General features: G+C 45.5%; 3 protein-coding genes across 6 annotated transcripts in view; all 3 read left to right on the top strand.

Annotated features, from left to right (window-relative positions):
• Positions 1 to 1323, top strand: part of MS4A2 (membrane spanning 4-domains A2) — an 11094-nt gene extending 9771 nt beyond the window's left edge. The window contains exon 6 of the mRNA XM_027564007.1: positions 1 to 1323. This exon is cut by the window's left edge and continues 2211 nt beyond it. The gene's annotated coding sequence lies outside the window, so the exon portion shown is untranslated.
• A 9547-nt stretch (positions 1324 to 10870) lies between these two features.
• LOC113905217 (membrane-spanning 4-domains subfamily A member 7-like) lies at positions 10871 to 36623 on the top strand. Of its 4 annotated transcripts, none has more exons than XM_027562204.1 (7): positions 10871 to 11083; positions 11821 to 11985; positions 23532 to 23694; positions 29497 to 29631; positions 31332 to 31388; positions 32812 to 33018; positions 36136 to 36623. In XM_027562204.1, the coding sequence occupies exons 3-7, from the start codon at positions 23545 to 23547 to the stop codon at positions 36253 to 36255; spliced, it is 669 nt and encodes a 222-aa protein (XP_027418005.1). In that variant the 5' UTR covers positions 10871 to 11083; positions 11821 to 11985; positions 23532 to 23544; the 3' UTR covers positions 36256 to 36623. The 4 variants fall into 4 exon arrangements, with proteins under 4 accessions (XP_027418005.1, XP_027418003.1, XP_027418007.1 ...); XM_027562202.1 differs by lacking the exons at positions 10871 to 11083; positions 11821 to 11985 and adding exons at positions 19615 to 19754; positions 25378 to 25450; XM_027562206.1 differs by lacking the exons at positions 10871 to 11083; positions 11821 to 11985 and adding an exon at positions 19616 to 19754 and having other exon boundaries at positions 29475 to 29631.
• A 3505-nt stretch (positions 36624 to 40128) lies between these two features.
• Positions 40129 to 67567, top strand: MS4A14 (membrane spanning 4-domains A14). The gene is made up of 6 exons (XM_027562201.1): positions 40129 to 40345; positions 43276 to 43404; positions 46035 to 46085; positions 49313 to 49462; positions 53714 to 53812; positions 65139 to 67567. Exons 1-6 carry the CDS (start codon positions 40208 to 40210, stop codon positions 67155 to 67157), a joined length of 2586 nt encoding a protein of 861 aa, XP_027418002.1. The 5' UTR covers positions 40129 to 40207; the 3' UTR covers positions 67158 to 67567.
• Positions 67568 to 71016: the final 3449 nt, after the last annotated feature.

The following is a 71016-nucleotide window of genomic DNA, read 5'->3' as shown; positions in this document are numbered from 1 at the left end:
GTAAAGCCCAGTTAGCCTTTACATGCCTGTAACCAGTGGCGACATGCACATCATGGGGTGGCGAGGAAATACCCAGGGCAGAAAACAAGAGAATTAGGCAGGAAAATGCACCGTGAAGCTGCAGCCAACAGGTAGCCCAGAGTAGACAGAGGTTAGACAAAGAATAAGTAATCCCAGAGACAGTATCTGCTGACCTGAGGAAGAGACAAATCAATAGGGATAGACCCACATAAGATGTAGAGATGGGACAGAGAAAACAGCAAAAGTGAATGAATGCGAAGGTGCAGAGAAACTCAAAACAGGGCTATCTATGGTGATGCATGAGATAGCAGAACACTTGCAGAAATATTTAGAGAGACGATGGGGGCATGTGTGATGCAAGAAGGAGAGACGAGATTGTGAACAGAAGATGGTAAAGAAAACTAAGCTCTCCAAATGAGTTTGTTTCTTTTGACATTTTTATAGAGAAGGTAAAAATAGTTCACACTTTTAGCCTAAATCTTGATAGAAGAGTCCTGGGGAGAGACTGAAGGAATCAGCTGGGGTTATTATTCACAAATTAATTAACGAAATAATTAAGTACATTTTATTTATTTGGACTGCCAAAATTAAAAATTGATAAGTAGGTGTTAATTTCTCCAGGCTATGAAAGACACCACATAACCATGCAACCAATGATGACGTCAGTTTTTATGCTTATCTGACCTTAGGAGCCTAGATTTCCTATTTTCATTTTTTCTGAAATTAAAATTTTGTTTCCCCAAACTTGACAACAGCTTAAAAATATACTCTTTTACTGCATAGCTTGCCAAACCGATTCACCATTCTTAATCATTCATAGATATAATCACACACTTTCAAGGAAAATATGTTCACTTCCAAACCTGGCCCACCAGGACCTCCAGCAGTGACTCTGGTCTACCTTTTTATTGTATAATATTTGACTCTGCTCTTCCCTCCACTCAGTTAATATTTTAACTGCATACTGACTGTGTATCTCTATATACATCACACATTTTTTTTGTCTTAAGATCATTCTGATAGTTGTTCTTTATCTTCCTGCCTTTTATCATGTGCCTGCTGTAGGCATCCACTGAGAATGCAACTGGAATGCTCTTCACATATTTAGTGTCTCAATTTATCTTTTTTAAAACATCAACTTAAAGGTTATTTTCTCTATTGGGATTGCCTAATGTTCATGTATTCATCCAGCCTGCTTCATAATCACTTGCCCCCATGATGCAATGTATTATCAGTGTATTTTTTATCTCCTTGATATATCCTTAATCACTAGTATTTGTTCAATAAATCAGAATCATTTATTTCTTATCTGTGTGTGTGTATCTGTGTATATATATGTGTGTGTGTGTGTGTGTGTGTGTGTGTACATTGGGGAGGAGATTGATCAGGGATAATTGGGAATCAAAATATCAATTCAGTGATGCTAAGGACCAAGAACAGTTCCCGGGTCTGCATTTTAAATAATGCTTTATCAAATGGGATAATCTGTAAACAACCCCACAGACAGAAAATGGACTAAAACAACAATCACTGGCCTTCTTGCCAATAAATGGTGGGATCAAGTTGAAAGGAACCTGAGCTGTGAGTTGCATTTTACAAGTTAGTCCTGACTCCTATTTGTTTTGCTATGGGTCAGTATTTTCCCTTTGAGAACCTCAGTTTTTCCACCTGGCAATGAGCACTTTGGACCAAAAAGCCCCAGCTGAACTTCCTGCTTCCATATTCCCTGCTTTTAGACAGTTTGGATGGCTGGTGATCATAATTACTAAGCTTGTGACTGGGACAGCAGCCGCAGTCAGAGCTATTTAATGCTGTTTGATGTATGGTGCAGCAAGACATCTGGGACAGCAACATTCATTCTAAACTCCTGGGACAAAAGCTAATCAAAGTTCCCTCTTTAAAAATTATCTTAGAAAAACTCCCCAGGACTTCCCAGGTGGTCCAGAGGTTAAAATACCCGGCTCCCAATGCAGGGATCGGGTTCAGTCCCTGCTAAGAGAGCTAGATCCCACAGGCTGGAACCAAAGATCCTGCATGTGTGCTGAGACCCAGCGCAGCCAAATAATAGATAAATATTCAAAGTTTTTTTCACAGATAATTCTCATTCTATGAGGTACAGCTCTACTTATGAAACACTGATAAAACAGAGTACCGTTGCATACTTTCAGCTTGGTTTAGACCACTGAAGTAAATTTATACATACGAGAGTGTGAGAGGCTGTTGGTATTCACCACCCGTGCGACATGAATGCATCCCTCCACTGGAAAAACCTCTGCTCACTCCACAAACCGTCAAGAGGGCTCAGCTTACATCTCCCAAACAACTTCTGTCTGGGAATCCCTGTGTAGTGTTATGCTGAACAACACGGAGGAGCAGAGACTGTTTAGAATGTGAACGCTGCATGAAATATGCTGGCTTAGGCTGTGCTAAGTCACCTCTCTGTGACCCTTACGGACTGTAGCCCACCAGGCTCCTCTAGCCATGGGATTCTCCAGGCAAGAATACTGGAGTGGGTTGCCATGCCCTCCTCCAGGGGATCTTCCCGACCCAGGGACTGAACCCACATCTTTTACATCTCTTGCATTGGCAGGCGGGTTCTTGGCTGTTAGTGCCAACTGGGAAGCCCTGCATGAATATACCCAGAAGCAAATTGTAGAAGCTACACTAGATGAATACTCAGTGGCTCAGTCTTGTCCGACTCTTTGCAATCCTTTTGGACTCTAGCCTGCCAGGCTAGTCTATGGGATTTCCCAGGCAAGAATACTAGAGTGGGTTTCCATTTCCTTCTCCAGGGTATCTTTCTGACCAAGGGATTGAACCCAGGTCTCCTGCAGTGCAGGCAGATTCCTTACCACGGACCCACCAAGGAAGCCCATAGAATATTTCTAGGCAAACTGAAAAGCAAGAAATATATGTTATGATATTGTTTTAGTCCTAAAAAGGCAATGTAGTGGATGGAAAAAGGCTATAGGGAAATACTATCAGATTTGCTGCTGCTGCTGCTAAGTCGCTTCAGTTGTGTCTGATTTTGTGCAACCCCATAGACGGCAGCCCACCAGGCCCCGCCGTCCCTGGGATTCTCCAGGTAAGAACACTGGAGTGGGTTGCCATTTCCTTCTCCAATGCATGCAAGTGAAAAGTGAAAGTGAAGTCACTCAGTCGTGTCCGACTCTTAGCAATCCCATGGACTGCAGCCTACCAGGCTTCTCTGTCCATGGGATTTTCCAGGCAAGAGTACTGGAGTGGGTTGCCATTGCCTTCTCCAACTATCAGATTTGAGAAACCACCAAAAACGTCTCTTCTCTTCAGCAGTGAGAAATGTTTTAAAATGTATTATCAAAAAAGTAAAAATAAAATGTATTATCAGCCTGTTAGGAATGAACAGGAAAACACAGTGCAAAATCCCCCATCTGTAACAAGCACAAGGAACAGAGAGATAAACATGGGCATTTCTTGACTCTAACACTCAGCTGTGCCAAAAGGTGCCCAGACAGACAAGCTCACTTCCTGTTCTCATTTACTGGGGGCCCCAGATAACACTGCTTTCTGTAGGACTGCCCTGTGCTTCTGCAAGGTCTTGGTCACGGGCATAGATTTAATCTAGCAATTAGTGTATGTCAGAAAGTTGTTTTTTAGAGGGTATAGTAGTTTTCAATTTTTTTTTTTCAAAAGACAAGCTCCAGTCACATCCTTTGCCATTTGTAAATGCATTGGTATTTTATCTAACAGGATTCTAAGAGTATGGCAATAGACCAGACTAAGGGCTGATTTCCTGTTGGGCTCAAGACATTTTGCTAGGACACAGAACAGAAGATACGAATAAGCTATGAATCCTGCCTTTCAGGAGGTCATATTCAAATATATATAGAGAAAGTTTCACTTGGCAAACTGAAGACGCTATTAGAACACAGGGGAAGAGTACCTCTAGCATGGGAAGCATCATGGGAAATCAACAATTAAATTAAAAGGTTGAACTGGAATTCTGAATTCTATAGGAGAGTAAGAAAGAGTAAAGCTAAAATTAATTGAAGTTCTGTTATGTCTTGACTTCTGCTAGAAGCATAACTTGCGTTACTTCATTGTAAGCCAAACTTCTGAGATAAGCAATTAGCTGGCTTTTAAAGCTGCAAGGTTCTTTACACAACCAGGATAAAAACACGTGGCCCAGGTTTGCTTAGGCAGTAGATCACAGAAGTAGGTTTTAGATCCGGGCCAGTCTGTCTTTAGTATCCATCTCTCTTAGTTGGGGGAGGTGTGTAATAAATGAGCCCTGTCCTCCCAGTGACTGGGCATTTGCTCCTGTTGGCGTGACATCAGCATAACCGCGGCATAAGACAGTCCTCCCTGAGTCCCCCGTTTAGCAAGAAATGCTGAATCCATCCCTGAACAAAAGCACATCTGTGCGAGTTGTGGGATTCAGCGCCACACACGAAGCGACCCAGGAGGGGTCTCAGCCCCCACCCGCCACGCACCAGATACTGGGAAGACAGAGCCTTGGTGCGGCGTGGAGCCGGCAGGCGCCTGCTGCCTTCCGCAGCCCCTCTCAGCCCCAGCGGGGGAACACCAAGAGGGTGCTGCCTGGAGAAGACACCCATGGGTGGAAGGGACTTGGCAGAAATCCAGCCTTCCCAAGCAGAGAGTCCGGCTTGCCATCAGAGAATAAAAAAATGAATTGGCTGCATTCGCGGCCCCTCCCCGAAAGTGGCAAAGCTTGGGGACGACGTCGTCAGTGATGACGTCTCCGCTCGGGAAACAGGGGGCGCAGTGAGCGAGCTCCCAGCTACCGCAGCTCCACGCCGCTGGAGGAAACCTGTTTCTCCCCTGCGGCTCCCTGAGTGTGAAGGCAGGGCCTCCCTGGTTGGGAGAAGGAGGCGATCAGGAAAGAGATAAGAATGTCACAGGGCGTTAAAGGGACGTGGTTCAGGCAGGTTGCTTCTAGGACTCCAGCAGGAAGCCCCCGGGGAGACCCTCCCCTGAGGTTCCCCACCTGGCCTCTGGGTACCCCCACGGCCCTCGGTGCTACCTTCCCCAATTCTGGGGCTCCTTCTTTGAGCACACTCCTGTGTGTGTGAAGACAGCCCCAGCAACCTCCTCAGAAAAAGGCCAGGGTCTGTGGGCAAGGGGCAAGCCACAAGCCTGAACGCAGTGCCACCATCTGAGAAAACCCACGAGAGGTGTTCTAGCCAGTTAGGAACCACAGTAGAAGCACAAGCTTACGAATTCAGCCGCAAAGTGAGAAGTGTGGAGTAGCTGTGTCCGTACAAGATTGGAGAGAAAACCAGACATAAGCAGAACCAACAAAAAATAGCTCCCTCTGGAGGACAAGTAGAGATCTGAGGAGGTTCCTCTGGTGGCTCAGATGGTACAGAATCTGTCAACAAGCCAGGAGACCTGGGTTTGGTCCCCGGGTCAGGAAGATCCCCCTGGAGAAGGGAATGGCTACCCACTCCAGTATTCTTGCCTGGAGAATCCCATGGGCAGAGGAGCCTGGCGGCTACAGTCCATGGGTCACAAAGAGCCTGGCACAGCTGAGTGACTGACACTTTTACACTGCAGATTCAAATGTAAAAACAGCAACGCAAGCAGCAAGAATTGAGGAAACACGTTACCATCAGAAGATAACAAGAATTCTCTAGTAGCTGGATTCAAAGGCATGAGATTTTGTGATTTAGCTGATAAAGAATTCAAGATAGCTGTTTTGAGGAAATTCAGGGAGCTATGCAAAAATATTTTAAAAATTTAATGAAACCAGGAAACAATTTGTGAACAAAGAGATATTGAATGAAGAGATAGAAATCATAACAAAGATCCTAACAAAAGCTCTGGAGCTGAAGATTGCTTTTTCTTCCAGTTTCATTGAGTTGTAATTGACATACACCATTGTATAAGTTTAAGGTGTACAGCATAATTATTTGGCTTGAATTCATCATGAAATGATTATCATAAAAAGTTTGGTGAATATCCATCATCTCACGTAGATACAAAATTAAAGAGATAGAAAAAAAATTTTTCCTTGTGATGAGAAGTCTAGATTTGCTCTCTTAACAACTTTTGTATATGACACAGCAGTATTAATTATATTTATCATGATGTGTATTACATCTTTGGTACTTATTTATCTGATAACTGGAAGTTTATACCTTTTGACTACCTTAAAATCTTTTTTCTTTTTTTTTTTAATTTATTTTGGCTGTGCTGGGTCTTGGCTGCAGCTCCTGAGCTTCCCACAGTTGTGGCATGCAGGCTCAGTTGCGCCGTAGCATGCATGGTCTTAGTTCCCCAACTGGGAATCGAACCCATGTCCCCTGCGTTAGAGGGTGAATTCTTAACCACTGGACCAGCTGGGAAATCCCTTCTTCTTTCTACTGATTAATTAATGTACTCTTTCATCAGGAAGAAGGAAATTTAGACAGGACCAGGGTGCTAGGGTGGAAGCAGATATCGGTCACCAGAGATGACGCTGCAAAACTAAAACGAGGGGTTCAGTGTGTGTGGAAGTAAAACTATAAGCTATCGGTTCAGTACTGTCTTTCTCCCATGTTTTTGTGAAAGCATTCAGCTATGTTTGTGGATCTACAGTGCTATGACTAACGTCTGGCCCAACTTTGCGTCTTAGAGAGTGGAGTCAGCCACTAAACATAAACACTTTATTTGTGGTTGCTGTTAAATATTGGTCCTATATATTCCCAGTGGTGGTGGGATCATCCCATTTCCTGTGTAAGAGAAGGTGACCTCATAGATTACGACAGAAGGAAGATCTTCCGTCCAAAACAACATTATCTTTCTCGCCTGGCTTCTCTTTCCATCATAGTGTGGTGAGACACAGAATCTCTTGTAATCAGTATGTACTCTTGTTTACGCGCTTCTTTCACACAGCGAGCTTGTTCTGATGGTTGTCATGTTTTGTGTGAACAGAGTACTTTTTCGTTCTGCGGATGCACCACGTTTGCTTATCCATTTGGCTACTGAAGGGCATTTGGCCTGTCTCCAAGTTTGGGCTATGACATATTATGAACATTCACTTCAAATCTTTTTGGAAACACAAACTTTAATTTCTCTTAGGTAGACTTCCTTCTGGGCTTCCCCAGCAGCTCAGGGGTAAAGAATCACCTGCAAAGGAGGTGAGCGGGTTCAATCAGGAACAGCCTCTGGAGAAGGAAATGGCAACCCACTCCAACACTCTTGCCTGGGAAATCCCACTGACAGAGAGGACTGGCGGGCTGCAGTCCATGGGGGTCACAAAAGAGCTGGACATGACTTAGCAACTAAACAACAACAAATTTCCTTCCACTTAAAGTGAAAAGGCTGAGTTATAGGGAAGATGTTTGACATTTAAGAAACTGCCTAATGGTTTCCATAGTAACTGTCATTTTACAGTTCCTAATGGTTTCCATAGTAACTGTCATTTTACATCTCCACCAGTGGTGTAGGAAAGATCCCATTTCCCAACATCAGTGTCAGCACTTGGAATGGCCAGTCTTTTACATTTTACCATGCTGACAGATGTGAAGTATTACCTCATTGTGATTTTAACTTGTATTTATAACGAATGCTTTTGAACTTCTTTGCACGTCACCATTTGGTGATGTCTCCGTTCCAATCTTTTGACTTCTTTTAAAATGAATTGTTTTCTGATTACGGAGCTTTGAGAGGTCTTTATGTATTCTGCATACAAGTCCTTTATTGTAAATCAGATTTGAAACTCCAATCTTTGAATCTTTTTATTCTAGAGCAACATCTTACAAAGAACAGACACTTTAAAATTAAATTGCATTTTTAAAAGTGAATCATGCTTGAACTTCTCCAAATTCATCAGGAAGCGCAAGAAAGAGCTTCTTCTTTAGGGAGTAAGAAAACCTCTGCCAGTTTATAGCTACAGGGGAATCTGGGAACTCAAATTTCTCAGACATATTCATGAACATATCCCCATTTCAAGTCCCAGTATTCCATTGTTTTCTTTTTTTTTTTTTATTATTCTGATCCTTGACAGTAAAGTAAGAGACTTATTAGAGATGTGTATCTGATATCCTCTATACTTGTATTATCTTTAAAATTTAAAATTTGAGCTTGATACTAAATTCTTCTCTAGTCTCCTGGAATGTGAGACCATTTTCCTCCCATGAGCTCAAATCATCTTTATCTTATTGATGACTGTCTGCCTTTTCCAACCCCTCCTCCACCACACCCCAGACAGATAACCCCCTCTTAGAATAACTGATGTACATTTGGTAAGCAACACTGGGAATTAAGGAGAGAAAGGGAAGGAGATGACAAGATTCATGAACATATAAATTTCAGGGTTAGAATCACACTCCACAGATGACTTGGGATTTTTCGCCTATTATACTCTGGAGAGTCTCTTGGACTGCAAGGAGATCAAGTCATAAAGGAACTCAGTCCTGAATATTCATTGGAAGGACTGATGCTGCAGATGAAGCTCCAACATTTTGGCTACCTGATACAAAGGGCCAACTCATTAGAAAAGACCCTGATGCTTTGAAATATTGAAGGCAAAAGGAGAAGATGGCAGCAGAGGATGAGATTGTTGGATGGCATCGACTCAATGGACATGAGTTTGAGCAAACTGGGGGACAGTAGAGGACAAGGAAGCCTGGCCTGCTACAGTCCGTGGGGTTGCAAAGAGCTGAACACAACTTAGCGACTGAACCACATTCTCCATACAAAAATTTTGTATAAGATTGATGCTATTTTCTTTAAAATTTTTATATAAATATATCAGTATAAGTCACAATTACTTGTCTCCATGTGACCGAGGCCTTGATATGAACAGCCCTAAATGTAGTACTTCAGAAAACTGCTTGGGAGCCCAATCAAGATCCAAAAGCAAGTTCCTGCTGTTAATTTGTCCTTAGCTTCGGAATGGAGATGGATGGCTATCTTAAGAAAGTACTGGTTGGTTCGTGACAGTTTCTTCACTGTTGCCCTCTGGTAGGCTGGTTCGGATGACTCACAGGAAATAATGACCACACAGACCTGAAGATAATTGTCATGTTACTCTTCTGATATGACCAGACTTTTCAGTGGGAATGGTTTAGAGAATGATGGCCAAGAGGAGCCATGTGGTGCCATTCTGGAATGACGCAAAGAGAACTCATGCTGTTTCCAGCTTCTGGGAAGAGCTCTGCGTCGGGCTCAGTGACTGATATGCAGGAAGAGCATCTAGCATGGGCTGAGGTGGGAATGAACTGGGATGAGTAAGGATTCTTGTGATTGGGCTTCCAAAGGACAGATTCTAGTCTCTGTGGAAGGTGAATATTCAGGCTATAGAGCGGTGCCCTTCTCAAAATCTATCTCGAAAGGAAAACACTGACTTCCAGCATACGTGGAATAGCGAAGTCCCATGGCGCTGGTGGGAACACAGGGAAGGGGAAAGAGTAAAGGCTGCTAACTCAATAGTCTATTTTCAAGGGTAATGTAACCCAATTAAAGTGGCTGAGAAGGCCATTTTGGCGTGCGTGGCACTTACTGGACTTCCCAGGTGGCTCAGTGGTAAAGCATCCACCTGTCAAAGCAGGGGATGGGGGTTCCATCCCTGGGTCAGAAAGAGCCCTTGGAGGAGGAAATGGCAACACACTCCAGTATTCTTGCCTGGGAAACTCCATGGACAGAGGAGCCTGGCGGGCTGCAGTCCGTGGGGTCTCCAAAGTGCCCGACATGACTGAGTACACACGCATGACTGAAAGCATAACTCAGGCAACTGAACTCACCACCTCACCAAGCTGCTTCACGGCACCCGTTCTTTCCAAGGTCATTTTTCAAGTCTAAAATAAAGGAGTAGGAGCGTGAGTCTGTGCTTTGCAAAATACTTACATTTTACAGCACTGAAGATTGGGAAGGAACAAATGGGTGATTCTGCCTGGATTTTCTCCAGAGATATATCATGCAAGTAAGCCAAATGGACAAGGTGAGGCTTCCTGAAGGGGAGCCCCAGACACTGCGGGTGAATGAACCTGACCTCAAGCATGATATTTTGGGAGATAGCCATTTCCAGAGAGAAGAAGGGATATCCCTTCTGGTGCCTGAGGTGTGAGTAACCTGACCTCCATAAACCTCACAGGACCTAGAAATAAATGAAAAATAAAATGAAAAATCAGAAATGCCATAATCTAAAGGAAAATGAATTTCTTTAGAGAGAGAAGAAGAAGAAAATTATCATGAAACCTCTTTGCTGCTGCTGCTGCTGAGTCGCTTCAGTCGTATCCGACTCTGTGCAACCCCATAGACGGCAGCCCACCAGGCTCCCCCGTCCCTGGGATTCTCCAGGCAAGAATACTGGAGTGGGTTGCCATTTCCTTCTCCAATGCAGAAGAGTGAAAAGTGAAAGTGAAGTTTCTCAGTCATGTCCCACTCTTCGTGACCCCATGGACTGCAGCCTACCAGGCTCCTCTGTCCATGGGGTTTTCCAGGCAAGAGTACTGGAGTGGGGTGCCATTGCCTTCTCCATAAAACCTTTTTAAACAGCCCTAAACTACAGGAACAGTGGTAGATTGCCAGGGTGCTTTCCTGGGAGCCCTTTAAAATAATCAGGAGATGGGAAACAGCTACGTGTAAAGATCACAGATTTGTCTTCCTTCAAACCCTCATGCCTCATACCCTGAGTGTCTTCTTTTTCTCTCCCCAGGTGGCTCGGATCGCCATCGGTCTCATGAAAACATGCCTGTTTGCGGCAGGTCTGTGTTTTATCATCCTCTGACACTTACATTCACTGGTGCTATCCCTTAGTCATGCTCCCAGGATATCCTGTGTGGGGACTCTTATTTTAAGTATGTTGGAATAGCTCCACTTTCTCAATGGTGGAATTTTTCAAGTCTTGCCTCCGGCTCTCTTTTTCAAACACCAGTCATTTCAATATGGTCAGGGCCTTTATAGCAATTTACTCCTTAGAGCAAAATATTTGGCCTAAATACTCTGGGCTGTCATGGTGTCTGGTCTAGGTGGAAGGACAGTTGCCGGCTCCTCGGGTTAAGTGAATTCTTCCATCTTCATTTCTTCACATGGAGCTCTGTCTGCTGCTGCTGTAAGAAAAATGACACCGAACCTGGTAAGTATTTCCCTGCGCCTGAAAGCAGAATTAGAAGTGCTCCATCTCAAGGCAAAAGAAGTCATTAAATTTTTTTTTTTAACTGGAGCATAGTTGATTTGCACTGCTGTGTTAGTTTCAGGCATACGGCACAGTGACTCAGCTACAGATATATTCACTCTCTTTTCAGGCTCTTTTCCCAGGTAGGTTATTGCAGAGTGTAGAGCAGTGTCCCCTGTGCTGCACGGTATGACCTCGCTGGTTATCTCTTCTGATGTAGTAGTGTGTTTACATTCATCCCAAGCCCCTAACTTACCCTCCCCACCGTATTTCCCCTTTGGCAACCGTAATTTTGCTTTTAAAACATCTGAGTCTGTTTATTTTGTGAATAAATTAGAAATTTTTAATTTAAAAATATTTAATTTTTAAAATTTAAATCTAATTAAAAAAATTAGATCCCACATGAGTGACATCATATGACGCTTGTCTTTGTCTGACTTACTTCACTAAGTGTGAGTCCTTTTTGATTCTCTGAATCATCTGGGCTCGAGGAGGTCACTGCAAATCCCTCCATCAGGAAGCTGAGGTTGGACCTCCTTTTCCTCTCCCTATGGCCTGAGACTCCAGCCCTGGTATTTTCTGTGAATATAAAATCCATTATTTTGCCAACACTCCTCTGTTCTCAGACCTTGGAAAGTTACTTGAGAATGAATCTTCAACCCCTTCAAAGTAAGTAAATGTGTTTTTGCTCTCAAAAGGGAGGAAAGACATGAGACAGAGAAATGTAATGAGCACTTGTCTTCCGGATCAAAAGCAGCGTGGGCGTGAGCATCATCAGAGTCATTCTAGCAGGCACAGGGACGCTCATCCCGACTACAGAGCTGACTACTGTGTCCACCCCGGGAACGAAGTGTCCCATTCTGGTAAGTGTTTCTGAACAGCTTTTCTTTTCCTGCTTACTTTTTCCCTAAATTTATATTTATATTATATACATGTATATTAGCCTGAGATGGTTGTCCCTCAATTGATCCTGCCCAGTGATCACAAAGACATCTGGGACTTCAATCTGCTGGGGAGAATGTTCATCCCCTTTCTGATGGACCTACTAGAATGGTTACCTTGTGTTCTAACAGTCTTCTCTGAACATGTTGATGTTAGGAAATGAGTCACTAGGATATTTCTTCAAAGACTACAGTTTCATGTTAAGATAGTCAGGCACTATTGTGGTGGTTAAATTAGCTCCTTGATCTTGGTGGGTGGGGGTTGAGGAGCAGGGAGTGGGAACACCAAGCCAGGATGGTTAGAGCTTCTTGTATATATGCATATAAGGAAAGGACGGTGATATAACTTTCATACACCTGCTTCTTTGCTCTTTGCTCAGTCACTCAGTTGTGTCCCACTCTTTGCAATCCCATGGACTGTAGCCTTCCAGGCCACTCTGTCCATGAAAAAAGGGAGGGAAAGAAAAATATTATGAGAGGTGGATACCTGCATCGGCCTTAGATACTGACTTCAATGTGACCCATTCTCCATTACAGAAATAGATAAGTTCTTTCTCATGCCAAACTAAAAAAGAAGAATTAAAAGAAAATCCTAGGATGGTTCAGAGGAATTCTACTCTGGAACAGACAAGAATACTGGAGTGGGTCGTCACCTCCTCCTCCAGGGTCTTTGCTCTTTCCTGCTACTGCTAAGTCGCTTCAGTCGTGTCCGACTCTGTGCGACCCCATAGACGGCAGCCCATCAGGCTCCCCCGCCCCTGGGATTCTCCAGGCAAGAATACTGGAGTGGGTTGCCATTTCCTTCTCCAGTGTGTGAAAGTGAAAAGTGAAAGGGAAGTCGCTTGTCGTGTCCGACTCTTAGCGACCCCATGGACTGCAGCCCACCAGGCTCCTCCGTCCATGGGATTTTCCAGGCAAGAGTACTGGAGTGGGGTGCCATTGCCTTCTCCATCTTTGCTGTTTAGATGATGACAAAGTATAAATTCACACAGGAAGGTTATTATTAATATAAGGAAACTAATTTGAAATAGACAATAAACTAACAAGAAATTGAAATAGACAACTAACATAGCTAGAAAACAGAGAATTTATAAGCCAAAAAAACTATGGAAATATATCTGATTTAATCTCAATTACTCTAAAGATATTAAGTTCCAGAGTAGAATTCCTCTGAACCATCCTAGGATTTTTTTTTAATTCTTTTTTAGTTTGGCACGAGAAAGAACTTATCTATTTCTGTAATGGAGAATGGGTCAGATTGAAGTCAGTATCTAAGGCTGATGCAGGTGTCCACCTATCATAATATTTTTCTTTCCCTCCCTTTTTTCTTTTATTTCTTCGTGGAATCTGCTCCTCTTTAGAAGGTATTTTGTGATCATGGTTCTCTCCCTGCTGAAAGCCTACATTGCCTTCTCTCTCTCTGTGTTTGGGTACAGAGTGACCTGTTTTGTCATCAGGTAAGTTTTCGGGACCTGATTGGGGTTCAAATGAGTTGAGTCTGTGTTTTTGTTTCTCTCACTGTCTCTATCCTCCTCTTCAGACTGATGAGCAGGTTCAGTTCAGTTCAGTTGCTTAGTCGTGTCCAACTCTTTGCAATCCCATGAGTCGCAGCATGCCAGGCCTCCCTGTCCATCACCAACTCCCGGAGTCCACCCAAACTCATGTGCATCGAGTCGGTGATACCATCCAACCATCTCATCCTCTGTCATCCCCTTCTCCTGACTTCAATCTTTCCCAGCATCGGGCTCTTTTCAAATGAGTCAGCTCTTCGCATCAGGTAGCCAAAGTACTGGAGTTTCAGCCTCAGCATCAGTCTTTCCAATGAACAGCCAGGACTGATCTCCGTTAGGATGGACTGGTTGGATCTCCTTGCAGTCCAAGGGACTCTCAAAGACTTCTCCAACACCACAATTCAAAAGCATCAACTCTTCGACGCTCAGCTTTCTTCACAGTCCAACTCTCACATTCATACATGACCACTGGAAAAACCATAGCCTTGACTAGACGGACCTTTGTTGGCAAAGTACTGTCTCTGCTTTTGAATGTGCTATCTAGTTTGGTCATAACTTTTCTTCTAAGGAGTAAGTGTCTTTTAATTTCATGGCTGCAGTCACCATCTGCAGTGATTTTGGAGCCCCCCAAAATAAAGTCTGACACTGTTTCCACTGTCTCCCCATCTCTTAGATAACAATAAATGTTCCATCTGCTTTCTGACAGCTGCATGTACACATTTGTGTGCATGCACACACACACACACACAACCATCACAAATACACTGATCTAAGAGCCCCACCTGTTGAATTTTGCAACCTACAGGGACCAGGGTACTTTTTACTACTGCCCAGCAGATGGCAGCAAAGGAAGGGCCATTTCCTCTGATCCAGCCCCAGACTGTTCTTGCCTGGAGAATCCCAGGGACGGGGGAGCCTGATGGGCTGCCATCTCCGGGGTCACACAGAGCCGGACACGACTGAAGTGACGCAGCAGCAGCAGCCCCAGACTGCACTGTGAAGCTGCGGACAGATCGTCCATCCAGGGGTAACGGGGCTTAAGCCGGAAGGACGCTCTGCCCAGTTCATCTGAGGCCCAGAGACAGTAGATAACACAGCGTTATACCAAAGACAGGCAGTGGGAAGGATGTGCCCCCGGAATAGGCCATTTTCAGATTAGACTTTTCTGGAGCAGTATTTTATTATCAGTATTTAGAATTGCTGCTGATGATAAAGGTTAGATGACAGTTCAGTCATTGTTTGAAAGCTTCTCCAGACCATGTTCTTCCTTATGGCCTGCACCTGGACAGGCCGCTTCCATCACCCCGTTCCTACCACTGACAATCACTCCCAGTTTACAACATGAAACGCATTCACCCAAGAAAAAACTACAAAAGAATAGCCAGGTGGTTTTCTCAACTCGCCCGGAAAATAAATCTGAAGACTGAGAAGGAGCCAAGAGAGTGTCATGAGAAACAGTCTTTTATTTGAAGGGGCTTCCCAGGTGGAGTTAGTGGTAAAGAACCCGCCTGCCAAATGAGGAAAGACAGGAGACCAGGGTTTGATCCCTGGGTCAGGAAGATCCCCGGAGGAGGTCATGGCAACCCACTCCAGTATTCTTGCCTGCAGAATCCCATGGACAGAGGAGCCTGGCGAGCTACAGTCCATGGGGCTGCAGAGTCAGACACCACTGAAGCGACTTAGCGCACACACACACATCATTTGAAAACTTTGCTGCAGAATTCCATTGGAAGAAACTTACTGGAGTTCTGTGGGGCTTTACCCCTCCTCAAGGCTAAGCTCAGTGAGACAGGCTGCGGCGGGACCACGATCGTCACCCGAGACATGAGTCTAGCACACAGAGGAACCAAACAGGCACGGCCGGGGCTTCCAGCTTTGATGGCCAACGTCTGCTCCTCTCGCTGCAGGACCCACTGCACAGCCTCAGAGGTTTGAAACAGCACAAGAAACTGGCTGTGGCTTGACAGGCTCCTATGCTTCCAGGTCTCACAAGGCCGCAGACAAGGTGTCGGCTCGGTTTCGATCTCAACTGAGGCTTGGCTGGAGAAGGATTCACGCTCAAGCTTCCTCTGTTGTTGACAGAATCCAATTCCTTGCAGCCGTAGGACCAAGGGCCCCTTGTTCCGCTGGGTGTTAGCTGGTGGTCTATGCAGGCTGTTGGCTAGGCCGCCCTCAACACCTAAAGGCTCCCCCAGTTCCCTGCTACCTGGAGGTCCCCAGGACCAAGGGCCCCTTGTTCTGCTGGGTGTTAGCTGGCGGTCTATGCAGGCTGTTGGCTAGGCCACCCTCAACACCTAAAGGCTTCCCCAGTTCCCTGCTACCTGGAGGTCCCCAGCTTGGCTGCCTGCTTCCTCAGAGCTGGCCGTGGAGAGAAAGCGACCCCGGGGGGCTGCCCTTGGGGTTCAGGGGTTAAGAAACTGCCTACTAAGGCAGGTGACTGGGTCGGACCCCTGGTCTGGGAAAGTTCCAGACGCCACAGGGCAGCTAAGCCCATGTGCCACAACCACTGAGCCCGCAAGCCGCGACGACTGCAGCAGGAGACGTTGGCACAGCGAGAAGCCGGAGAATGGCAGCGCGTGAGGAGCCCCACCTGCTGCAACGAGCGGAGGCTGGGGCACAGCCACGGAGACGCGGCACACTCAAAGATAAATTAAAAAATAAAAATAACTTTTAAACCATTAATTAAATAATTATTTAATAATAATAAGTAAATAATTAAAAAATAAAAATAGAGAAACCAGGAAGGCAGGTGCTACGGCGCTCTGTAATATCATAAGGCACTCCCACGAACACACATCTTGACCCCTTGGCCATTCTGTACTTACTCAGAGCAAGTCACAGGTCTTGCTGTCCATAGTTGAGGGGAAGCTTTCACCAAAGGGCCCGAGTGCCAGGAGGCAGGAGCCATCAGAGCCACCCCAGAGGCTGTCTGCCTCCACTGACCGAGCAGGAGAGGAAGGTCATCCTGGGATAGCCTCCCACTACAGGTAAGCCATGGGAGAAAGACAACACCTGGGTGGTCCTAGACTTTGCCCCAAAAGGACATCAGGAGGAGAAGACCTTGAAGAGAAGGAGGCTGGAAAATGCTGATGGACACTCAGGGTGGGACATGGGAGGAGTTGTGAGCACTGAGTAAGTGGATTAGAAAAAAAGGATCCACAGCGAAGGAATCTCAGCAGTGGAGCCACAAAGCCATCAGCTCTACCAGCTGGACAGCAAGCTGGGGAAGCAGCAGTCCAGGAGACACTTCCTGCCCCTCAGCGGTCCTCGTTCCACCCTGCACTCTGCAAGGACTGGAAAGTCCTCTCAGCCAGCTCGAGACGATGGTTAAAAACAAAACCACGCTCTCCTCCCCCCCATGATGGGACTGCTGTCTCAAGCAGCTCCAACTTCCCTATAAATAACCAAGTTTCTATTCTTGCATAAGATACTACATTTTAGGGCTAAAGTGACAAGAGCTGTCCATTGCTGACAGTAACTTATCTCAGATTTTAAACAGAAAGCTGAGGAGAACCACCACACTGAGGGTGTTTACGAAGGACAGTTGTGGGGAAAGAATGAGGTTGTTTTCTTTGGATTCTGTGAGCCCAGCTTTAACTTATTATTTAACTATTTAACTATAAGCCCAGCCCAACTTATTCAGTTAGAAGTTGCAAAGATTCTGAAAACCCAAATAGGAGAAAAAGAAGTATATTATTTTTCTGTTCTTCATATGGCCTATGTTCATGCTTTAGGAATTCAGCTATTAAATTCCTTAACACTGTGTGATACTCCTTAAAAATAAAATGGGATTTTTCAAGGGTTCTGTCTTAGAAAAAGTGTTCTACCCCTAGATTCCATACTTAAAGAGCCATAACTTTAAACCAGTTGTAATACTATTTACTTACTGTAAGTAACCCATTTTCTCTATTTAAATACATACATTTAAAAATAAACCAAATACCACCATGGCACATTTTTATGCAGTATTTTTTTTTAACAATAAAAGGTAACCACAAATAAATGTAATTTAAATGAAAAAAAATCATTGTATTTTAAGTAAATAAATATCTGTAACAATACACCTAGTTGACAAATGACAAGAATAGATGTGATTATAATTGGTTAGAAGTGAAAGGATTTTGTCTGAGTATTTCTTACTTAAAATGAAGGTGACATTTCATAACAATGTCTTTAAAAACTTGCCCACTTTTCCTTGGTGGCTCAGACGGTAAAAAAAAAAAATTGGCCTGCAGTGCAGGAGACCCTTAACCAACACTGAAAATCTCAAATCACACGTGGAATCAGAAGCCTCAAAACATTTTAATCCTGTTATCTAGAAAGATTTGACATGTGTGTCAAAGAGTCAAATAAATATCACTACAGGGCACCCAAAATAAAGAAATAAATAAAGCTGAGTTTGTGTGTTTATACATGTGCCCAGATAGGAAACAAACCAGAGAGGAAGTTCATTACTCAGGGAAGGGGAAGTCAGGAGCTTGTCAACTGGGGGTAAGAAGGACGTTTCATACTGTTTATGCAGAGCAGAGACTGAAAACTAAAACTATGGGTGGGAAATATGAGTTGCTTAGAACAAGTCCTGCTGTGCATAGGTGATAATCATTTGTCAGCTTCAGGAGGTTGAATCAGTTGTAATGAGACATACTCAGCTTTATTTCCTAGAGATATTTACCTTTTATACTCAAAATTAATTGCTAGCCAAAATGATGGGAAACACTGACAAACAAATGTTGGGTTTTAAAATACCAGTAAAATCTGACATAATACAAGTGTTGTACATTTAAAAATGAAAGATACAATTCTTCCACGTGTATTTTAATAATAATCTGCAAAGTCATGGTAAAATGGCCCCATATCTATTCACTGCCACTAGCTTGTTTGAGAAAATACTTAGGGAGTAGGCTTATTAAGTCTTCAGTGTTCCATTTCATAATTTTGCAAACATTTTCGACTAAACCTTCAAAGGCAGGTGATTTTGTCAGCTTCGGTCTGCTGGTGCACCCTGCCATTCTCAGATGCCGCAGACAGTGCGGTGTTACAAGATGTGCCGTTCCCCACGGCCCTGGATGCTGGCAGGCGCAAGCTCAGGGTGCCAGGAAATGAAGAGACATCCAAAGGAAGCAACAAGTGGGCAGTGAGATGCCATAGGTTGCTTTCACTTTGCCAACAGCTGGGGCAATGGGGAAATATATCAGTTCTCCCAAGTTCAAAATTAATATCAGTATTATCACAAGTTATGGAATGCCTACATTCTGTAAACTCTTTCTGGCCTCTCCCTCTAATTTTCCCAACAGCCACAGAGTGGAATTAATATTGTCTACCCACATTATTATTGTCTACTTTCCCAGGTGCTCAGTGGTAAAGAATCTGCCTGCAATGCAGGAGACACAGGTTCAATTCCTGGGTTGGGAAGATCCCCTGAAGAAGGAAATGGCAACCCACTCCAGTATTACTGCCTGGGAAATTCCATGGACAGAGGAGCCTGGTGGGCTACAGTTCATGGGGTTGCAAAAGAATTGGACATGATTTAATGGCTAAACAATAAGCCTCATTTCATTTCAGTTCAGTCATTCAGTCGTGTCTGACTCTTTGCGACCCCATGGACTGCAGCACGCCAGGCCTCCCTGTCCATCACCAACTCCCGGAGTTTACTCAAACTCATGTCCATTGAGTCAGTGATGCCATCCAACCATCTCATCCTCTGTCGTCCCCTTCTCCTCCTGCCTTCAATCTTTCCCGGCATCAAGGTCTTTTCAAATGAGTCAGCTCTTCACAGCAGGTGGCCAAAGTTTAGCAGATAAGAAAACTCAGGCTTAAAGGAATTAGCTGAATGTACCCAAGGAAAAAGGAAATGAATTCTAACTGGGGTTGTGCATCTCACAAATCTTCACAAGCTCTTTCTCTTATCTGTTACTTCTCCTTTGTGTTATTTCCCAGACCTTGAAATTCAGAAAGAGGAAGAAGTATTTTTCATACATCAATTGTCTGTAAATATAGCAAATCATTTCTTGTGTAATCAGAAGTACTGCTATTCTGAAGAAGGGATGGGAAGTGTCAGAAGTGGGAGGGCAGAGGAGCAAGGTCGCTGTGGCAGGAACAGCAGTGGGAGGTTCTGGCTGAGCTCCCCGGAGCAGAGCTGCCCCACCAGCCACAGCACACAGGACTGGGCTGCAGGAACAGGTAGGCACCTTGGTTTGGGCTTCCCAGGTGGCTTGGATGGTAAAGAATCTACCTGCAATGCAGGAGACCCGCGTTCCTGGTCGGGAAGCGCCTCTGGAGAAGGGAAGGCAACCCACTCTGTATTCTTGGCTGGAGAGTTCAATGGAGAGATGAGCCTGGAAGGCTGCAGTCCATGGGGTCGCGATGAATCGGACACAACTGAGCAACTAACGCTTTCACTTTTTATTTTGACTTGGATCATGAATTTGCAGGGCAAGGACCGTCCTTTAAATGGGCAGCCAGGAACAGGACTCTCATTCTGTCTCTGACCCCCTGCTTGGCTTGCTAAGCCTTCCCAGGTTTCTGTTTATTTACTTTCCAAATCAGAGAATGGAGTGAAATGATTCTTAGGTTTCCTTCAAGATGTTGAGGGGATGATTTTCTATAATTCTCTGCATTTCCTGGTGTGTCAGTCTTATACAGAACACGCTCTCTGTGTTCTGTCTAACACTGTGCAGTTAGATTGAACCCTGAGCACCGAGCCCCACTGCTCTATTCTAATTCTGTAAGACAGAAAATTGCTCTTTGCAGAGCAGGTGGCCTCCAAGTGGTGACTTGTCTTCAAAGTTGGGGTTTTAGAAGTGTTTGCAAAGTTGGGAGCTACCACAACTTTATCTCCCCTTGATGAATGTGGAAGGAAAAAGGAGCTCTCTCAGACAGTGGAGCTTGAAGACAATGGCATCAGTCTGGAGCCTTCTTGCAAAGTCATAAAGAAACTTGGTGATATAGAATTCTTCCTAAAACCCAGCCATATGTGTCAAAATTCAACTAGTGTAGCCTTAAACTCATTAAAAGCACTTCTAAATGTTACTCTCAGAAGGTAATTGAATAGACATGGCAGCACAGAGGGGCAAAGATATTCCTTGTGGCGTTGCTCATAATGGTAACTGTTCAGAATGGGCTTCCCAGGCGGCTCAGCTGGAAAAGAATCGGCCTGCAACGTGGGAGACCTGGGTTCAATCCCTGCACTGGGAAGATCCCCTGGAGAAGGGCATGGCAACCCACTCCAGTATTCTGGCCTGGAGAATTACATGGACAGAGGAGCCTGGCAGGCTGCACGGGGTCACAAAGAGTCGGACTTGACTGAGCGACTAAGCACAGCACAGTATCGAAGTTTCAGCTTCAGCATCAGTCCTTCCAATGAATATTCAGGATTAATCGCCTTTAGGATGGACTGTTTATATCTCCTTGCAGCCCAAGGGAGTCTCAAGAGTCTTCTCCAACACCACAGTTCAAAAGCATCAATTCTTCAGTGCTCAGCCTTCTTTATAGTCCAACTGTCACACCCATACATGACAACTGGAAAAACCATAGCCTTGACTAGACGGACCTTTGTTGGCAAAGTAATGTCTCTGCTTTTGAATATGCTATCTAGGTTGGTCATAACTTTCCTTCCAAGGAGTAAGCGTCTTTTAATTTCATGGCTGCAGTCACTATCTGCAGTGATTTTGGAGCCCCCAAAAATAAAGTCTGACACTGTTTCCACTGTTTCCCCATCTGTTTGCCATGAAGTGATGGGACTGAGCCAGAACTGTGTCTGAGTGTCTCCTGCGGAGGTCGGGGTCAGCAGTGGCCTGCCACAGGGGCAGGGGCTCTGGGTGCAGTAGACCTGGGTGTGGCATAAACCCTCTTGGAGGAGGTCACCACTAACCCCACCATAGAGCCGCCAGAACTTAGACAGGACTTGGAAACAGACTTTTGGAGGGCACAAACAGAAGCTTGTGCACCAGGACCCAGGAGAAAGGAGCAGCGGCCCCACAGGAGACTGGCCCAGGCTTGGCCGTGAGTGTCCAGGAGTCTCCAGCAGCTGTACACTGGAACTCACACAGCATGAGAATCAACAGTAACGTCTGTAAAACTAAAGTTGTAAGTGGTGAAAGATAATAAACACACATGGTACATGAGAATACAGCGAGGCAGAGGCACCAACTAGGACTCCAGCCTGTCTCGGGCTTAGAGCCAAGCATAGACTAGAGCCCTTGGCTACAAGAACTGACAAATACAGCAAGGATCCAGAACCACAAAGATTTTTTTTTAATCTTTAAGTTGAAGGTCAATTTTTATTTCTTTCTTTCGAATTTAATTTTTAAATTTTTTATTGTGGTAAGAGCATAGAACATGAGCTCTTTGTAAGAGAATTTTAAACGTACAGTATTGTTATCTATAGGCAAGATGTTGTGCAGCACATCTCCAGAGCTTACCTTGCATAACTGAAACTTTATACATATGTTACATCAACTCCTCACTTCCTGGAAACCACCGTTCCATTCTAGTCCTGGCTTTTGTGAGTCTGCTATTTTAGACACCGCATGTAAGCTGCATCGTGCAGCCTTTGTCCTCTGTGACTGGCTACTACACTCAGCCTTCCCTAGGAACAGTCTTAAAAGAGAAGGAAATGCCGCACAATGTGACAATATGATGAACCTTGAGAGGCTGGTTCCTAAGAGTGGCCCCAGCAGACAATCATGGGACTTCACTCAAAGTGTGACCTGAAAAAAGAGATGTTGTTCTGAGAACAGATCTGGGGGCACCCCAGAGGCAGCAGCGCTGCTGAGCTGGTGGGCGGCAGACAGCTCTCTCCTTGAGTCCACGCTGAAGCTGCCAGCGTTGGGAAGAAAGGAAGGGAAAGAAAAGGATGCATGTGGTCCTGAGAGGAAAATCACAGGTCGGATGGCCTTGGTGCTGACACTGCCCAGCTATGCGAATACAAGCTTGCACTAGTTACGTTGGCTACAGGATGGCAGGCCAAGTACTCTGCATGACACTTTCATTTAATGAAAACCACTTGAACTTATTATCCCTAAGTTTCTAAATGTATAAAGTGGATTTAATAACGTCTAAGTTGTTATAAGGATTACAGCTACTACAGCCCAGTGCCTAGAATTCAGCGGGAGTTAAATAAAAGTGTTCATATTAACAATTGTTAAACTAACAGAGACAAGGGGCTTGTTCTGGTGCTGCCCCCGTGGTCATGTCTGGCTCTTTTCGACCTCGTGGACTATAGCTCGCCAGGCTCCTCTGTTCGTGGGATTTCTTTCTGGCAAGAACAGCTGGACTGGCTGCCCTTTTCTCCTCCAGGGGATCATCCCCACCCAGTGACTGAATAGGCAGATCTTACCACCAGCACCAGCTGGGAAGGCTCCGTTCTAGGTGAGATAAGTCATTTGCTGAAAGGGACGTGGAATAGGATCGATCAGCATCTCAAAGGAAAGAAAAAAAGACTATGACGGAAGACTGGGAAGAATAGATGTAGCATAAAATTACAATACGGGGCGGGGGGGGCTTCCTGGGTGGTTCCGACTGCGCTTCCACTGCAGAGGGCCTGGATCCGCCCCCTGGTTGCTGCGAGGGCTGGCCATACCATACCGGAGATGTGGTTGGGAATGTTCCCTGGTGAAGCCGAAGTACAGAGGGGTAAGGGAGAGGGTGAGAGCAGGGCGGCTGGAAGGAGAGTGAAGTGGGTGCGAAGCGAGCTCCTTGTGGACTGTTTGCCTCCGCACCGTGCGACTCCTCAAAATGCTTCCAGCTTTCTCCCCGCGACACACGTCCTGTCCACAGCGAAAGCACTGCAGCAGGCTTGCTACTGGCCAGCACTTCCACTGCTCCCCGCACTCAGTTGGTTCCTAAAGGACAGGTCACCTCTTGGACAATGGGAAAACATGTTAAGCTCCTGCAAAGTCTGGTTTCCTGTCTTTAAGTCAAACCTTGGGTCCCAACTGGGTTCACTTCTTTTTCCAGCGTCACCAGCACCATGCCATCACCGCTCAAGCTCATGACCAACCGAGCCCTCGATGCCTTCACTCCAAAGGGCGTCATTATTTCCAAAAGAGAGAAGCCTGGACACGTCTACCAGAAAGATGACCTGCCAAAAGGTCTGCCAAAAGAAGCCACAGTTCTCGGAGTAAGTCCATCTCCTTACAAGGGGAGCCCTGGGGAAAATATTATGAATGTATCCAGACCACAATCTACAATGGACCTGGGAGAATCTCTGTTTTTACCCCCCTGACTCCAGGCTTATTGGGACATGAAATGGAGCTTTATAGGAAGACCCTCCTGTAAACTAACTGAAACCATTAGATCTTTTCCACCAGAAATCTACACAATAAATCCTCTTATAATTTATCTTTACTATAGTAGACTTAGGATTTAACCATTTGATTTTACTCAGTATGTTTCAACTTGATTTTATTTTGAGCGTATTTCTCAAACATTTTGAAATGAGACAATCTGGAGTCGTCTCGCTGCCATTTCCTCCCGTTCACGGGAGGAACTGTGAGACGCCCAGGCGTCCTAGGTCACCACCCTTCGTATTCAGCACTGAATTCCCACGTGCTCCTTAATGTCGCCTTTAGAGACCTAACTCCCATGCATCCCCAGATTTGGAAATCTGCCAAAAGTCAGAATTCAGGGCTAGTTAACAGCACGATGGCGCTTCGCAGGTGGCGCTCATGGTAAAAAATACACCTGCCACTGCAGGAGATGCAAGACACGCAGGGTCAGCCCCTGGGGCAGGAAGATTCTCTGGAGAAGGAAATGGCCGCCCACTCCAGTATTCTTGCCTAGAAAATCCCATGGACAGAGGAGCCTGGTGGGCTACATCCATGGGGTTGCAAAAGAGTCAGACAGACCAAGTGACTGAGCACTCACAGCTCACACACAGCACAGCAGCATCATATTCTTTATCCCTCATTTTCTTTTCTCAAAGCCTCTTCTGAGGGCTTGTGCAAACAGAAATCTTGTTCCCAAGGGTACAGTTTTCACTGACACACTCACTGCTAGGCATGGAAATGAAGGCAGTATCTTCCTAGCTTCTCTTGGAGACTTCCAGATCAATCTTTTCCTCTCATTTCTAGAAACTTCTAGAATCTCCTGTCATCCTGGTAGGTTATTCACTCCAACTTTTAACAAAGGACAATGCAACTGTCCTTTTCATTTATTACTTGAAAAATCCTAATTTCAGTCTCTCACCTGAAAAAGATATTTTTGAAATCTTAGTTGTGTTTTGAACAATGGAAGAGAACAATTATTTCAAGCAATTGTAGACAGTCATAAACTTCAAAAGGTATTTGTTAAAGGTAATTCTAATATTAGGAATAATTAAGAATTGATAGAATAAAATTTTAGGAAGATTGAGTTTGGTTTAAAAAACCTAAGAATAATCAGTGTTTTAGAAAATAACAGTAAATGGTATACTGAAAAGTTTGAAACATGATCATCTTTAGGATAACCATCCGATGAATACGTTGCTTGGAAATAAAACCAACTACTGCTTATTATTCTACTATCATTTACCAGTAGTCACTCTCTTAATTTACTTCTTTTAAATAGCTGGTTCTGAGCTGACTTGCCTTTCTCCTCGTTTGGCCCATGCAGCCTATAATCTAGCCTACAGTTAGCCTAGAATCACAAACACATTTCACCATTTGCTTCAGCAATCAATAAGAGATATCAATAAGAGATAAGTTTTCATTCATACATTCACCTGTCATTTATCGAGCACGTGCCGTGTGCCAGCTACTGTTTTACACACTGGAGTTAATCAGTGAACTATACGCTTCAGAGCTGTTTGTTTTTTTTTTTTAAGCCCCATTCCCATATTCCTTGAAGGAATTGGAGAGACACATTCCAGTGAGTTCCCCCTTCGTTCACTCTCCCAGGTAATTCACTCTTTCCCTTTCAGTTTTGACTGTTGAGTCACTGTCCCTCCATACAGTAGAGTTTCCACCATAAGCCATTGCTATTTCAAAATTGGTGTTTGTGATCTTTCCCAGCGCCGTGCCCTCTTAGCTCCTTGACCTCTTCTCCCCAAGGATCTTGTCCAGCCTTCCTTAGACAAACATTCCCTGGGTCATACCCTGTACCTTATCAGTACTAAGAGCAGGAACCCAGTTGAGAAGGTAACAGGCAGGAAACCTCCGGGCCCCCACATGGAGGAAATAGGCAGCAAGCATCAGATGATTTTTCATCTCTCTCTTAAGCAGCAGGAGAAAACAAACTACAAATGTAAGATTTTTCCCTTCTCTATACAAATTTAAAAGGTTTCTTTTAAAATTCTGTGTTGCCATGACGACACCTGGTTCCACCTGAACTTCAGTTTTCTCAAACCTTGAGCTAGCCAATGCGGCTTTCCTTATGGAAATGCTTTTCTTAAGCTTTGTTAATGAACTAAGTATTTTCCTTAGATTCTGTCTTTCTTCAAGTCCATTCTTCCTAAGACTCAGAACGGATCAGGGCTCAACAAACCAGTATGTTTTACTCACGGAAATGTTCTCTTAAGCTATGTTAATGAGACTATATATTTGCTTGGAAACCTGCCTTTCTTCAAGATTCATGTCAATTGTCTTATGGCCTGGGATGACTCCCCTGGTGCCAGTGTTGTCTCAGAATGCATGTTGTGGGTGAGCAGCCCAGTGCCACTCTCTGAGTTTTGAGACATTTCCTTTCTCTAATTAGCAACCTACTAATAGGTGTATAACTTCTTGCTAAAAACTAGCATGGGGCACTCTTTCTGTCCCCTTCTGATGTCTATGTTGGAAGCTTTCTCTACCACATTTATGCTTTAATAAATCTTTATCACACAAAAGCTCTGAGCGATCAAGCCTCATCTCTGGGCCCGGATTGAATTTCTCTCCTCTGGAGGCCAAGAATCCCGGCATCTTCCATGGCTCAGCAACAACCTTTTGCAATCATTATCTATTTTTCAAGAATCTCATACTACAGCCACAAATTCTAATCTCTCAAGGTCGTTCCCTCTGACTTCCATTGACTCTTTGTTTAACCTTGCTGAAACTTACTAATAATAACCCTTCCTCACAGAGCCTTCCTCTCCCAGCCACGACCCCCAGGGGCCACTCTCTTGTGATGCCTTCAACAACCTCATCCTCGCATCCTTAGAGCACACTCTCCAGGAAAAAACCTATGACATTGATTTAACTCTAACGCTGCCCATTTGCCTAATCTGTACTTGAATTCACGCAACTAACCATGCCTGAAAACATGCCCACACTCACATGCACACATACACATCACTTCTTATTTACGACCATAAGCCCAAACGGACTGTCAAAGCTGCCTGAAATGTGCATGGTATTTGTTTCATCTGTTCACTTTCCTATGACCCCAGAAAACCACTTCATACATTCTTTCCCTCCCCCGCCCCCAAAACCTCTAGAGTCTTCCTTTTCCATTGATCACCTTGCTTCCTAAAAGGCTAAGAAAGTTGAGCCCATCTGGTAAGAAAGTCTGAAAGCTGCTACACATCTATAATTACCCACATCTATGCTCATGTATTCTTTATCTCCTCCCCATTGCTGAAAATAAAATAAATGCCCACCTTCTAATTAAGATATTCTTCCCTGGGGGCAGTAGATCCCAACCCTTTTCACTTGCTCCAGTAATTCTCTGAAAATTTTCTTAATCAGTTCCATGAGGGCAGAATCTTTTTGCAATTTCTCCCCATCTTGAAAACAAATAAACAAAAAGCAAAAGCAAATACTTTTGACTTCACACACCCTCCAGCTGATGCCCCCTTCTCCCCTTGCATTCCCAGGAGCATTTCCTAATGGGGGAAGTCAGTGTCTCTAATTATTCTTGGATGATACTCTCTCTTGAGCCATATCTGGTGGTATCTGTCCCCTTTGCTCCACGCTGCTAACCCAGTTTCCAGGCCTTTGGTGTTGATTTTCTCAAGCTAATAGAAAGGTTTGATGCAGCTGATCACTCTCTCCTACTTGAAATACTATATTCTTGGATGGGCTTCCCTGATAGCTCAGTTGGTAAAGAATTTGCCAGCAATGCAGGAAACCCCAGTTTGTTTCCTGGGTTGGGAAGATCAGCTGGAGAAGGGATAGGATACCCACTCCAGTCCTGTTGGGTTTCCCATGTGGCTCAGCTGGTAAAGAATCCACCTGCAATGTGGGAGACCTAGGTTCGATCCCTGGGTCCGGAAGATCCCTTGGAGAAGGGAAAGGCTACCCACTCCAGTATTCCGGCCTGGAGAATTCCATGGACTGTATAGTCCATGGGGTCACAAAGGGTCAGACATGACTGAGCGACTTTCACTTTCTTTCTATTCTTGGACATCAGTCCTTCTGGTTTTCCTCCTTCCTTCTGGGTCTTGCTTTTTATGTTTCTATTTTTCTGATCCTAAATTTGGGATTCTCCACAGCTCAGTCCTTGACTCCATTCTCTTTCCATATCTGTTACAATGAAGAACTCATCTGGTAATAGGGATTTAAATATTATCTTCACTTACAACTTGGAACAAAAAGGCTGTATCTGTTGCCAGGATCTCCCAACTTAAGACTCACATATGCAAAAGCCTATGTCCATCTCCACTTGGGCGTCTACTCGACACCTCTCCCTAGTCTGCCCCGGGCTGAAATCCCGATCTTCCACCCCAAGCCCAGTCCCCATACAGTAATGCCAAGTTTAAATCAGTGTTGACTCCATCACTTCAGATACTCAAGCCGAGCCCCTTGGAGGCACACTTCATCCCTTTTTCATAATCCACATTCACACCATTAGCAAGTCGGATAGGTTTACTCTCCACAGCGCATCTAGAACCGCCTCTGTTATCCACATCTTCCTCCAGGCTGGCACCATCTCACGTGTGAATTACGGAAATGCCCTCTCTATTCATGCCCCTGCTCTGTCTCCTTACGATCTACTCTCAACTCAGCAGACACGATGATCTTTTAAAAACGTGAATTAGATCATGTACTATCCTTGCTCAAAGGCGTCCAGTGGGCTTGCCTTTTTACTGAGAATGACGGGCAAAGTCGGTAAAAAGAGCCTGCAATGCCGTACATAGTTTGCATCACACCCTTAGTACTTCTGAGGGCTCAGTTCCTAATACTTTGCTCTTAACTCATTTTGATCTCCAAGGAATTCATCAGGAAAGGACATAACACACGTCTGGTGACAGTGCTTTTTCACTCGCTTTATTCCCCTGATGTCTGGGATAGTCAATAAATATTAAAACGGTGAGTTTTAAAACAGTGTTTAATAAGTATTAAACAGTGAGTAAAGTGAGTAAAGCTCCATATCAGATGAATAGGGCTGGAAACCTGGTTCTTCCATTTGGCCACTGGCATGGGTTTTTACAAGTTATTTTGACTCTGGTGCCTCATTTTTCTTATCCATGCGTGAGACGAGATGAATAGCTAAAACGCAGAAAGTGTTCAACAAACATAGACGACTGTCACCACCATTGGTGTCATTAAAAAGTATGAATAATTATTAAAATCTGATGATGAATAAGATGAACTATGGCACTAAAGACTTTCTGCTCTACTTCAATTGAAATTGAGCCTTTTATTAACATTCCCATGATAAATTTGCTTTCTATAGCCATCTAACTGGACCACTGTCTAGAAAATTTTTCCCTATCTATTTGCCCTAGACCAAACCAAACCAAACAAAGACCTGTAAACTACCTTTTGCAAAATAAAGTTAAAAATGCATCTATCACTTCCTGATTTGCTAGGTTAATAATTCTATCAGAAATAAAGAGGTTAGTTGTATATGACTCTCTAATAGAATGCCTATTGGCACCTTGTAACACTCCCCCGCTCCTTCTAGTGACAGATGATGGCGTGTACTCTGCACTCTTCAGAATTCACCGTGTGCGTGCAATGACAGCTCTCATCTGTTTACAGCGTTCTCTGGAATATTTTACAGTTTTCCCTCTTATTTCTTTCAGATCATCCAGATCCTGTGTTTCCTGGTGATTTCAAGTTTGGGGGTCATCTTGGTTTCTGTTCCCAATTCTTCCCAGCTCAGCCCAGCAATTTCCAGCATTCTGATGACTGGGTACCCATTTTTCGGAGCTCTGTGTGTGAGTAGAGTGGGGTCTCCAAGAGGGGATATGCTTTATAAGTGCCAGCTGGGTGCTGAGTCATGGAATGGCTCAATCCCAGGAAGCAGGAGAAGACTGAGTTCCGCCACCTTCCCTGTGTTAGTATTGCACATCGCGTGTCTCTAGTTCAGGAAAAGCGGCAGAAGGACAGTCCATCCTGCGTGAGCCTCCCAGGGAGTGGCTGGCTGGGGCAGGAGGCAGTATGGTCCCACAGTGGGCATGCCAGTGCAGCATTTCTTACCTGGCTTCATGACATACTTCCAGAAAGCAGAAGGTTTTTCCTATCCTTCTTTGGCCCTTTGGTGAGGCCATTGGAATCCCTCCAGTTTAAGAGTAATCCACCTGTCAGCAGAAAGTGAAAAGCTGGTTTTTTCTTAAATAAAATGAGCGCTGCTGGTAGATGCCACAGATCTGCAGAGGATTAACTCACAGTGGCAAGACTCATGGACCAGGGACACTCTTGCTGCATAAAGTTTTTTTGAGGCCTTCCACATAGTGGCTCATGGCAAAGGGCCCAGCAGATCCTTTGCCTTGGAGATTAGCCAGGACCTCCCCACATCTCCCACAAAAGGCCACTTCTCCATGCAGCATTCCGGCAGAGGAGAAAAAGGCATGTTCTGGGCAGACAGACTTTTGCCACGGTGCCTCCTCTGTATGGACACCGTCCTCGTGTGGGCAAACCGTGCATTGAGGCAGGGGGAGCCCTGCTTCCGCCCCCAGAGCGCTGCTTGTCCTGATTCCTCTATCTCACCCACAGTCTGGGCTCCTGCATTTTCTAACGAAAGCTAGAAGTGACTCACGCTTGACCAGCTTTGTCTGCAACCACCCGATCCCAAGTTTAAACCACAAGCTTAACCCATGTTTCAGATTCTCAGAACATTATCCCTCCACCAACTGGACTCTTAATACCACTGGGATCAAATGCAGACTTGAAGGGCTTTAAAAGACTCTTCACATATAAGACTTTCACATCTGACCCTTCCCATTTTCCTCAACTCCCAGCCTAGCTCAGGTTACTGACACCAACGGCTCGATGCGCATGTGTTTCTGCACTTTGCGCCATTGGAGCCTGTCTGCTACATGCTTTAGGTGGCTGTTCCTGCCCTTCTGAGCCCTCAAGTCACGGTCTTTCTCGGTCTCCTCTCTTTCCACCTCGTCATCTAGCAACACTCGCCTCCCTCCATGTGTAGCTCCTTCCCAAACCTCCTCAGCTCCTAGTGATTTAACTAACATAAATTCAGCTCCTCTGTGCATCCTGCGGATTCTTCAAAGTCAATGGAGGCATCCTGGGGGTGAATATCAGGGGTCTCTATCCATATGGATCCCAATGAATTGACATGATGTATTGATTGAGCTGGGGCTTCCCGGGTGGCTCAGTGGTAAAGAATCTTCCTGCCAGTGCAGGAGATACAAGGGACGTGGGCTTGATTCCTAGTCAGGAAGATCCCCCAGAGTAGGAAATGGCAACTCTCTCCAGTATTCTTGCTTGGGAAGTTCCATGGGCAGATGAGCCTGGCGGGTTACAGTCCATGGGGTCGCAAGGAGTTGGACACGACTGAGGAACTCAGCATGTGCGCGTGTGCACACACACACACACGCACATTGATTGCCTGAGAGTAACATGGTGGTCACATTTCTGTAAGTCAACTGAACTGATCATTTCTCTCTTTTCTGAGCAGTTTGCCATTACCGGAACCGTCTCAATTATCTCTGGAAAAAAATCAAATAAGCCTTTTGTAAGTATGAGAACCATTGATTCTTAGCTGACTGGAATAAAAGGAACTTCAGAGTTAACTCTTTGGGGGGGAATTTGGGCTCTTCCCTCCTAGACTAGTGCTCTTTGCCCTACAAAGAGGCCTCTAGCATCATATTCTAAGCGTGGAGGAGGTTTACCTCATTTGCTTAAATGGTAGAAATTTTTGAATATACCACGGGCTCCTTACGACTTGCTATCTTGGCCCTGAAGGGGACAGACGCCCATCTTGCTAGAGCCTAGAGGTCCTTTCTAGGATAGGGAGATCCTTTTCTAGAGGCAGAGGTGTGTGGGCGTAGGTCCTGTTGCCATCTCCTCCACCTGCTTAGAAACAGCCGTCAGACTGCAGCCATTTTGCTGACAAGGTCAGGAGGGGGCGAGGGGAGCAGGCGCTGAGGTCTTTGATCCTCTCCATAGCAAGCTCCCCTTCGCACAGCCACACACCCACAAACATGACCTCAGGAGAAGCCACATCCCGACTCAGGAAGATCCACAGTCTGGTTAGCTATGGATGAGGGCACATCAGATGGTGTATGAGAGACGGTGTAGAGGCCAGTATAAGCTCCTGATGCTTGAAGCTGAACGTCTTAACCCCACAACCAGCGGACAGAAAAATGAAGAGTTCACAGCCTCGGATGGGGTCAGAGCTCTGTCGCTGACACTTCTGCGTGCTTCAAAAAGTTCCTTCCTTCTCCAGCCCCTGGTTTTCTCATCTACAAAATGCAGAAGAGAAACATGTGGCTCTCAGAGCTGGTTTTCCCAAGTGCCCTGAATTCACTGAAAAGGCAAGCCACAACCAGGATGACCTAACGCGATGTGACTTGCATGTGGGACCCAAGATGACACGGGGGCTCACATGTGGGACCCAAGACAGTACGTGGGCTCCACTGCCTACACTTGGCAACTCTGGGCAAAGACTCTGCCTGTTCAGGCTGCTGTTCCTTCAGGGATTCAGCACACAAAACCCTGAAGCTATGGGGCCAAGAGATAAGAGGACAGGGCAATCATCCTCCCCAACAGCCGGTATCCCACTGTGATGTTAAAACAGAAAAGCAAAAGAATGATGCTAAAGCTGCTGAGGAAGTCAAGGAGACCCTGGCAGGTGCCCGGGAAGCTCCTTCTCCATCTTGGTGGCCCTGCAGAGTCAAGGAGCCAGACCTCTTCCCCTAAGAAAGAACCGTTCATACATTTTCTCATTCAACAACCTTTTACTGATTATATCAGGTGACAAACCAGGTAGTGAGAAGGGCCTACAGAGTAAATAAAACACAGTCTGTGTCCCCAAGGAGCACACGGGTTGGAGGAGAACAGACGCAGGGAAGCCCCATTGCAGAGAGTGGATGGAGGGTGAACGGCCTCACGTGCTGCGTCCGTGATGAGGTCCCAGTGCAGAATTTTTCTTCCAGGCCATAAACAGCCTCATCTTCAGTGCAGTGAGCTCTGTGGCTGCTGGAGTGGGCCTCATCCTCCTCGCTGGCAGCCTGGTAGCCCTGAGGACGGCCTCCCAGCAGTGTGACTCTGGAAGGGATTACCTATCCTCGATGCCTTATTCGACGTACTATTACTCGATATATGACGTCAAGGACTGTCTCCTGACCAGTGTCGATCTAACAGTAAGTAGACTGCACTTCCTGTCATGTGATACCTCAGTGTCCCTGCTTCGCAGACTTTTCTGCCTTTTCAGCAGTCTCCAGCCCTGTTGGTTTGAACGTCTGGAAGCAAATAGGAAAGACAAAAAATTATGGTTGAAAGAGGTTGGTCAGCAGGCTGCATAATACGGGCGAAGCACTGTGCGAGGTCAAAACAGGGAATCAAGAAGGGCTGTGCGTGATGGCCTGTTTGGTCATCCTTCTTAAATGATAAATACCCCATTCTCAGTAGCTTTAGCCCTCAAAGTGCCCCCTTCGTTGAACAGGCATTCCCACCGCCCACAGCACAGACAGAAACATTTCCTTTCGATTTGATTTGGGATTAATGCATCATATGGTAAGCTGGTATGGAACTTGAGCCTTAAGCCCAAGCACAGAACTACTAGACTGGCCCGGCAGGGCTGCAGACAATGAGAGATGGTCTACCCAGGGATGACTCTTAGCAGGAATGCCAGCATCCCTTGGCACCATCTTCTTGCCACACTTCCCCCAAACCTGATGGTCATCACCTGTTGATTATGACCATCTTGGCTTAGTCAGTCCTCTATATGCAGGCTCAGAGTTTGGAAACCATAAACTCTGGCCCTTTTAGGAGAAGGGTTACTCCCCTTGTGACTCCTCTTCGTCTGAGCTGGGGAGACAAAGGCAATCTGTGTCATCCCCTTGGATCTGTCTCTTGAATCACAGAGACTGTGTGTGCGTTTCTGAACTCACAGCCTTCTGTGAGGTTGCCTGTGGGACCCAGAGGTTGCCAAAAGCATCTGCTTTGATCCAGGAGCTTGAGGAAGTGGAAGGGTACAGAGACTCATCTGGCTGGAACTCAGCTTGAGGAAGCCCAGCAGACAGAACAACGCTGGTGCACGGGAGAGGTCAGGCAAAGCAAGGAGAATGGGAGAGGCGCTCTCCCGCCGTGGGTAATCAGACCTTAATTCAGCAAAAACGCATCTCAAACTGCCTCCCCCGCTCAGGTAACTAGAGCCAAAGAGAACTTCCTGCAACATCAGAGGAGCTGCGACTCGGCAGACCGGGCAGAATTCAAAGCCCACTCTCTTTATTAACGTAAAGATTACCTGGGGAAAGTAACAAAGTTAAAGTTAAAAATACATATCAAGAGATGGAAGACAGAAAGAAGGGAGGGTGGCAGGAAGGTCATCTTACATCCTAGAAAACTAAGAAGGATATTAAAGCCAGAGCAGAGGTCAGAAGACCGTGGCGGCCTGGAAGGAACATAGATGTTGGAGGTGGGCTCATGGAAGTTTAATTCCCATGATAGAATCTGAGGCTCTTCAGGCACACTGGATGTAGGAAGCTCGCACCGAGTGCCCTGCAAAATGTTAGGAGCTGAGACTAAATATTTAGCCTATTTAAGAAATAAGACAAGGAGAACACTCTGTCCTGCATCTCAAGAAGCTTCCAGAAACTCTTCCATAAAGGTTTATAGGATGAAATCATCTCCTCAAGCCTTGTGCAGATAGGGTACCCAAATCCGAAATTACATATAAAATAGAGGAACCTTGACTAAAATGACTAACTTAAAATTGTCCCCGGATCTGTGAAACTCCCAAGGTACTATCAGAATCAAACCCAACTCCCATCAAGAGTTACTGTTGTTCCGTCACTAATGCGTGTCCCACCCTTTGCAGCCTCATAGACCGCAGCACTCCAGGCTCCTCTGTTGTCCCCTGTGTCCTGGAGTTCGCTCAGGTTCTTGTCCACTGAGTCAGTGATGCTCTCTAACCGCCTCGTCCTCTGTGTCCCCTTCTCCTTGTGCTGTCTATCTTTCCCAGCTTCAGGGTCTTTTCCAGTGAGTCAGGTCTTTGTGTCAGGTGGCCAAACTATTGGAGCTTTAGCTTCAGCATCAGTCCTTCCAATGAATGTTCAAGCTTCATTTCCTTTAGGATGGACTCTTTGCAATCTAAAGGACTCTCAAGAGTCTTCTCCATCAACAGAGATGTCTGTAAGTGCAAATTATGCGTCTCCTACCTACCATGAACTCTCCAACCATCATCGCCCACACGCTGAAGTTATCTAAGAATGAAAATATTTTGAAAAACATTAAGGGGAAAAATGAGGGATAGCAGAAAATAGGACAAACATGAAATGTAGTTACCTGAGAGTTAGAGATTACATCATAATTTGAAAAAATGCTATAATGAAACTGCATTTTAAACGATTAAAGATATTTAAAAAGGAATTAAAACCAAATGAAAGAATATGGCAATGAACAAAAAAACAAGTGGATCTGAAAAAGAGCCAAATAGTATGATTATAAATGAAAATTAAAATATTTGAAATTAAGAACTTAGCATCAGTTAAATAGGAGATACAACATATAGGTCTGATTAAACCACATAGAACACAATACATTAAGATAAAAATTTAGAAAATATCAATGAGAAGTTAAAAGACACGGAGGACACAGTGAAGGGAGAAGGTTCAACACATCTCATATGAGCTCCAGTGGGACAGCGTGGTAGACAGGGAGGATGCAATAGAAATAAGCAAGAACTTGGCAGAATTTAAGAAAGATATGGGAGTTCAGACTGAAGGACTGCACTGAGATTGTTGCAGGATGAATAAAAAGCCCACACCTAGAAACAGCGTGGCAACCAAAGACACTCAAGAAAAAAGAGAAAATAATAGGAGCGCCTATAGGTAAGTGAGCGACCTCCCTGGTGGCTCAGCTGGTAAAGAATCTGCCTGCAACGCGGGAGACCTGGGTTCGATCCCTAGGTTGGGAAGATCCCCTGGAGAAGGGAACGGCTCCCCACTCCAGTGTTCTGGCCTGGAGAATCCCATGGACTGTATGGGGTCGCCAGGAGTCGAACACGACTGAGCAGCTTTCACACACACACAGGTGAATGAAGGCTGACTCTCATCTCTGAGTGTGGAATACCGAGGTCTTGAGTGGAAACCCTTGCTATTCATTTCCCTGCTTTGGTTCAGAGATCCGAAAGGAAAAGCAGGAAAGAGGATGACGTGGTCCTCACCGCCCCTTCCTCTCTCCACTGTTAGAGTCTTCACTCGCAGTCTTGTCTCCTGAACGAGTCGGGCACCAACCATCCCTGTGTTGACTTACAGGGTGTCCTGCTGGTGATGCTCAACTTCACGGTGCTGGAGCTCTTAGCAGCTGCATACGCTTCTGTCTTTTGGTGGAGACGGTCGACTGTGACAGCCCTGCGTTCATCCAGTCACGAATAAGAAGAACTGGGGGACCGGAGCCGACATACGCACATCACGACGGATGAGATAACTAATAAGAACCTGCCGCATAGCACAGGGCCTTTTCTCAGCGCTCTGGGCTGGCAAAGAGGGAGCGCGTGTGCATGGACGGCAGACTCACGAGACTAACACGATTCGGCAAAGCAGCTAAACCCCAGGAAAAACAAAAAGACGAGAGGATGTGTGGTCTTGCGCTGGTGTGAGCTGGCGAGTCGTGTGGTTTATAGGCCCTGCTTCTGTAGCGCTTTCATACTCACATTGCTTAAATTTTAAACATCATGGATTCCAAGAACACTTCAATTAAAAAATACTTCTACAATAATACAGCTCTATTTCTGTCAGTTAAATATGCCTCTGTTCTCTGTCTCATTTAACAACCTTATTCTTAAATATCTAAACTCAAAGATCGAATTTAACCAGAACGCTCTCTCCCATCTAAGTCCTAGACCAAACAAGAAATTAGACACATAGAAATATAATTAACTTGTTACTGTACTGGAGTGAATAGAACTGCCCAATAAAGAGGCTCCTACTGTCTCCCCTGGTCTAGGCTGAGGCCTATCCTAGAGGGAACGTGCGACAGAAATCCACAGCATGCCTTCCGAGTGACACGTACAAAGATGGGCACAAAGTGATACACACCAGAGCCCCTACAGGAAACTCCAAATGCCAAAGTGATACACGCAAGAGCCCCTACAGGAAACTCCAAATGCCAAAGAGTAGGAGAGACAAATAAAACCGTGGTGTAGTCGGACAATGGATGGGCTTCCCAGGTGGCTCGGACGGTAAAGAGTCTCCCTGCAACGCAGGAGACCCAGCTTCAGGTCCTGCGTCAGGAAGATCCCCTGGAGAAGGGCATGGCAGCCCACTCCAGTATTCTTGCCTGGAGAACTCCATGGACAGAGGAGCCTGGTGGGCTTCAGTCCTGGGGGTCACAAAAGGTACAGCTGAGCGACTAACACACACAAACAATGGCGTGTGATATACCAACGCAAGTGGACAAACAGCAATTATATGCCACATGGACGACTCCCACAGTGTATGATTCCACGTGTACACGTGGAATCTAACTGAGAGGGTCAGGATAGTGGTTACCTTTGCAGGTGATGATTGGAAGGGGACCCAGAGGGCCCACGGGTTCCTGGAGACACTGTTTTTCTTGATCTGGATACTAGTGCTCTAGAGTGCACTAGAATGTTTTCAAGTGTGTGTGTGTGTGTGTGTGTGTGTGTGTGTGTGAATATTTTACACTGGGGCTGGAGAAACTTTGAGATTTCTTTTTACCCAATAAGCCAAGCAATGCAATAAAATTGTATGTTATCCAAGAGCTATTTCTTATTTACTTTCTACTGTTAATAGAAAGTTTCTTCAGAATATCTAGAGGATTGTATTCAGCATTATCTAGGTTAATATTGCAAACTGATGGGAGGATTGGTAAGGATATTTCACCTTTCATTTCTAACCTCTCATCCAAACCCTTACCCCTAGCCTGGTTGTCTGTCAAAATTGGAGTGACCATCTGCTCAGTTCTAAAGTCAGAAATTTGGGAGTCTGTCTTGGCTCCTTACTTTTTGCTTCATAACCACATTCAGTTTGGGAAATCAATTAGCAAGAATCACTAACAGGAAGATCTAAGAAACTTGTAGCAAGAAAAGGTGTGAAAAGTTTCAACCAAGCCCAAGAAGACACTGCAGACATTTATCATACATATTAGAAGTCCAAGTTCTCAGCCCTGATTTTCTAAAAATGTGTCTTCCTCAGAAACTTAACCCAGAATCACTGGCTGAGTCACACATACTCAGATCCTTACCACAAACTCTCTGATCCTTCTGATCTTAGCCAACTCCAGTGAGAGTCTCCTTGCTGAAGTGAGTTAGCAGCCTCACTGAGTAGGCAAGGAGCTGAAGGCATCCTCTAATCTCCAGCCCTGGGAGATGCTACAATGCACAGAACAACTTTCTATGGTGGCAAAGAATCTTCAGGCCCCACATGCCAGCAATGTCAAGGTTAAGAAACTCTGCTATAACTAGGAAATACTCAAGGTAATATTTGAACATTATGGGAGGTTTTGTGAAACTATTTGCTTTATGGTTTAATTGTTAAAATCATAACAAATGTAAGAATAGCAAGGAGTAACATGGAAAACGGGGCTTCCCTGGTGGCTCAGTGGTAAAGAATCCACCTGCCAAAGCAGGAGACAAGAGTTCAATCCCTGATCCAGGAAGATCCCACAGGCCACATGGAACAACTAAGCCCATGCTCCACAACCACTGAGCCCGAGCTCCAGGGCCCAGGAGCCGAAACCACCGAGCCCGAGCTCCAGGGCCCGGGAGCCGCAACCAACGTGCTCCAGGGCCCGGGAGCTGCAACCACCAAGCCCGTGCTCCAGGGCCTGGGAGCCACAACCACTGAGCCCATGTGCTGCAACTACTGAAGCCTGTTCGCCCAAGAGCTGGTGCTCCACAAGAAGAGAAGCATCGCAGTGAGAAGCCCATTCACCGCAACTAGAGAGAACTCCCATTCACTGCTACAGAGAAAAGACCCAGCACAGCCAAAATAAAGTAAGTAAATGAATAAACGTTTTTTAAAAATTACAAAAAGGGGGCTTCCCTGGTGGCTCAGATGGTAAAGAATCTGCCTGCAATGTGGGAAACCTGGGTTCGATCCCTGGGTTGGGAAGATCCCCTGGTGGAGGGCATGGCAACCCACTCCAGTATCCTTTCAGGGAGAATCCACGTGGACAGAGGACCCTGGCGGGCTACAGTCCCTGGGGTCACAAAGAGTCAGACACGACTGAGCGACTAAGCACAGCACTAGACTCAGACACCCTTTCTCTCCTACCATCCATCTGCTCTTCACTACAGTGGTGATAACACCAGCACTTACAAAAGTGTGCTATGCAGATTATCTCATTTAATTCTCACTACAGCCCTATGTTGGGCTGCCCTGGTGGCTCAGATGGTAAAGAATCCACCTGCAATGCGGATTCGATCCTGGCTTCGATCCCCGGGTTGGGAAGATCCCCTGGAGAAGGGAATGGCTACCCATTCCAGTATTCTGGCCTGGAGAATTCCACGGACAGAGGCGCCTGGAAGGCTACAGTCCATGGGGTTGCAAAGAGTCAGACATAACTGAGTGACTTTCACACACGCACACACAAACACGGAAAGCAAAATTCCATATAGAGTTTTACATTGTTTGAGTTGCATTTGCATAGCTCTAACCAGGAAGACTCTCACTTGACTTCATCTTACCTGTCTTTTTGAAAGCTAGAGTTACACCCTATGGAAGTGGCAACTACATCTGGTCCAATACCTGCATGTACTGATTTTCACTGGGAAAGAAAGATGGTTAATCAGTACTGAGACAATCAGTCAACCACGAGTGGGAAACGCCTTTCGAAAGAGGGTGGCAGCCCGGCTGACGCAGAGTTTGGAGGCAGGCGGGCAGGGTCTGACTCCTTCCCCGCCGCTCGGTACGTGGCCTCGAACAGTTTAACCTTCTGTACCTCATTTTCAGGATGGTAGAAATGTTAAAAGAATCAATGTGAATACATGTTAAAACAGAACCCCTTCCGCAGTGCCAGGAACACCGTGGGTGTTTCCTCATTTAGTTCCTTTCTAGCCCATGAACACAGGCCCTGGGATTTGTTGGTACACCACCTGTTTATTTTGTGTTGACCATCTGTTTACAAATAAGTGGACAATAAAGCAAGTCTTCCAGATAACCGGATCCTTCACCAGGAAGACAGAAGAAGATGCTCTAGAATTCTAGGACTCTGTGACTCAATGACTGTGATTCTGTGGTTCTAGTGCTGGGTAATTGCTAAGGGCTCATTGCCAAGGACTCCATGTGAGACTGATGGCAGACCATGATTTTGGCTGCAATGGTTACTCACCCATTTTTTTTCATAGAGTTTTGCCATTGAATCATGGAATCATCATCTGAGGTCAAAAGATCAACCCATGTCATCAGTGTACAACCAAACGAAACTGTACTGACTGCACTTCCCTATGGCCCTCACAGTTCTCTGCTGGAATTCCTGAAGGGAGAGCCGAAAGTCCTGGGGGTAAGTCCTCGCCCACTCATGGGTCTTCTTGGAAAGGAGACCATGTTATTTCTCCAAGTATGTTTGCAGAGATGCTTTTCAGAAAAGACATTGATCCCCTCAGTTTCCCCTCATCTGTCACCTAAAATACATCCTTCTTTCTTATACTCTTTTAAAAAGAGATAGCCTGTCTATTTATTCATTTATCTGTTACTATTTGCTGCCTTGGGCCTTAGTTTCAGGAGGCGGAATCTTTTTGTGGCGCATGGACTCTTAGTTGTGCCTCGTGGGTTCAGCAGTTGTGGCATGTGGGCTCAGTTGCTCCTTGGCATGTGGGACCTTAACTCCCTGACCAGGGGATGGACCTGCATCCCCTGCACTGCAAGGCAGATTCTTAACCACTGAACGGCCAGGGAAGTCCCTGCAGCCTTCTAAGTCATGAGCATGTACACATAATTGGATATTCAGTAGAAGAGCTAACATGTAGCCTACAAGACCACTTCCCTACATTTTACAAATTATTTCAATTCAGTTCAGTAGCCCAGTCGTGTCCGACTCTTTGCGACCCCATGGACTGCAGCACACCAGGCCTCCCTGTCCATCACCAACTCCTGGAGTCCACCCAAACCCATGTCCATTGAGTCAGTGATGCCATCCAACCATCTCATCCTCTGTTGTCCCCTTCTCCTCCCACCTTCAATCTTTCCCAGCGTCAGGGTCTTTTCAAATGAGTCAGCTCTTCGCATCAGGTGGCCAAAGTATTGGAGCTTCAGCTTCAGTACCAGTCCTTCCAATGAATATTCAGGACTGCTTTCCTTTAGGATGGACTGGTTGGGTCTCCTTGCAGTCCAAGGGACTCTCAAGAGTCTTCTCCAACACCACAGTTCAGAAGCATCAATTCTTCGGCACTCAGCTTTCTTTATAGTCCAACTCTCACATCCATACATGACCACTGGAAAAACCATAGCCTTGACTAGATGGACCTTTGTTGACAAAGTATTTATTTATTTTTAATTGAAGGATAATTGCTTTGTAATATTGTGCCAGCCTCTGCCATACATCCTGCAATGCAGAAGACCTGAGTTTGATCCCTGGGTTGGGAAGGTCCGCCTGGAGAAGGGAGAGGCTCCCCGCTCCAGTGTTCTGGCCTGGAGAATCCCACGGAGTGTACAGTCTATGGGGTGGAAAGAGCCGGACGCGACTGCGCGGCTTTCACTTTCACTGCCGGACGTCAACACGGATCAGCCTTTCTCGCACGTGTCCCCTCCCTCCTGAAACCCCCTCCCACTCCTCTAGGTTGTCACAAAACGTCCCTGTGTTTTGATCAACAAGGGAATTAAAGTTCTGTTTAGAAACATGCAGGGTTTGCTCATTTCTCAGCAATGCTTCTGAGGGCTTATTTAACTCTGAGAAATAGAAAGCTCAACTGTCACGAATAAGACCACTAACTCTGAGGAAATCCCTGGCCTGTTTCAGGAGGAGCTAGCGATCATCTTTGAATCCCAGCAGGGGGGACGGAGGAAACCGGGGCCACTTTTCTAAATATCTTATTAAAGGAGTGAGCTTGGGCTGTGGGAGCACCTCTCTCGGAGCTAAAAGCCTTTGGAGGTGAAGTTAAACATCGCCTTTGTGTTGTTACAGGCACTGGGAGCTCTTTGAAAACCACCCTCAAAGCTCATAGTGAGCTGCAGCGTTGATACACACACAATCTGTCATAAATAGACTAGAGCAAAGCTGTGTGCACAGCCCCCATCCTTAGTACAAGAATCAGAACACTACCGGGACAGTTGTGACCCAGGGCCATAGACGTGTGGCCTGGGGGAACCCAGATGCCTGAGCGGACGCAGAGACGCTCTGCGCTGAGGAAAGCCGCGGACCCCCAGGAACCACCACGCTCCCCTCTCCCTGTGACCCCTAATGGGCTGAGGGGCCCACGGGGTCACTCTTGGCTCTGGACAGGCCTTCGCATCAAGAGGTGAGGCATAACCTCCCCCCAACTTCTCTGCTCCAGCTCAGGGAACTTCATACACTTTCAGAGCACTGGACTGAGGCTACAATTCTCAAAAAAGAAAGAAAAGAAAGTGAAAGTGAAGTCGCTCAGTCGTGTCTGACTGCGACCCCATGGACTGTAGCCCACCAGGCCCCTCCGTCCATGGGATTTTCCAGGCAAGAGTACTAGAGCGGTTACCATAATTCTCAAAGGCTATATTTAATGTGGAAAATGTGTGTGTGTGTGTTGGGGTGAGGATGGTAACAGGAGGCTGGTTCTACAGAAGGGGAAAGAATGTCAAGGTGAGTAGTTTGGGATCGGCGTCCCGAGAAGCTTGCCGTCTAGGGCAGGGCTCCGTGGCAGCCCATGGTCTGTGAGAAACGGGCCGCAGAGCAGGCGGTGAGCCCCGGGCGGGCGGGGGGCGAAGCTTCATCTGGGTTTCCAGCAGCCCCAGCTGCTCACGGCATCACCTGTCAGATCAGCAGCAGCTCTAGAGTCTCATCAGAGTGTGAAGGCGACTGTGAACCGCGCCTGTGGGGGATCGAGGTTCACGCCTCTTTCGAGAACCATCCCCAAACCATACTCCCCAGCGCCCCACACCCCACCCCCCGGCTGTGGAAGAACTGTCTTCCGCGAAACTGGTCCCTGGTGCCGAAAGCCGAGGACCGCAAATTTAGAGGGAGAGTCAGACACATGCTCAAACCCGTGAGATGCAAGACGGACTGATAACCCCAGAGACACTGTCAGCAGGGAAGGGTGAGCATGAAGGATTCGGACACGGACACAGGGGAGTGAGGGGAGGAAGGCCGCCGGGCCTCCTGAAAGCCTGAGTGGTGGGTAAACAGGAGGGGAAGGCACGCAGGCGGAGGGGGCGACATTCTAGTGGTGATGCCCACTCGCCTGGGAGGCTCCAGAGAGCCCGGGCACGCGTGGCCTCACCGGCCCATTCTTCTCTTCACAGGCTTCCCAGGTCCTGCTTGCCCTGATCATTGCCGGCATCGGAGCTATATTTGCATTGAATTACTTCAACTTCGCCCAAAGATTCCCCCTGGTTTTCTTGACAGGATATCCATTCTGGGGAGCATTTATTGTGAGTACTGTTAGGAGCTTTGGAGGAATTACCAAAAGACTGGTTTGAATTGACTCCAGTCCTGAGACAATGAATCCCACGCAGGTGGTCCCCAAGGAGACCAGATAGCCAATCCCCTCCCCAGGAAAAGAAGTGATTCCATCTGGGTCATGGCAGTACCACCATCCTCATGGTGATAACCACTCTTACGTGTACAGTGTTGAAAAGTTTTCCAGCCCTCGTGTGTATAGTAAGTCATTTGCTCCTTACTACCAATCTGGGAGATTAGATGGGCATATATCCTACTTTTCCCTTTGCAAATAAAAAAAATGGAATTTGGGAGTAGGTAGCAATTTAAACCTGCCTGGCTAACACTCACAATCACAGCCTCTCAAAGCTTAAGGAGAATTTTAACACATTATTATGGCTCAACTGCTTCATTATGCCCAGAGACAGTTTATGAATGTCATTCATCCAGCTAATGAAAGAATCGTAAACATAATTCCTAGTACAGACCTATATCTGTCCAATCCCCACAGCCTTGGTTCCTAATCTTATGCCATCATATTTAAGGCTAGACTCTGTAGAGCTTCCGCTATTAAAACCTAGAGTCCCAAAAGGGCATGAGTGTTGTCTGTTAGAGTTGTCGTTACATTCTCAGACCTCAGAGTCATGCTTGCTGCATAGCAGGCGTGAATGAATCGCTCTGTGAACACATGGGTGAACTAATGAAGAAATGAGACACTGTCTCTGTTAACGCCCTGCCTCTCTTGATGAGCACAAACACCCCGAACCTTTCCTAAGACACCAGCAGTGCTGCTAGCTTCCATTTCCCAAACGTCAATGGCGTGAGACAGCGTGACTTTCACAGCGCACACACAGAAAGCAGGCAGACCAGCTCCTCGCTTCCCCACGTCACGAGAGGACGTTCCCAGCGTGATACTGTGTAATTGGCACGCGTGAACGACAATGAGGGTCTGGCACATTACTTTTTAAAACTCCACTCTTCACTGAAGAGGTATTTACTGAGCACCCATCCTACATCTGCAGGAGGGTCCTAGGTGCCAGGGCCCTGGTGGACAAGGCCCTCTTTGGGAGAAGTGACGAGCTGCGCTTAGAAATAGACAGGGTTAGGCATCTGGTGGCTAGGCTATAAGCGAAAGTGCAAGCAGCTCCACAGGCACGTCACCACATCCTGCTGCGCCCTCGGAGGAGTTCCAGGCGTCAGGTGAACATTTAATGGGGACTCACCTGTGCTGGGAGGCCAGGGAGGCGCTCTGCACGTGGGTGTTCACCGCACAAAGTAGAGGGAAAGCTCGCTCCCGGCAACAGTGAAGCATGAGCTGAGGGCTTGATGTGGGCGAGAGCAACAGAAAGAAGACCAATGAGTCTATTGCAGTGGCATAAAAGGAGGCCAAAAATGTAGGCTGGAACCAGGTCATGCCGATCCTTATGGTCGTAAAAAGAATGTGGTGCTTTAATACGAGAGCAAGGTTAGTAAGATCGGAAGACTTGTTATCTCTAAAATGTTATGTCCCCTGAGAGGGTAATGAGCCCAAGCATGATAAGAGCAGATCTGGGAGAACCAGCTGCGGGGAGGCTGCAGGATTCCAGAAATGGAGAGGTGGTACCTTGAACTCTCTGGGCGGCAGCAAAGATAAAGGCGGACGGCTTCGAGAATGACCTGGAAGTAGAGCTAGCCTGATCGGTGACCCAAGCTGGGAGGTGAAGCTGAAGGAGGCATCAGAGGTAACATTCTGATCCCTACATGTCTTCTCAAGGTCCTTGACTCCAAGGCCCAATATCCCCAAAGTGGAAAACCAATTCCCATGGCAGAGGTTCTCATTATTGGAACATTAAAAAAAAATATGGACCCCACCCTGGGGAACACCGGTCTCATTTCTTCTGTGTGGTTCTAAGCTCTCTGCGCTTCCCGGGAGCTCAGTGGTAAAGGATCCACCTGCAGTGCAGAAGTTGCTGTTGTTCAGTCGCCCAGTCGTGTCCGACTCTTTGCGACCCCATGGACTGAAGCATGCCAGGCCTCCCTGTCCCTCATGATCTCCTTCATATCCATTGCATCAGTGATGCCATCCAGCCATCTCATCCTCTGATGCCTTCTTCTCCAGGAGACGTGGGTTCAATCCCTGGGTTGGGAAGATCCCCTGGAGAAGGAAATGGCAACCCACCCAATATTCTGGCCTGGAGAATCCCATGAAGAGAGGAGCCTGGCGGGCTACCGTCCATGGAGTCACAAAGAGCGACTAAACAACAGCCAGGCTCTTTGTGTCTCATATAAATAAGTGGGTAAGATAAGACTAGATTCCAGGCCCCGCACTTACTCAGAGCACACAGAGCTCACCTTCACTATTCCAGGCCCAGAGCCCAGGACGTCTTTCTTTTGGAGCCCAGCAGGGTGGTACCTTTTGGACCTTACGTGGGCAAAGAGCCCTTGTTGAGTGACAAGCATGGCCAGCACAGGATTTTTTTCTTACGTCAGGGCCCACCGTCCTTCCCTGATGGAAGAGGCCAGTTACGGAAGGGTCTGGGAGGGTCACAGACATGTCGGTTACGATATAGTCTCCGAAGGAGGTTATACCGTAGGGCAGTCAAGCGCTCCATCGCTGGTAACTTTTCTCTTTCCTTCCCCACAGTTCACTGTCACAGGGTACCTCACAGGAGCCCACAGCAATGACAAGTGTGTGGTAAGTCGCCTTGTGACTTCTGGGCAGTTTGAAACTGTACTTCTTTTAGAGCATCTTTGGGCAGAAAGCCTTGGGTAATAAAGGACCCTCCAGGGAAGTCTTTGCGCATCAAGTGTGCAGTCGAGGCCCCTGCTATTTGGCAGCAGCATGAGCCCTACAGCCTCCCCCTGGGTGCCGCTGCCTTGGTCAAATCAACCAAAGGACCTGCTTATTAAAGACCACTTTACGCTCCTCTAACTCAACAGTGCTTAACTGGGAGTGATTTTGTGCCTCCTCCAGCTCCACCCCCAGGAATATTAGACAAAGCCTGAAGGCACTTTTTTTTTTCCTGGCTGCCAAGCTCAGAGCGCAGGATTTTAGTTCCTGACCAGGCATGGAACCCACGGCCCCTGCAGTGGAAGCCACAGGCTTAACCACTGGACCGCCAGGGAAGCCCCACGCTGAGGACATTTTGATCATCACAGCCAGGGGTGGGAGGGTGAGGAGGGCTGTTGTCATCTAGTGGGTAGAGGCTGGAGATGTTTCTAAACATTTTAAAATACAAAAGACAGTAAAAGAAAAAAAAAAACTGTATCTGGCTCCAAATACTTATTGTGTCAAGGTGTATAAACCCTACTGTAAGCAAATTCAATCCCAGGGTCCCAGTTGTTACACCCTCACCCCAACAATGGGCTCCCCAGGTGGCGCAGTGGTAAAGAATCGCTTGCCAGTGCAGGGAATGTGGGTTAGAGCCCTGGGTCAGGAAGATCCCCTGGGGGAGGAAATGGCAACCCACTCCAGTGTTCTTGCCTGGAGAATCCCATGGACAGAGGAACCTCGAGGGCAGTCCATAGGGTCACAAGAGTCAGACATAACTGAGTGACTGCACACACACACACACACACACCCCAACAACGACAGAGTCTTCTCCTTGGGGTCTGCCCAAAGTCTGCAGGAAAGAGTCTGGCATTGATGCTGATTGTTCTAGGGCTGAATCCAGGCCACCACTCATCGCTGTGTCAAATCTGAAGGATTATTTTGAGGATTTAATAAGATACCACATATAAGACAAAATGATACTTAAATGTTTACATGCCTAACCAGTCTGATTTTTTTAAGGCCCTGGAGAAGTAGACCTTCTCTCAAAGCCATTTTACCTCTTTCTTTATGGTCCTCTGCCAATATCCGCTAGAGACAGCTACAAACCTCAGGGGCTTCTAGCGGGGACGAAGGCCTCCATCTCTCTCTACCTGTGGAGATAGATACGGACAATGCAGACGAAGCCTCAACTTTCATTCTTCTCTTGCACTGACTTCCTTTTGGACCTGAGGGATAGACCGAGGATAAGGCAGACCTGCCCACGACTCACTGAGCTGGAGGCAGACCGTTACGTCACGGGGACAGCAGTGCTAACCTGGGCGGTGTAAGACCTGGCTCCATCAGAGCTCTTCCTCCGAATTCACAATCACCTGACCCCAGAATCCTACTGACCTGTGACGTGGGGATAAAAGGGGGTTTGCCGACATCGTAAAACTGTCATGAGGATGAGAGGAGACTAAGCTGTGCACGCTCTTTGTAAACTGTAAAGCAGAATACACCTGAGGGGGTGTTGAGCTAGAGATGTTAGTCCATGAAATGTCCTCTGGGAGCCAGAACAGAGCCTTGAAGGAACCAAAAGACTTGGGACTGAGTGAGACGGCATATCCGCGTGACCCTGGGTATTTTCTGCCAAAATCCCCGTGGGCAGAGAAAGATCTGCGTTTGGGGCAAACATTAAAATCATAGGTGTACTTCCAAGTTACACCACAGAGAGTCACACGTCCTGCCGGATAGGACACGGTGTGTAAATGCATAAATGTATCACTGCACTTCCAACAGATGTAACAAAGTCGAGTATAGTAACCATCCGCGGAACTGAGATAGGAGACTTTTCTGTTTCTCTTTTAAAAGAGCACTATCCATGCTGGGATTAGGTAATGAATGACACCTCTCTTCCTTCAAAGGAACTCAAGAGTTATATAACAAAACGAAACAAAATTTAAAAAAAATAGGAAGTAAAGGGAATAGGAAATTGGTGGGGCTATCTGAACTGTTAATAGCTTGGAGGTTCGAAAAGTGAGAGCCAAAGGAAGGAAACCATTAAATCTCAGTCCAAATTCATTGCCATCTGTAAGATGTTACTGATTTGGTTGCTTACGGTTTGAATCCTCTAGGGGGTGAGGTAAGCCACATGAAGGCAAGACCTCATCTTTCGTGTTTACCTTTGTGAATCACGGGCTTAATGCGGCACCTGACACACAGCTGACCTACAAGAAATATCTATTAAAATAAGCAGATATGCCCTAAAGTTGGGTGACTCCACTCTCACTTGTAAAAGCAGAAATGGAAACTCCAAGAGATCTGTTGGTGTGTATAGGGTCCTAGTTTGCTGCTGCTGCTGCTGCTAAGTTGCGTCGGTCGTGTCCAACTCTGTGCGACCCCATAGACGGCAGCCCACCAGCTCCCCCGTCCCTGGGATTCTCCAGGCAAGAACACTGGAGTGGGTTGCCGTTTCCTTCTCCAATGCAGGAAAGTGAAAAGTGAAAGTGAAGTCGCTCAGTCGTGCCCGACTCTTAGCGACCCCATGGACTGCGGCCCACCAGGCTCCTCCATCCATGGGATTCTCCAGGCAAGAGTACTGGAGTGGGGTGCCATTGCCCTCGGACTGAAAAATCGGTTCTAATTACAAGGCCAAGATACTCTCTAGCACACAATTCTGCTTATAGATTATGAAAGATGACACATTAGGATAGAAAGGACGTTTTCTTTAGCATTAACCACAGAGCACCCCAGGGGCTTCCTAGATGGTGCAGTGGTGAAGAATCCGCCTGCCACTGTAAGAGACACAAGAGATGCAGGTTCGATCCCTGGGTCAGGGAGATGCCCTGGAATAGGAAATAGCAACTCATGCCGGTAACCTTGCCTGGAAAAATCCCATGGATAGAGGAGTCTGGTGGGCTACAGTCCATGGGGTTGCAAAGAGTCAGACCCAGCTGAATACGCACCCAACTACAGAGCACCCCTGCCTTCCCGGATTGCTTCCTTAGCTCCCTGGCTCATTCTAAAACCTGGCCTGGCCTATGACTTTGATGAATTCAGGATACTGATGGAGCAACTCCTCCCTGAGGGTTACGGGGAAAGATAAAAGCACAAGGAAATTCTTTCAAAGTGTTTATTTATTTTGTTGTTATTTTTAAACTATTTTCCAGGGACAAGGTGTCACGGGCCTGAATGTTATCAGTTCTGTGGTCGCAGTGGCTGGAATCATTCTCACCATCATCAGCTACAGATACCAACACAAGTACTGCCACGGGCCTTCCCTTGAAGGAATATGCGTGATAGGTAGAGTCCTTTACAATGTAAGTGGTTTCGTTCTGGGCAGTGAGTCTGTATCATCTTGTGTGAACAATGTTCATGGTGCATCGACTCATTCATTTAGACGCCTGTGATCGAGGTTGCCTCAGCATTTGAGCTCACTGTTGAGAAGAGCCAGTGTGACTCAAGAGCCATAGAGTCTGGACTTGACTTCTGGTTTTGTCACTTATAAGCTTGTGACCTTAGCCTAGTATTTCATCTTCTCCGAACCTCCATTTTCCTCATTTGAAAAATGAAGACAATAAGATAGCCCACTGGTGTATTATGACGATCACATACACCAGAGCGTGACTCGGCGCGGTGTAAGGGCCAATAGGATTTAGCTCTTCCTATTAGTATTGACAGGAATTGGATTTGATTTTACCTTATTGGTCTTATTAAGGAATAGAATGATCTAAAAAGTTTGCTCAGTTCAGTTCAGTCATTCAGTCGTGTCCGACTCTTTTTGAACTCATGAATTGCAGCATGCCAGGCCTCCCTGTCCATCACCAACTCCTGGAGTTCACCCAAACTCATTTCCATTGAGACCGTGATGCCATCCAGCCATCTCATCCTCTGTCGCCCCTTCTCCTCCTGCCCCCAATCCCTCCCAGCATCAGAGTCTTTTCTAATGAGTCAACTCTTCGCATGAGGTGGCCAAAGTACTGGAGTTTCAGCTTCAGCATCATTGCCTCCAAAGAAATCCCAGGGCTGATCTCCTTCAGAATGGACTGGTTGGATCTCCTTGCAGCCCAAGGGAGTCTCAAGAGTTTTCTCCAACACCACAGTTCAAAAGCATCAATTCTTTGGTGCTCAGCCTTCTTCACAGTCCAACTCTCACATCCATACATGACCATTGGAAAAACCATAGCCTTGACTAGACGGACCTTTGTTGGCAAAGTAATGTCTCTGCTTTTGAATATGCTATCTAGATTGGTCATAACTTTCCTTCCAAGGAATAAGTGTCTTTTAATTTTATGGCTGCAATCACCATCTGCAGTGATTTTGGAGCCCAGAAAAATAAAGTCTGACACTGTTTCCGCTGTTTCCCCATCTATTTTCCATGAAGTGATGGGACCGGATGCCATGATCTTCGTTTTCTGAACGTTGAGCTTTAAGCCAACTTTTGCGCTCTCGTCTTTCACTTTCATCAAGAGGTTTTTTAGTTCCTCTTCACTTTCTGCCATAAGGGTGGTATCATCTGCATATCTGAGGTTATTGATATTTCTCCCGGCAATCTTGATTCCAGCTTGTGCTTCTTCCAGCCCAGCATTTCTCATGATGTACTCTGCATATAAGTCAAATAAGCAGGGTGACAATATACAGCCTTGACGTATTCTTGTCCTATTTGGAACCAGTCTGTTGTTCATGTCCAGTTCTGTTACCTCCTGACCTGCATATAAGTTTCTCAAGAGGCAGGTGGTCTGGTATTCCCATCTCTTTCAGAATTTTCCACAGTTGATTGTGATCCACACAGTCAAAAGCTTTGGCATAGTCAATAAAGCAGAAATAGATGTTTTTCTGGAACTCTCTTGCTTTTTCCATGATCCAGCAGATGTTGGCAATTTCATCTCTGGTTCCTCTGCCTTTTCTAAAACCAGCTTGAACATGTGGAAGTTCACGGTTCACATATTGCTGAAGCCTGGCTTGGAGAATTTTGAGCATGACTTTACTAGCGTGTGAGATGAGTGCAATTGTGCAGTAGTTTGAGCATTCTTTGGCATTGCGTTTCTTTGGGATTGGAATGAAAACTGACCTTTTCCAGTCCTGTGGCCACTGCTGAGTTTTCCAAATTTGCTGGCATATTGAGTGCAGCACTTTCAGAGCATCATCTTTCAGGATTTAAAATAGCTCAACTGGAATCCCATCACCTCCACTAGCTTTGTTCATAATGATGGCCCACTTGACTTCAGATTCCAGGATGTCTGGCTCTAGGTGAGTGATCACATCATCATGATTATCTTGGTCATGAAGATCTTTTTTGTACAGTTCTTCTGTGTATTCTTGCCACCTCTTCTTAATATCTTCTGCTTCTGTTAGGTCCATACCATTTCTGTCCTTTATCGAGCCCATCTTTGCATGAAAAAGTTTGCTCAGTTAATGCTAAATATAGTTGGAGAAAGTGTCTAAGGCACTTAATAAAGTGTTTTTTTAAATAATTTTAGAGCACAAATCATTATATATAGAGTTTTACACATTACAAGAGATGAACCGTATCTTTACCAGAAAATATAGGGATTATTTTAAGTATTAATCTAATAAGTATTTAATGACATTATTTTTATGCATGTCAGCAATTGCTAAGCAAATTTCGGCTTTCATTCAATCCCAATCAGTCAAATATTGAAGGCTTTTGTCCTTAAATGCTAATGAGGTTTGACTTGGGTGGAGAGAAGTGAAGTGGGAACATGGGAAATTGTCTCCTCTGATAAAGAAGGAAAACAGCCATCAGTGACTGAATGTGAGGTCTTGTGTAATCCTCATGTTTACCCGTTAAAGTGAGCCTGGTACACTCTGATGCGTTCCGAAATAAATTACAGAATTAGACTCATAAAAGGTTACTAAGGAAAGTCAGAAAACAGTGTAAGAGACAAAATCCTAACTGGACCAAGAACGTGACGCTCCCCTATTAGCCTTATCCCTTTTCCCAGGAGGCCACCACCGTGCATTACATTAGCAAATACCAGGAAGAAATTGTCTTCTGAGGTTAAGTGCGCAGATGAACGGACTCTGCTCCTGCCCGGCACAGATGTGCACTGGAGGATTAGTAGCTCCTGCATTCAGAATCCAGGGGACTCTGTTCCCAGACCTCCTACGTATATCACTCCACAATTCCTTGCTGAGCACAACCCAAAGGTCAAAAACAAACTAAAAAGACCCAGGAACAGTGGGCTTTACACATCTCTTGGACTGACTTCTGCCCTGAACACCAATCCATCGTCTACACTGCAGCTAGTCGTCACTTAAAAACACACACCTGATCAGAATCACGCAGTGCCTTCCTGTCAAACACAGAATTTAGACCCAATTTTATTAGGTTTATAAGACTCTAACACATCTATCTGGCCTAACCTTCTAGCATTATTCCAGGCCTTTATCCTCACTGCATGCTGCCCCCTCCACCTTCTAGAATTCTTTAAGTTTTCTAGACCACGTTTTCTTTCTTCAAATGTTCCCCAGCCCAGCACCTATCTTTTCCCACCCACCCGCTGAACTCCTCCTCATTCTCTTTAAGGGGGTCCTTCCTGATCACACCTCCGCCCACCCAGGGTAGGTCTCCCCTTATATTAATAGTAGCCCCCAGTGTTTTTCATAGCACTTACCATAATTCAGTGAAGTAAATAATTGCCTAATTATTTGTCACTGTCTGCCTCCCTTACAGTGATGGAAGTTCCACGAAGGCCAAGGTCAGCCCATCTCGTTCACCAGCTGAAGCTGGTACATTCACAGTGACAGTTAAAGTCAGTTGCGCCCAGCTCTTTGTGGCCCCATGCACTGTACAGTCCATGGAATTCTCCAGGCCAGAACCCTGGAGTGGGTAGCCTTTCCACTGCATACATTGTGGTTTTCTAAAAAAAAAAAAAAAAAAAAGCAAAAGGAGAATATTCAAACTTTTGGCTGTGTTGCAGGGAAATCAAAATTTAGACAGACTCTTGTCCAAGGTTAAGTGTAACATTGGACCCAACTGCAGTCAGCTCTTCTTGTTCCCAAAGGCTAAACTTTTTGGACATCATGCTATTCCCTGCCACTTCTCCGTGCTTTAAGGCAACTAAACGCCACCTTACAGCAGAGTGTGCAAAATGGCAATTATAGGCTACGCCAGACCCAAAGGCTGTTCCATTTGGTTCACAGAAGTGAACAAATACCTGGAAAGTCTCACATTAACAGTGTGTAGATACAGCTGCCTTAGGAAAGGAGAGAACACGAGGCATCAAGGTTCCCATGTTCCCACATGGAACTGTTGCCCGGGACTGAGTGATGGACACTGAGGGATATATCCCTTCTGGCCTTTCTCCGCCCTGTTTCACCTGTCTGAGACAGCTGTCAGGGGCCTCTACAGGCACTGGAGTTCACTGTCCCGGCCCATCAGAAAGACGTACATGGGATGAAAACAGTTCAGTCACTGCGGTTCTAGAGGCATCTGAAACGCGGGCTTTCCCGTGCTTGGTCACACCGTGTGCTGGTCCTTGGTTTATATCTTTGAAATGGTACAGCTTTCATTCCAAATGCCGTAGACTTATCTTCATTATTTACAGGGAATTTTGTCGGTCTTACTGATCATCAGCATAGCAGAGCTCAGCATCGCTGTGACCATCGCCTCCTTCAGAAGCAACTGCTGGACAAATTCAAACGAGGTGCGTTCAATGACGTTTGTGAGTATGGATTCCTACTGGGACACCTCAAGGGGACCTCTAGCCTATTAAGTCAGCAGAGCTGTATTCTCAGGGGCTGAATTACAATTTCTAAGTTTAGGAAGATCAAGGAGGGACAAACTTAAAACTGATGGTTCACTCGACGCTCGGAGACAAACCACGTTGCTTTTTATTCCTCTGCTGTACACAGTCATCTCTGTTCAGACATAACTCCTTATCTCCCTGTCAAAATATATGGAAAACAAGACTAAATGGGGATTCATATTATTGTAACATGAGGTGCTTATACCTGGGCCATAAAGCTCTGAAACAACCCCCTCAACAGAGAGGAAGAAAACTATTCAAGTGATACCAATGTAATGTGTCCTCACTCAGTTGTGTCCAACTCTTCGTGACCCCATGGACTGTAGCCTACCAGGCTCTTCCGTCCATGGAATTTTCCAGGCAAGAGTACTGGAGTGGGGTGCCATTTCCTTCTCCAGGGGATCTTCCTGACCCAGGGATCGAACCTGGGTCTCCTGCATTGCAAGCAGATGCTTTACCCTCTAAGCCACCAGGGACGCCCTCGTGATACCAATAGTATTTATAATAATCACTGTAGCTCCACATTTATCGAATGTTCACTATGTTAGTTATTGTTATAATCACCTAACACAACTTAATCTTAATTATTAAAGCATCTTTATTTTACATATGAAAGAAATTAATAATCTAATTGAGGATTCCTCATATGTGATGAGGCACTTTTGCTGTTTAAAAGATTCCCTGTCTTTGGCTTCAACAGTTTAATTAAAATGTGCTTTGGTGTGCATCCCTTTGGATTTATCCTGTTTGAAGTTCACTGAGCTTCTTAGATTTGTAGATGAATATTCTTCACCAGATTTGGTAAATTTTCAGTCATTATTTCTCTAAATATTATTTTTTCCTCTTTTTCTTTTTCTTCTGAGATCTCAGCGTGCGTGTGTTGGTCTGCTCGCTCATAGCTCACAGGTCCCGTAGGCTGTGTTCACTTCTCTTAACTATTTCTTCTTTCTGTTCCTCAGACCCAATGATTTCAATTGTTCTATCTTCAAGTTCATTTATTATTTCTTCTGCCTGCTCAGATCAACTTCTGAACCCCTCTGGTGTGCATTTTTATTAAATTTCTCAGCTCTAGAAATTATTTTGGTTCTGTTTTATAATTTATATCTTATTTATATCTTCATTTTGTTCATATATAATTTTGCTATGTTTGCACATGATTTTCTTCAGCTCTTCTAGGATCTTTGAGTTGTTTTAAAGTCTTTGTCTAGTATATCTGAATTATGGGGTTCCTCAGGTGCAATTTCTGCTCATTTATTTTGTTGGCTCAGTCAGTAAGGAGTCCATCCACCTGCAGTGCAGGATACCGGGGTTTGATCCCTGGGTTGGGAAGATTCCCTGCAGAAGGAACTGGCAACCCACTCCAGTATTCTTGCCTGGAGAATTCCACAGGCAGAGGAGCATGGCGGGCTACAGTCCACAGGGTTGCAAGAGTCGGACATGACTTAGTGAATAAACAACCACCACCCCTGAACAAACCGCATTTTTCTGTTTCTTTGTAGACCCTGAGATTTATTTTGTTGGAAACCGGACATCTGAATCTTATAATGCATGAACTCTCGAAATCAGACTCTCCCTTTTCCTTTGGGTTTTCTCAGGGAGAGGGCTTGTTTGTTTTTATTGCCATAGAGCATCTCTGCGGAAAAGGCAATGGCACCCTACTCCAGTACCGTTGCCTGGAAAATTCCATGGATGGAGGAGCCTGGTAGGCTGCAGTCCATGGGGTCGCTAAGAGTAGGACATGACTGAGCGACTTCCCTTTTTTCACTTTCATGCATTGGAGAAGGCAATGGCAACCCAGTCCAGTATTCTTGCCTGGAGAATCCCAGGGACAGAGGAGTCTGTTGGGCTGCCGTCTATGGGGTTGCACAGAGTCGGACACGACTGATGTGACTTAGCAGCAGCAGCTGAGCATCTCAGTGCCAGAGAACAGCCTGAGATGAAAGCTTAAGAGCTTCTCAGGACTTTTCTCAGCATGCATCTTTTCCAGGTCTGTATGGTGGGCTTCTACATTTTCACATATACATAATTGTTTCTGAACATCAAATCAAAACAAAAATAGTTGAAGATAGGGGTAGCTTCCCTCAAAGCTGCCTCAGCCAATATGGATTGAAACAATGGCATCCAGCCTCTGCACTTGCACCTCAGTGATGAGAAGCACTGACCTACAATTAAAACAGGAAACCTGATATTTGGGAGACAAGGTCCTTACTGCCCATCCCACTCCAGCAGGTCACACTAGGGACATGCGTTGTCGTCTCCCAGCTTCCTGCCAGGGGCTGGGAGTGAGAGATGAGTGCTCACTGCTGTTCTGAAGGCTGAAACTGGCTGACATAACTTGCCAGTTTAGCAGCCAAGAGGTCCTTTGGAAGCTTCAAGTGTTCAAACAGACTCCAGAATTTCAAAATAGTTACTTCAGTTTCTGCCAGTATGATTATTGCGCAGATGAATAGGCAGGTTCCAGGAGTTTCCTATTCTGCCTTCTTCCCTGTGACTTCTCAAGAGTGATTCTTAAAACCAAGCAGTGTACATCTCCTTTGTTCTTTTTCAAAACACTTTTTGGCTGTTCTAGGTGTTCAGGATTTCCAGATTTGATTTAGAAACTATCAGTTCCTACAAAAATCTTCCTTGGATTTTGATTGGAGCTCTATTGAACTTATAAATGATCTGGAGAAAACTGCTTACTCATAATATTTAGCCTTCTTATAAATGTCTGTGATATGTTTACATTTTCTTATATTTCCTTTCATTTCTCTGAGCAATAGTTTGTAGTTTTCAGTGTATAAATCTTATGCATATTTTGTTAAATTCACCCCTGAGTATTTCATGTTTTTTCTTGCTATTGTACATGGCATTTAAAATTTTTACTTGCCAGATGTCCATTCCTAGAAAGAGAAATGCAGTTATTTTTATATATTGGTATGCTATGACTTTATAAAACTTACTAACTCTAGTAGCTTTATTATTGATTTCCTAGAATTTTCTAGATAGACATCTATTTTCCCAGTAAAGACACTTTTATTTACAAATTTTATTCCTTATTTTTCTTGATTTACTGAACTGTGTAGAGCCTCCTGGACATTTTTTCGTATTTTGAATGCTGAACATACACAACCATTCTTTGTTCCCAATCTTAGGGTAAAAAAAAAAATAAAAAGTTTACCCTTAAATATGATGTTACCCTATAGGGTTTTCATGGACTAAATTTACCCTTATTTTTCAGAGAATCTTTTATTATAAATGAGTATAAATGTAAAGTTTAAACTCATATGTAACACTTTTATTATCTGAGCCCAAATGCCTGATTCATCGCTCTTTTCCTGATACGAGTACAGAAGGTTATAAAGCTCTGCAGAACACTCTAGGAGCAAACTGCTCACACTGAATAACTATCCAATTTAATTCTACGAACAGAGCTTTGTAATTGCTCTGCAATATGCAAGCTACAATAGAAGATTTAAAGCTATGATGCAATATGCACCCTGATCTCAAGAGGAAAAGGAAGTGGACTCTGAATGTTTCCTGTGCCCACCACAGTGCCCACCACGGTGCCTAAAAGCATGACTTCTTATAGTCTTTGGTCGTACCCACTCTGAAGTAAGGCATAAGTGAAGTAGCTCTTACGAGGAAGCATAGGTATAGGAAAGCACAGGACCTATAATTCTACTTCAGCGTATGAATCCAAGTTCACAAGTTAACAGCTCTTGACACTAGTTGGATCACTTAAAATCTCTCTCTGAGTCTAGCTCTTTAAGTCATAAAACAAGGATGACAACCTCATACAGATGTCATAACAACTAGCTGACATGACTTTGGAGCCTTGCTTAGCACCTGGTAATCTCAGTTATTATTAGGGACGCTGCTGCTGCTGCTAAGTCGCGTCAGTCTTGTCTGACTCTGTGCGACACTATAGACGGCAGCCCACCAGGCTTCGCTGTCCCGGGGATTCTCCAGGCAAGAACACTGGAGTGGGTTGCCATTTCCTTCTCCAATGCAGGAAAGTGAAAAGTGAAAGTGAAGTCGCTCAGTCGTGTCTGACTCTTCGTGACCCCAAGGACTGGAGCCTACCAGGCTCCTCTGTCCATGGGATTTTCCAGGCAAGAGTACTGGAGTGGGTCGCCATTGCCTTCTCCACATTAGGGATGAGTAAACTTATTAAAATCATCGCACTTAAATAAAGCTAGATAAACTATAATTCATGGCTCCAAACTGCTCTTTTAACAAATGAATGAATTATAATTCAAACGAAATGGAAGTTTGGGAATAAGTAAAAATTCAGACATCTCCCTTAAAGTACCATTTGTCTTCACATAAATGCCCTCCAACAAGGATGACATGTAGGTGTGGAAACAAATTGGAAGAGTGGGGAACGATAATGTGAGAATGTGGACAGCCACAGCTTTAGCCTGTCATCCAGCCACTGGGTGACCACAGCGAGATCATTTAATCACCTAGAGGTCCAATTGCTTCATCAGATAGAAGCAGTAGTCTCTTCTGACTCTATAGATGACCTCAGACAAGGACACAGGCTGACAAAACCCAGAAGACTGGTCTGTAATGACAACTCCTCTCAAATACAAATAAGTTGTAAGGAATGGGAAGCACTGGCTACATCTTACTTGTTTGTAATGAAACTGAAAGGGTTAGTCACTCAGTCGTGTCTGACTCTTTGTGATCATGTGCACTGTAGCCCACCAGGCTCCCCCATCCCTGGAATTCTCCAGGCAAGAACAGGAGTGGGTTACCATTCCCTTCTCCAGGGGATCTTCCCAACCCAGGTATCAAACCTGAGTCCCCTTCATTGCAGGCAGATTCTTTACCATCTGAGTCCCGGGGAAGCCTATAAGGAAAAGTCCAAATTTCCTAGCCTAGTGTCTTAATCCATTTAGGCTTCTATTAAAAACAACAACAACGACAGACTGGGTGACTTAAACAGCAGAGTTTTATTTCTGGGAGCTCTGCAGGCTGCTGAGTCCAAGATCAAGGTTCCAGGAGGTTGAGCCCACGTCCTGGTTTATATCTCGCTGTGTCTTTATATGGCAGAAGGAGCCAGGGAGGCCTCTGAAGTCTCTTTTATAAGATCGCTAACCCCATTCATGATGGCATGGTTCTCATGACATAATTTATCACCCGAAGGCCACACCTCCAAATGTAATCACGTTGTTGATTAATTTTCAATATACGAAAATTAATTAATTTCCACCCTTCAATTGAGTCGCTCGGCCGTGTCTGACTCTTTGTGACCCCGTGGACCGCAGCACTCCAGGCTTCCCCGTCCATCACCAACTCCCGGAGCTTGCTCAAGCTCATTGTCAGTGAGCATCATCCTCTGTCGTCCCCTCTCCTCCTGCCTTCAGTCTTCCCCAGCATCAGGGTCTTTTCAAATGGGTCAGCTCTTCGCATCAGGTGGCCAAAGTATTGGAGTTTCAGCTTCAACATCAGTCCTTCCAATGAACACCCAGGACTGATTTCCTTTAGGATGGACTGGTTGGATCTCCTTACAGTCCAAGGACTCTCAAGAGTCTTCTCCAACACTACAGTTCAAAAGCATCAATTCTTTGGTGCTCAGGTTTCTTGATAGTCCAACTATCCATACATGACTACTGGAAAAGCTGTAGCTTTGATTAGACGGACCTCTGTTGGCAAAGTACTACTGTGTCTGCTTTTTAATATGATGTCTAGGTTGGTCATAACTTTTCTTCCAAAGAGCAAGCGTCTTTTAATTTCATCGCTGCAGTTACCATCTGCAGTGATTTTGGAGCCCAAGAAAATAAAGTCTCACTGTTTCCACTGTTTCCCCATCTATTTGTCAGTAATTTCCATCCTTGCTCCCTCCCAAATTCATGTCCTTTTCATATGAAAAATACATCCTTTCTATCCTAGTAGCCCCCAAAAGTTCCTTATTGTTACAGCATCAACTTCAAAGTCTAAGTCCAAAGTCTCAGCTAAAACATCATCTTAATTAAATATGGGTGAGAGTTAAGATATGGCTTAACCGGAGGCAAATTCCCTCCAGCTGCAAACCTGTGAAACCAAACGTGTTATGAAACCAAACTTCCAAACTACAGCAAAGGAATGGGCATGGGATACACGTTCCCACTCCCTAAGGGAGAAACGGGAAAGAAGGACAACTAGGTCTCAAGTAAACCTCAGACCTGACAGCACAAACCATTTAAGGCTTAAGGTGAAAGAATGGTCCTCTTGGGCCTGATGCTCCGTCTTCCAAGCACACTGGGAGGACCTCAGCCCCACTGAGCAGGAAGGCCCCGCGGCCACTCCCCGCCGGGGCGCTGTGGCTGCCGGCCTGGGGTCCTGCGCCTGCGGCTCTGTGTTTTGAAACCGAGGGTGCGGTGGCCATGTCCCCGCGGGTCTGCTGGGCACAGTGCCTGCAGCAGCCCTCGGCCTCGACCCCACCTCACAGCACTGGGTGAGGGCATCTTGACTGCCTGAGCCTGGGAGTTGGTCCCATCCTTTGAAACCATTCTTCAGGGGCCCTTGCACTCAGGGTCTGTAGTGGGAGTGCAGCCCTGGTGATCTCGGACGCCTCTGGGGATCATTCTTCCATTGTCTTGGAGAATCGCTTCTGGCTGCTGGTGAGATCGCGGATCCGCAATACTTTCCTTATCAAAGCAGTCACTTGGCCCACTCTCCTGTTTTTGGTGGCTGGCTGGGTCTTTGTTGCAGCTCATGGGCTTCTTCAGCTGCGGGGTGTGGGCTCTCTAGATGTGGCATGTGGGCTTCAGAGCACACAGGCCCAGCTGCTCTGTGGCACACGGGACCTTAGTTCCCTGACCGGGGATCAAACCTGTGTCCTCGGCATTGGAAGGTGGGCTCCTAACCACTGGACCACAGGGGAAGTCCCCACGTGATCTACTCTTAAATGTTCTCATTTTTTTTGTAATACAAATGGACTGAGAATTTTCCACACCATAGAGTCCCACTTCCTTTTGGCTTAATAATTCCATCCTTACATCATTTTTATCTTCTCACATTATAGTATAAGCTGTCTGTAGAAGTCAAGCCTCACCTTCAACACTTCACCTAGACATAGCTTCAGTTAAACTTCATTGCTTACAAGTTCTATCTTCCACAGAATACTAGAACATAAACACAGTTCAGCCATGTTCCTAGCCACTTTATACCAAGATCACCGCCTTCTGGTTTCCAATGACATTTTCCTCATTCCTGTCTGAGACCTCATCAGTGACCTTTATCATCCATATTTCCACCAGCACTTCATTCAAGATTACTAAGGTGTTCTCTAAGACAGAAGTTTTCTCCGCAGCTCTCCTTTTTTCTTCCTGGGCTCTCACGGAAATTGTCCCTAACAGTTCATTCACAATAATATAAGCCTTTTCTAGCATGCCCCTCAAAGCTTTTCCCGCTTCTACTCATTACCCAGTCCCAAATCTGCTTCTGCATCTTTGGGTATTGGTTACAGCAGCAATCCCACTTCTTGGTAACAGATTTTGTCCTGACCTAGCTGGGATGCTGTGGTAAAGCTGTGTGTGAACTCACGTGTGCTCCACACTCGTTCCATGTCTGACTCTGTGATTCTAGGGACTGCAGCCCACCAGGCTCCTCTGTCCATGGAACTTTCCAGGCAAGAATTCTGGGCCAAGTTGCCATTTCCTCCTCCAGGGGATCTTCCCATCCCAGGGATCAAACCTGCGTCTTGTGTGGCTCCTGCTTTGGCAGGTGCATTCTTTACCACTGAGCACTTGTGAATCCCCGTACTAAATACTGGGTAGTTTAAAGGATAAAAATGCATTTCCATGGTTCTGGGAGCTGGGAAGGCCAAGATCAGGGTGCTAGCTGGTTCCGGGTCTAGTGAGGACCCGCTTCTTGGTCCACGGACGGCAGGCTTCTCATGGAAGAAAGGACAAATCACAGGGCTCTTTCACCAGGCACAGATCTCACTGACGAGGGCTTCACAGTCATGGCCCAATCACCTGCCAGATTCTAACTCTCAACCCCACACACGGTCAATGAGGTTTCAACGCGCAGCTCTGAAAGGACACGTTCAGCTCCCGGGACCTACACATCTGACAGTATCTAACTGCTGGTCACCGGCCATCACACTTGCTACACCCCAGCCTTATGTTCTTGTATCCACTCTTTCCGCTCCCTGGACTTTGGTTCCTTTCTTCCTTCATCTTACTTTATACCCAAGGAATCTCTGTTCATCCATCAGGACACAGACCAATGTCTCTTCTTCAGTGAACCCTTTGCCAGCTCTCAGAATTAGCTCATCTTGTACATTCTCGTGAAGCACATAGTACCTAGTTCTGTAATAGCATTTGATAGACTGTGTTGTTATCCATTTATATCTTGACCTATCTATAATTCTGAGCACAATTATAGGGAAAAACCCACATTTGACTATGATCTTGAGCGTCCAGTTCATCTAGTAGATCAGATCAGATCAGTCACGTCCGACTCTTTGAGACCCCATGATTCGCAGCATGCCAGGCCTCCATGTCCATCACCAACTCCCGGAGTTCACTGAGACTCACGTCCATCAAGTCAGTGATGCCATCCAGCCATCTCATCCTCTGTCGTCCCCTTCTCCTCCTGCCCCCAATCCCTCCCAGCATCAGAGTCTTTTCCAATGAGTCAACTCTTCGCATGAGGTGGCCAAAGTACTGGAGTTTCAGCTTTAGCATCATTCCTTCCAAAGAAATCCCAGGGCTGATCTCCTTCAGAATGGACTGGTTGGATCTCCTTGCAGTCCAAGGGACTCTCAAGAGTCTTCTCCAACACCACAGTTCAAAAGCATCAATTCTTCGGCGCTCAGCCTTCTTCACAGTCCAACTCTCACATCCATACATGACCACAGGAAAAACCATAGCCTTGACTAGATGAACCTTTGTTGGCAAAGTAATGTCTCTGCTTTTGAACATGCTATCTAGGTTGGTCATAACTTTCCTTCCAAGGAGTAAGCATCTTTTAATTTCATGGCTGCAGTCACCATCTGCAGTGATTTTGGAGCCCAGAAAAATAAAGTCTGACACTGTTTCCACTGTTTGCCCATCTATTTCCCATGAAGTGATGGGACCAGATGCCATGATCTTCGTTTTCTGAATGTTCAGCTTTAAGCCAACTTTTTCACTGTCCTCTTTCACTTTCATCAAGAGGCTTTTGAGTTCCTCTTCACTTTCTGCCATAAGGGTGGTGTCATCTGCATATCTGAGGTTATTGATATTTCTCCTGGCAATCTTGATTCCAGTTTGTGTTTCTTCCAGTCCAGCATTTCTCATGATGTACTCTGCATATAAGTTAAATAAACAGGGTGACAATATACAGCCCTGAAGAACTCCTTTTCTTATTTGGAACCAGTCTGTTGTTCCATGTCCAGTTCTAACTGTTGCTTCCTGACCTGCATACAGATTTCTCAAGAGGCAGATCAGGTGGTCTGCGATTCCCATCTCTTTCAGAATTTTCCACAGTTTATTGTGATCCACACAGTCAAAGGCTTTGGCATAGTCAATAAAGCAGAAATAGATGTTTTTCTGGAACCCTCTTGCTTTTTCTATGATCCAGCAGATGTTGGCAATTTGATCTCTGGTTCCTCTGCCTTTTCTAAAACCAGCTTGAACATCTGGAAGTTCACGGTTCACATATTGCTGAAGCCTGGCTTGGAGAATTTTGAGCATGACTTTACTAGCGTGTGAGATGAGTGCAATTGTGCGGTAGTTTGAGCATTCTTTGGCATTGCCTTTCTTTAGGATTGGAATGAAAACTGACTTTTCCAGTCCTGTGGCCACTGCTGAGTTTTCCAAATTTGCTGGCATATTGAGTGTAGCACTTTCACAGCATCATCTTTCAGGATTTGGAATAGCTCAACTGGAATTCCATCACCTCCACTAGATTTGTTCATAGTGATGCTTTCTAGGGCCCACTTGACTTCACATTGCAGGATGTCTGGCTCTAGGTCAGTGATCACACCATCGTGATTATCTGGGTCGTGAAGATCTTTTTTGTACAGTTCTTCTGTGTATTCTTGCCATCTCTTCTTAATATCTTCTGCTTCTGTTAGGTCCATATCATTTCTGTCCTTTATCGAGCCCATCTTTGCATGAAATGTTCCTTTGGTATCTCTGATTTTCTTGAAGAGATCCCTAGTCTTTCCCATTCTGTTGTTTTCCTCTATTTCTTTGCACTGATCGCTGAAGAAGGCTTTCTTATCTCTTCTTGCTATTTTTTGGAACTCTGCATTCAGATGTTTATATCTTTCCTTTTCTCCTTTGCTTTTCACTTCTCTTCTTTTCACAGCTATTTGTAAGGCCTCCCCAGACAGCCATTTTGCTTTTTTGCATTTCTTTTCTATGGGAATGGTCTTGATCCCTGTCTCCTGTACAATGTCACGAACCTCATTCCATAGTTCATCAGGCACTCTATCTATCAGATCTAGGCCCTTAAATCTATTTCTCACTTCCACTGTATAATCATAAAGAATTTGATTTAGGTCATACATGAATGGTCTAGTGGTTTTCCCTACTTTCTTCAATTTAAGTCTGAATTTGGCAATAATCATTATAAACCTGAATATATGAATATTGAGTAGATAACTTAAAATATCTTAGAAAGTGAAAGTGTTAGTCCCTCAGTCAGGTCCCACTTCTTTGCAGCCCCATGGACTATAGCCCACCAGGCTCCTCTGCCCATGGGATTCTCCAGGCAAGAATACTGGAGTGGGTAGCCATTCCCATCTCCAGGGGATCTTCCTGACCCAGGGATCGAACCCTGGTCTCCTGCACCACAGGCAGATTCTTTACCATCTGAGCCAAATCCTAAGTATGGGAAGACTAATCCCAGACAATCTCAATAAACTCCCCTCTTCAATAGATGAGACAATAGAGGCTGAAGACTTGTCCATAAAACAAACAACAACAAAAAAAACTAGTGAGTTGGGACTGCCCTGGTGGTCCAGTGTTTAAGCTTCACTTCAGGAGGCATGAGTTCTATCCGTGGTCGGGGAGCTAAGACCACATATATGCCGTGTGGCATGGCCAAAAAACAAATTTACAAAAAGTAAATATAAATAAGCAAAACTAATGAGTTGATGGTAAAAGCAGTCTTGGGTTTGTTTTCTGATTCCTCCTGTAGATTTTGCTTCCTGTATACTATCTTAAGGGAGAGAGGAAAAATAATTTGGGACTACAAGAAGAAAATAATGTCAAAGATGATTCTGTTCTATTGTTTCCCTCACCCTTTGGTTTTATAGATTGTGTTTTTCTTGCCTTCGGATGTTACTCAAGAGAGTGAACTATCTGTTCCTGACGAAAATGCCGTCATACAATTTGAGCTACAAGAAGAGTCTACTAGTGCTGATTCAACGACAAACATAAAACCTGTTTTCTTTGGAGGCTATTCATTCTTCAAGTTAAGAGTCACAAAAAATCAGTTTACCTTCCAACATGCAGGCAGGAGAGGCAGTAATAGTTTCAACACATCTTCTCTGTTTATGGAAGATGAACGACAGAAATATGTCCCTCAAACTTTAAGCCTTTATGGAGAAGAAGTGGAGGTGAAACATTCGCCTCCCATTCTAGAGCAAAAGTCCTCAGAAATCATGATGAATACTGAACCACTTAAAGACGAAGACCTACAAGCTGCTATCACACAATCCCCAGAAGAGAAACCTCCACTGTTGCAGGACCAAGCCTCAAAACTCCAACTTTTTCCATCTTATTCTGTAAAAAGTGTCCACGATTTACCACCCCAAGACTTGCCATACCAAGCTCCGAGAGCCAAAACTTCGCCAGAACAAGACTTGCTATCTGAAGCGTCAACATCTCATGTCACAGAGTCTCATGGAATTACATCCCAAGACAAGGAATCCCAGGGCATACCACTGCAAAATACACAATCCCACGACATGCTATCTGACTACCTACCATCCCCAGACATGCCTGCCCAAGACCTTGCTTTCCAAAGACAAGCCCTGCCGTTACAAGCCATACCATTTGGAGCCACGTCGTTACTTTCTGTGCAGTCCTCTAATATGCAACACTTAGATCGACGGTCTCTGGATTTTCAACTACACAACATCCAATCTCAAGAACAGAGAGCTGTGCATTTATTGTATCAAGACATTAAATCGGAAGTCATGTTAATGACCGAAGAATGGAAACCTGAGGAGGAACTTCAGAGCAGGAGACCATCAAAGCAGCATTCCCAACTGCAGCAAAGCAAAGGCTGTCCGTGTGCAAAACAGAAAGCCCTTGACGTGTACATTCAAGACCAACCACACCCAAGGAGGAAATCCCTAGACAAGCACATCAAAAGCTGGCTCTCTCCAAAAAAGCAATTCATAGATAAGGAAATCCAAGTTAGTCAAACCATACTGCAACTCCCAGACCAGCAAGCTGAGAACCTGCGAATCCAAGAGGAGAAACCCCCGAGGCAGCTCTACCAGGATATGCAAATCCAGGAGTACCATGACTGGCAGTCTCCAGACAGGAGAGTCCAAACCTGGCAATCTTTAGGACAACAATCCCAAGAATGGAGAACTCAGGACTGGAAAAGCAAAGAATGGGAGAAACGAGAACGGCAACTTGAAATGCAGCATTCCCAAAATTGGGACTTCCAGGCCTGGCAAACCCAAGATCTACAAGTGAAAGAATCCCGAAAGCAGAGGTCTCTATTCCAGGAAACCCAGACTCTGCACGCCACTATTCCAGCTGACCTAGATGAACAGTCCCAAGATGTTCTACAAGACAGTCAGCACCAAAATAAAGACCAACAAGACCTTCAATCTGCAGGAATCCAAAAAGAAGTTATGGAAACAGATGCTGTGCAAACAAGGGACATCAAATCAGAGGATATGAGTTGTGGAAAAAGCCAGACTCCAAGTGACTTGCAATCAGAAGACGCGAAGTCAGATTTTAACTGTTTCTCCTACCAAAGCTCAGTACAAGAACTTCAATCCACAGGAAGTCAAAAACAAGATATGGAAACAGATGCTGTGCAAACAAGGGACATCAAGTCAGAGGACACGAGTTGCGGAAAAAGTCAAAGCCCAACTGACCTGCAATTAGAAGACATAAAACCAGATTCTAACTGTTCTTCCTACCAAAGCTCAGTACAAGACACATATCACGCCTATATGTCCAATAAAAATTCAGAGCAAGATGTGAAACAAGACACATCAACTTGCTCCGCTGTATGCAAAGAAGGCCAGTCTTTAGCTTCCACCTCCTGTGGCTCAAAAGAAAGAGAGCAATCTGAAGACTTGGGCTAATGTGCAGACTCTCCCACACACTGCACCACTCCTGATTTTGGAACCGAATTAGGGAAAAGCAATCTCCAACGTCTGTGTGCAGGTGTGGTTACTACCTTATTTACTCACCAGAAAACAAAGGGCAAGCAAAACACTCAAAGGACATGTCCTTAATTATAATAAAATGACAACAAATATTAATACTATATCAGAACTTTCTGGGGGTGAAGAAATAATTCACATTTAAACTCTGTTATCAAGGTTAGTGTCTCAGTTTATGATCACTAATTCTTTTTACAGCTTAATATTTAATGGAGTTACTCTTCTATGGTGCTAACATGTTTTGCCTTCACCTTTGTGTATTACAGGAGCTCAGTAAGTCAACCAGGAAGAAGTCTACGCAGCTCCCTAAGGGCTCAAGGACCGAAAGAGTTGGCAAGGAATAAAAATCAATCCCACCATGACCCTGTTTTGCTGTTTCCAATCACCCAACTTACTCCCTGCTCCAAATCTAAATATATGTTGAGGATATGGACTTTGTTCAATTAATGAGGTAGGATGTGGCAGTGAGTACAGAATGTGGTGGAGAGCGAGAGAGAGAATAAAACATACCTAGAGACAGGGAAGTAAGAGGCAGGGAAGGGAAGAGATGCAGAAGTCACAGTAGAAATTATGACAGACTCATGAATTGCGTGAAGCTCTACTGCCCGTCATATGGCTCTGCTCGCCCCTTCTAATTTAATAAACTCATGACATACAGTGTCACCCTCAGTGGTCAAAGGAAACTGTGATCACAAGCCATCAGTTGCCCTCCATCCTCCAAGCCTGATTACATTTGCAATCTTCTTTCTCCTTAAACTGTGTTTGATACATTTGGGGTTATTCACCAGCATTTTTCCCGCTAATATTTATTAGCGGGAAAAATTAAGACATCACCCTTGTTGATGTCTGCATTTTTTTTCCTTTTTCTATTTCAAGAAGTTTAAATAGTATTTCAGGAGTATCTCTTCAACTTCCTTCTTTTTTGAAATCACAGACACTCTCATAGTTCTCTCGTATTCTTATGAATACCCCAAGATTGCGCTGTATCTATGTCTTCTACAGGACTCTGCACAAAGGATCCTTCTAGTAGGGATTCAATAAATTATGTGTAAAAACATAAACATGAGCTTGGAGCCTTTACCGAGAGGCGAGTGAAATTACATGCAGTAGGGCAGTGATACACAGAGCTGGAGAGACTGGCTGTGTGCTTTTTTTTGGTTGGGAATACTAATTTTTTTTGGTCCATTAGCAAATAGATCTGCAAAAAAAAAAAACACAAAACTTTAAATACAGGATAATAAAAATTGAACATTAACATTCTTCTTTAATTTTGTGTAAGCTCTGCAGTAGAGAAAAATATACGAACTTCAAACAGCTGCAAAAATAGTGTCTTAGGGAGAAAACAGAGTTTCTACATCGATACAAAAAAAAAAACCTGGAATTTTTCTAATTCAACCCAGTCCTTGGGCAGGTGGAGGGTGGAGAGTTGCCATTGGTCACCCAGAGAAATGCCAGCTCTTCCTCTCCCTGCCAACCCACTGGGGACTGGGCAGGCTGGGCTGCTGCTGAAGAATCTCAGGGTAAAAGCAAGATGAAAATCCACCTGGGAAAGGGCATGCTCCCCCTCTGCCAGCTGCTGGAGAGGCCAAGTGCTCCCCTTGCTTCCCCTTTCTGAGATACTGACACCAGCCCAGCAGTGAATCTGGGTGTGCTGTTGACAGAACCAGTGCGTATAGGAGCCAATAAAGGAGTGTTGCTGTGTGAAGCAGCTGTTTATAAAGACAAGGTGCGGAAGGAGGGAGGGAACCAGAGCATTTATGATTTGCTTAAAGGCAATCCAAGGGTTTTCTTACTACCTATTTTAAACATATGTTTCTCCTAGAATCGTTATTGTGGTTTTTTTGGGGGGGGCGGTAATATTGGGAAGACCCGATTTTCTGATGCTACTACCTTATACCCACAGTTGCCCAGAAACCTGGGGAAAAACGAGCTGGTTGTTCACAAGTGCACTTTAATTTGCTCGACTGAACATCCCAGAGCTAGTAGGTGGGAAGGTGGCCATCACCGGTGGAGTGCTGATGAGGTGACGCTCCCACTTCCAGGCTTGACTCCAAATGGCCTGTATTATTCTCACGATCTCTTCTTTCTCTCTTGTCCTGGTCAGATGGAGAGAAGCCAGGGCCCAGAAGAGGCTGAGCTCTGCAGAGAACTGAGCATTGTCCATAAGTAGCTGCACAGATTAAACCCATTGCTAAACATTCAGCTGGACTGTGACCTAAGAGGGAAACCTTTTATGGTACTAGGCTGAGGAAAGATGGAATTATTGGTCACAGAAATTATTCTGAGTAAGAGTTGCTCAGGCAACAACAACAGCAAAAGACAACATACTTCGAATCTTGCTCAAAATGGAAAAAACTCTAACTGCTGTCCCCTTGTATTACCTGTCCCTGGAGAAGGGAGAGGCTACCCAGTCCCATATTCTTGGGCTTCCCTGGTAGCTCAGATGGTAAAGAATCCGCCTGCAATGCAGGAGACCTGGGTCCCATCCCTGGGTTGGGAAGACTCACTGGAGGAGGGCATGGCAACCCACTCCAGTATTCCTACCTGGACAGAGATGCTTGGCTACGGTCCATGGGGTCACAAAGAGTCAGACACGACTGAGGGACTAAGCAAAGCGCAGCACATGTAACAAATTACCACAGACACAGCTGTCTGAAACAATACAAATTCATTCTCCCAGTTTCCACTGGTCAGAAGTCGGGTTATGTTACCTACTCCCATACTTGGGCCACCTGCTGCGAAGAGCCGAAAAGACTCTGATGGGAAAGACTGAAGGCGGGAGGGGAGGCGGCAGCAGAGGATCAGATCAGATAGCATTATCGGCTCTATCAATATGAATCGGAGCAAATTCTGGGAGATGGAAAAGGACAGAGGAGCCCGGCGTGCTGCTGTCCACGGGGTGGCAAAGAGTCGGGCACGACCTAGGGACTGAAGAACAACACTTGCTCAGGGTCTCCGGCAGCTACAATCAGGGCACTGGCCAGATCCGTGGTTCTGAGGCTTGGGATTTTCTTCCAAGCTCGTTTATCACTGGAAGAAACCAGTGACTCGCAGCTGTGGGTGTGAGTCCCTGTGTCCTTGCTGTCTGTCCGCCAGGGGCCACTCTCTGCTCCTAAAAGCCACTTGCATTTCTTCCCATGTGGTTCCGTCCACCTTCAGGCCAGCAGCGGTTTGAAGTCAAAGTCCTTCTCCCCTTATCACCCGTCAAGGGTATGATAGAATTATGGCCCCCAAGAAAATCCCATGGCCTAATTTCCAGGACTATGAATACAATAACGGAGCAGGCAATGGCACCCCACCTTGTGAAGTCCTTCTCAAATTTCTACTTCTGCTTTTAAGATGTCCTGTGATCACACTGAACCAAATAATCACACTGAATTCAAATAATCCAAGACAACCTCCCTGTTGTAAAGTAAGCTCAGTAACTGTCTGTGAAGTTCCTTCTGTCACTTAAGGTAACATATTCATGAGTGTGATATTTTATTGCATTCATGCTGCTGCTACTGCTGCTAAGTCACTTCCCATCAGGCTCCCCCGTCCCTGGGATTCTTCAGCCTGAACCAGAAAAATATCATGTTCTATGAATACCTTGATGTGAAAAAGTGGAGAAACACTGGTCTTCTCACAATGGAAGATCAAGATTTAACTTTTTTCCAAACCCCAACCAATATGTACATGAACATCTCCACCCCCCGGGCTCTCTAAAAAGCTCGCGGTTTTGGTCAGAGAGACATACTGTTTACATCTTTATGACAATACATGCCATCAGAGCTGAACT

Source organism: Bos indicus x Bos taurus, chromosome 15, assembly GCF_003369695.1.
Source record: "Bos indicus x Bos taurus breed Angus x Brahman F1 hybrid chromosome 15, Bos_hybrid_MaternalHap_v2.0, whole genome shotgun sequence".
Lineage (NCBI taxonomy): Eukaryota > Metazoa > Chordata > Mammalia > Artiodactyla > Bovidae > Bos > Bos indicus x Bos taurus.
The sequence above is the reverse complement of the archived record's forward strand: the minus strand, read 5'-3'. Positions and strand labels throughout refer to the sequence as shown.

What these genes read in the sequence shown, in the direction of transcription:
- MS4A14 (XM_027562201.1), top strand. Translation starts at nt 40,208, where the DNA reads ATGGAATCATCATCTGAGGTCAAAAGATCAACCCATGTCATCAGTGTA. An exon ending in GAGAGCCGAAAGTCCTGGGG is followed by an intron (nt 40,346 to 43,275) that starts GTAAGTCCTCGC and finishes TTCTCTTCACAG; the next exon opens with GCTTCCCAGGTCCTGCTTGC. An exon ending in CATTCTGGGGAGCATTTATT is followed by an intron (nt 43,405 to 46,034) that starts GTGAGTACTGTT and finishes CCTTCCCCACAG; the next exon opens with TTCACTGTCACAGGGTACCT.
- LOC113905217 (XM_027562202.1), top strand. Translation starts at nt 23,585, where the DNA reads ATGCCTTCACTCCAAAGGGCGTCATTATTTCCAAAAGAGAGAAGCCTG. An exon ending in CCCTTCGTTCACTCTCCCAG is followed by an intron (nt 25,451 to 29,496) that starts GTAATTCACTCT and finishes TATTTCTTTCAG; the next exon opens with ATCATCCAGATCCTGTGTTT. An exon ending in TGACCAGTGTCGATCTAACA is followed by an intron (nt 33,019 to 36,135) that starts GTAAGTAGACTG and finishes GTTGACTTACAG; the next exon opens with GGTGTCCTGCTGGTGATGCT.